Below are 72,089 nucleotides of genomic sequence, written 5' to 3' on the forward strand. Positions count from 1 at the left end.
TGCAGAGTACAGGCTCCGGACATGCAGGCTCAGCAGCCATGGCTCATGGGCCCAGCCGATCCGCAGCATGTGGGATCCTCCTGGACTAGGGCACGAACCCATGTCCCCTGCATCAGCAGGCGGACTGTCAACCACTGCGCCACCAGGGAAGCCCTGTAATTTTCTTTTTTTGTAGTGTCTTTGTCTTGTATTTATATCAGCATACTGCTGGCCTTGTAGAATGTTTATCCAATAAGGCAGTAATATGCCAAATATATACAGAAGTCATGTAACCCAGTAGGAAAAAATATGATTGAAAAATAGGCAGAGGACCTGAATAGACATTTTTCTAAAGAAGACATAATATGGCCAACAGGTGCATGAAAAGATGGTCAACATCATTAATCATCAGGGAAATGCATATTAAAACCACAGTAAGGGACTTCCCTGATGATGCAGTGGTTAAGAATTTACCTGCCAATGCAGGGGACATGGGTTCGAGCCCTGGTCTGGGAAGATTCCATATACTGTGGAGCAACTAAGCCCGTGCGCCACAACTACTGAGCCTGTGCTCTAGAGCCCACGAGCCACAACTACTGAGCCCATGTGCCACAACTACTGAAGCCCATGCACCCAGAGTCTGTGCTCTGCAACAAGAGAAGCCACGACAATGAGAAGCCTGTGCACCGCAACGAAGAGTAGCCCCTGCTCACCACGACTAGAGAAAGCCCACACGCAACAACAAAGACCCAATGCAGCCATAAATAAATAAATGTATAAAATAAAATAAAACCACAGTGAAATTTCACTTCACACCAGTCAGAATGGCTATTATCCAAAAGACAAGAAATAACAAGTGTTGGTGAGGATGTGTAGAAAAGGGAACTCTCGTGCACTGTTGGTGGGAATGTAAACTGATAAAACCACTAGGGAAAACAGTATGAAAGTTCCTCAGAAAATAAAAAAAAAATAGAACTATGATATGATCCAGCAATTCCACTTTTAGGTATTTATATGAAGAAGACAGAAACACTTACTCAAAATGATATATGACCCCCAATGTTCATTGAAGCATTATTTACAGTAGCCAAGATATGGAAGTGGCCTGTGTCCATAAACAGATGAATGGATAGAGAAGGTGTGGTATGTGTGTGTATGTGTGTGTGTGTGTGTGTGTATATATATATATATATATACACACACACACACACACAACAGATTATTGCACACCATAAAAGAAATGAAATCTTGCCATTTGTGACAACATGGTTGAACCTAGAGGGTATTATTCTGAGTGAAATAAGTCAGACAGAGAAGACGAATATTGTATGATTTAACTTCTGTGTAAAATCTAAAAAACAAAACAACATCAAAACATAACAAAGCAGAAACAGAATCATAGATAAAGAGAACAAATGGCTGGTTGCCAGAGAGGAGGAGGGTAAAGGGGTGAGCACAGTAGGTGATGGGGATTAAGAGGTACAGACTTCCTGTTATGAAATAAATAAGTCACAGGGATGTAATGTACAGCATGAGACATAACAGTCAATAACAATGTAGTAACTTTGTACAGTGACAGATGTTAACTAGACTTATCATGGTGATCATTTTTGTAATGTATCCAATGTGTAAAATATATAAAAATGTCTAAAAGTACTGAATCACTATGCTGTACACCTGAAAGTAATATAATATTTTAAGTCAATTATACTTGAATAAAAAAAATAAGCACATAGCCTGGTGTGGAAATAAGAAAAGGTCCTATGGGGAAAAGTTATGTGTCCAAATTTACATTAGGAGGAGGAAGATTCTGCTATTTCATCAGATCTCCTAACTCTATTAACCTGTTCTGCTCTGATGGATTGATTTGTTCCATATATTCTACTAACCTCCTTAGAAATAGAAAATATGCATGCTGTTACTTCCCCTTCATACCAACAATCAGTCATAGTATTCTTAAACATTGAGTCTGGATTTGGCCTCAGAATTTTTTCCAACGTGTTGCCCTACTCTGTACAGTCACTAGCATGCCACTGAAGTTGGCAAATGGAATAAAATTCATATGCCATCTGTTCCTACACTCTGTTCCTGCTTTCATGTTTAGATTAGATAGTGTAGGTTTATATGTGTGTGTATTTTAATATTACATATTTGATTTTGAACATATATTATTTTTCCTTTAACTGATCTCATGGTCTTGCCTCCTTTTTAAGAAACAAAAAAACAGAGCACACCATATTTAATAAGCTTAATAGCAGCTAAAATATTCTGATATCATTTGATACAAATATTATTTGAATATGTAGACACAAACTCTACATGTTCTCATTCCTTCATTTTTACCTTTTAAAAATTTATATAAGTAAAATTTACTAGTTGCATACAGTTCTATGAGTGTTGAAAAATGCAGTTATATTCACTAATGCAGTCAAGATTCAGAATAGTCCCATCATCTTCTCCCACTCAAATTCCTTCATGTTGCAGCTTTGTGGTCATCTCCTTTCACCTATCCTAACTCTTGGAAACTGTTGATCTGTTCTCCATTCCTGTAATTTTACCTTTTCTAAAATGTTATAGAAATGAATTATATGATGTATATAATATATAGCTTTTTGGATCTGACTTTCTCCACTTAAAAAAATGCAGTGGGAATTCATCCATATTGTTACATGTATTCACCCCTCTTGATTGCTAAGTAGTATTCCATTTTATGGATGTGTAACATTTTATTTATTCACCTGCTGAAGGACATTTGTATTGTTGCCAATTTTTGGTGATTATGAATAATTGTACTATAAACATTAGAACAGAGTTTTTGTGTAAACCTAAGTTTTCATTTTCTTGGACAAAGAAGTAGAGTTTCTCACTAATATGATAAGTGAAGGTTTAACTTTAGAAGAAACTGCCATAATGGCTGTAGCATTTTACATTCCCACCACAATACACAAAAGTTCTCATTGTTTCACATGCTCACCAGAACTTGATATTTCACTTAAATTTTTTTTACAAAGGAAAATCTCTCAGTTAACAGACATAATATGAATTCAAATTTTCTATGAATGGAATATATAGTGTTTTAGGGTAACAGGTAATGAATCAATAATTATCAAATTATGAAGTATTTTCTTCTGCCATCTGAATCTAACTTGCATGACCTTGATTTATATCTTGACATATCAACTTGATGATAGCACTCTGGTCAAATAATATAGTTTGTGGTATTAAATAGCCTTTTCCTAATGACTAATTTCACTGATGACCTTTTAATGTGTTTGTTATCCATATACCTTCTTTGGGTTAAGTGTCTGTTCAGATCTTTTACCCAGTTCTTAATTGGGTCATTTACTTTCTTATTCTTGATCACTTAACCTTTCAGGATAATCTTGATTTCTCTGGATTAGCTACACTTAAGGCCCTGCTGTGTGGCTCTTTATGCCTCATTTTAGGCTACTGTTCAGCAAATAGATTGACTAAAGAGATGTTTGTATCAAAACAGCCACCGTTCATTTATTATTGGTAATTGTAGAATTCTTAAAAGGCTATATCAAAAAAAAAAAAGGGTTCAATCACACCTTACTTAATGAAGCAAACTCAACTAATGGGAACTTCAGACAATTGCTATAACTATTTTAAAGATGCTTGAGAAGACAACATAAGTTTTGGGAAATGTATTTATATATACACATATATGTGCACAGTTAAATATATAAACCTCTCAGGCACTCACTTAGAGATAATTTATTCCTTATTTTACAAATAATTCTAGCAATTCGTGTTTTCAATTCTTAAATCATAGACAAGAAATTTGAATTGAGGTAGAGACTGCTAAAGGCTGATTCAAAGCTTGTTACAAGGGAAGATTACTGATAATCTTTAGAGAGATGAATAAGATCGTAGATACAAAAGTTTTTTTTTAAAAGCAAGTAGTTTGGGGTGAGACCATTTAGAAATTTATATGTAATGCATTCAGTTCTTCTATACTGTGGCCAAATAATAGATTTTGCAAATGGTAAGTGTTAAACATTGAAAGTAGCATTAGGTTTAGCATTCTCCTTTTAATAGAGGAGTGTGTATAAATCATTTAAGAGAATTTTCTATAAAATATGGAAATTGTTTCATAGTTATATGTGGTGATAAAAAGGAACTAAGTTAGAGTTCACATTTCTAGAAGTACAGTCCCTTATATGTTACAGATGATAATTTTAACAGTCTCACAATGTCACAGAAACTTATGACTGTGTCTTAACATTTAAGAAAAAGACTTTCTGCTACACTGGAATAATTTTCCTGTTACAATAAGATACTGATGCTGAAGGCAATCAGGATACTAACTTTGAAGTAGCAGAAATATGTTAAAACAACAACAAAAACATTATAGTAGAAAATAACATATGCTTATGTATAAGAGATTTAAAGAAATATATTTTTGAAATGACCAAGATATCCCTTCTGTACATCTTCACTTTTGCACATTATTCTCAATTATTTATTTGGATTTCTTGGAAATATCCTGTGCCTCTGTTCTGATGCTTCATTTTTATCTCACCTCCTAGATCCAGGATATCCAGGGAGTGCTTTATTGTTGGTTTTAACTTAATCCTACTCATTCTGAGTTTTTTGCTAAAATCCAAACTTTTTTCTTTTCTTTTTTATAGGATGAACTGGTTTTACCTAATTATTTCTTCTGTATTTTTTTCAGTTTCAAGTTGTGATTTCCATTTCCATTATGGCATATTCTTTTATTATTTCCCAGCTCCTTCAAAGAGCTGGAAACTTTCAAGAAGGAAGAACTTTGGCTTTTGATTTAGGAATTAGAATTCCAAATAAGTCACAATGCTCCCCCTCTTTTATAATAAGTAAATATTGCAAATAATTGCATATATGTTATTTCCTGTAAATTATCTTTCCAACTTGAAGAGACCCTTTAACTTCAGTGAGTTCTCTAAGCGTAACAGAAATTGATGTGATGCTCATGAATCACCAACACATCTGAATAAAGATGACCTCTTGGTTAAAGAGGTAATTTGAATTCATTGTACTTTTAAGACAAATGCAATATTCAGCTTTTTATTGGCAGGTAATTAATCAATATGTATCAAACTGTGAAGAATTTTATCCCTGTCAACTACTTCTGACTTGCTTGACCCTGATTTATATCATTGTTATCCCAACTTAAATCAAGTAGTTTGCTGTCTTGGGTTAAATATATTATTTAAATGGAAATATTCAAATGAGCAATATAAATTTCAGAGTTAAATATATTCATTCCGAAACCTGAATTCAGCACTGCATGCCTTAGTAATTGTTGGCACTTTATAGCAAAACAATTAGCTGTGATCAATTGTAGCTTTCTCAGTAAAATCCCAGAGCTCATCTCTAGGATTGAACATGTGGTTAAAGCAAAGAGGGTGGAGGGATGAAAGGTGTTAAAAAATTGCTTAGCTGAGTCTGACATTTTACCTTTTAAATATTAATTATACTGTGGGCTTCTTCCTATTTACATACCTAAGTGTTTGCTTGGGACATAAATGGTACTAAATTGTCTTGAGAAAGCCATAGAGCATCTTTGTTAGATAAAACGTCTTGCAGCTGGTAATTTTTGGCAATTAATATTATGAATGCTAATGTGATGGGGAGAAGGGAAGGCACTTCCAGGATGCCACTTATCTCTGTAAAACGAAAGAAAATGTCAGAAGTGGTGAGCCTGCTGAGAGTATTACTTCTGGGAAGGAAATAGATGGCAAATGTTAAAATTATCATATTTATGGACAGGCTAGAATTTTTAGACTGGGATATCTAATAAATAGTCTAGTAAATAGAGTTTATTGTAAATATTTTTAAATACTTGTTTTGGATTATTTAACAGAGAAGGTTTTTTAAAAAGTTATACTGACTATATTACTGGCCCAAAGTAACAACTGAAAGTAGATTCACAGAAATTAGCTCGTTTGATTATCTCAGTAATTGGTAAGGAATTAGGGGCAGTTCAGTTGATGCTATAGAGTTAATTAGAGATAAACATTAAAATGAGATATGTATTAGGATAAAGATGAGCTTGATGGTTAAAAATGTAAAAGCCTGGAGTTATGAGAAACAAAATGGCAGCAAACCTGTTGGAATCTACTGCTTAGATACAGAATTGTCGTCATGTTTCAGAGTAGTTACATTCTCTTACATTTTCCAAGTGAATTAAAAAGTAGGTGTTCTATCACTGCTCATTAGACTACGTAATTTAAGCCAAACTAACTCTCCACTGGAAAGAATGTAGGAGGAGATCAGTAATAAGCATTATTAGCATATGCATTGTTTACAATTCAGAAACGAAAATAAATTCTATCATCTTGTACATTTTCCATTTATGATTTGAGGAACTCTGAGTTTCAGCTTATGCTGGTTACTCCAAGATTTCAAATTGCCAGGTAAATTAATATCACAAGGATTTAGGAAATACATAGTTTTAAATATCTTGGATTGTATTTTTGAGTCAGGTGTAGGCTTAATTTATGGTGACTGTGAGAAAATATCAATAGTATTTTACTTAGTAAGGGAGAGAGTCTTCTTTTTATGTTGAAACATAGCAATAAGAATAAATATATTTTATTTTGCTATGCTCATTTGTATGTAAAGATAGGAGGAATGTTACTGAAATAAAATAAACATTCCTAGTTTTGTGTGACAGTCTAAATCTTCTGTTTCAATTATTCTGTCCCAAAATGCCCACAAGCACATTGGCAAGTGGCATGTCACGTGCACTAATTTTTTGTCTGTTAAACAGTCACTATTTAAAGAAAACATAAGAAAAGTGATAAATTAAGAAAATATTCTTCGTCTTTTTTATTTTAATTCATCAAACCTTCATTAAACATCTGCTTTGTATCTTCAGATCTGCAAAGAAAAAGAAATAAATAATACTGTTTTGTGTTCAAGAACCTACTTAATTTTTTTTCAGAAACATATTTGTAAATGTGATAAAAATTGAAATGTAAATATGAGTGGGCACTGAAAAAGATACATACAAGACAGCCTCCCATAAACAGTTGATTTGAATAGTATATAAGAAAAAAGTACAGAATTATTTCCATTTAGGTAGCTCTAAACATTGATATTGCAAGGTTGATAGTATGCTCTAGTTTGGAATTCATCATTGTTTGCCTGAAGTTCCTTTCGAAGGAGGAAAAAAAATGACTCCTTATGAAATATTCAGAAATACAGTTAAATCTTTATACATAAAAATGTTTATTGTGACGTTATTTATCATAGCAGACAATTTTAAAATAACCCTGGGTAAATAGATAAAATATAAAACAGAATGCCATGTGCTATTACTCTGCTTGGGTTTGCATACCAAAATACCATAGACTAGGTGACTTAAATAATAGAAATTTATCTCTCACCATTTTGGAGGCTGAGAAGTTCCATGATCTGGTTGCCAGCTAATTTGTTTCCTGGTGAGGACTCTCTTCCTGGCTTGTCTCCTCACATGGTGAGAAGGGGTAGAGGAAAAGTAGAAGTCAGATTCTAAGGTGAGCTCTAAAATTCATATGGAAAGGCAAATGCTCAAGAATAGTCAAAATAACTTTGAAAAAGAAGAAGAAAGTTGTAGTATATGACTTTGATTTCAAGACTTATTATAAAAACATGTTAATCAACATGTGAAAGTATTGGCAGAAATAAAAGATAAATGCAATAGAAGAGAAAGTTTAGAAATAAACATAAATAAATGATTGACCTTCAGTGAAGGTACAAAACCAATTCAGTGGAGGAGGAATAATCTTTTAAATCAATATTTCTACATCAATTGGGTATTCATATTAAAAAGAAAGTACTTCTGAAAATTAACTCAAAATGGATCATATAAATCAATTAAAAAAAACCTAAAGCTGTAAAAAAAAATGCAGAAGGAAACAGAGGAAAAATTGTGTCTTTGTATTCGAGCAAACATTTCTTATATACAACACCAAAAAGTAACCAGTAAAAGAATAAATGGACAAATTAAACTCCATTAAAATTAATAACTTTTCTCTGGAAAAGCTATTAAAAAGACCAAGACTGGAAAAATATATTGACAGATATTTCCAACAGAGGACTTTTATTGAGAATACATGAAGAAACGTCAAAACTCAGTAATAAGATTACAAATCATATGGACAGAAATTTCCAAAAAGATACATGGTTAGCAATTAACACATGAAAAATCACTCAGTGTGATGTTATTAGGGAAATGCACATTAAAAATATGAGATACCACTACACACCTATTTTATCACTAAAATTAGAAAGCCTGACCCTACCAAGTGTTGGTAAGGATGTAAAGGAACACACACTCTGGTTCTGATTTTTCTGGTGAGAGTGTGAAATGATACCAGCACTTTATAAAACTTTGACTGTCCTTTAATAATAATACCACCTACTCTATGAAGTCGGTGAGTAGCAGTGGGGGAAGAAAGAGGGAGAGGGAAGAAGGGAGGGAGAGAGAGAAGAGCAAATGTGCACACACTTGCATGCTCTGGTCTTTTTTTTTTTAATTTTTATTGGAGTATAGTTGATTCACAATGTGGTATTAGTTTCAGGTGTACAGTTCTGGTCTCTTCTTGTAAGGGCACTAATCTCACTGTAAAGAGCCTACCCTCATGACCTTATCTAAACCTAATTACCTCCCAAAGGCCCCATCTTCAAACTGTCACTTTGGGGGGTTAGAACTTCAACGTGTGAATTCAATATGCTGAATTTGCCAGCACATTTGCATGGCACAATGCGAAATTGCTAAATGGTAAAGCACACAAAAAATACTCAAATATAATATTAAGTCTATAAAAATAGGCACAATAGAAAACATTAGCGAGACAACCCCAAAGCTATTTCTGTGAGTAAAGAATCTCAAAGATGTAAAAAAATGATTTCTAAGTACTTTCTGGTAGTATCCAACTTATCTGCAATGACTCATATAACTTTTGGAATCAGAGAAATAAATGCATTATGAGAGAGAGAGAGGAAATGAGTATGACATTCTTTAATGGATAATGCAGTGTTTCAGAATATAAAAACATAGATTTGACATAATGCTACTTAAGAGGAAAATAATTAATAGTAGATAATTTCTTATTATGGTGGGACTAGAGATCAGAAAATCTCTAGACTGCTGGATGAAAGCAGAGAAGAAAATGGGAGAAGAAAGAAAATTCTGTGTGGTAAAAAACACAGTATGTCGTTGAAGTGCTTCACTAGTTTCAAATAAGAAATATCCTTACTAAAAAAAAATATTCCATATTAAGTTATCTCTAGGGGGAAAATTAGTTTTGACCAGAATTATGAGAATAAGTCTTATAAAGCAGTAAATCCTTAAGAACTACTGATGGGGGGCTTCCCTGGTGGCGCAGTGGTTGGGAGTCCGCCTGCCGATGCGGGGGACACAGGTTCGTGCCCCGGTCCGGGAGGATCCCGCATGCCGCGGAGCGGCTGGGCCGTGAGCCATGGCCGCTGGGCCTGCGCGTCTGGAGCCTGTGCTCCGCAACGGGAGAGGCCACAATCGTGAGAGGCCCGCGTAACGCAAAAAAAAAAAAAAAAAGAACTACTGATGGAACTTGAAGGCTTTATGAAAACTATGGGTCTCAAACATGGTCACATATTAGAATCACTTAAGAAATTTTCAAAAGTGTCCCAGTCCTTGTGCACAGAGATCTTAATTTGCATGTGATGGGTCCAAGGATGGATATTTTTAATTGACTCCTGAGTAATCAAAATATGCAGCCAGGATTGAGAACCACTGATGGCTGAACATTCAATCCATAAATTGGGACTACTTGACATATAGTCTGAATGGATGAGAGCTGGTATTTGACACACTAAACATTCAAGATGTCTTCTGGGTTGTTGAGTAGGTCTGATAAAAATTGTATTCTAACCTTAGTTGTTAACTGTGAAGAATTTGAAACAAATGTAACTAATGTTTGTGAAATTTCACATTATCAGTTTAGAATCAAAATGGGGAGGGGATAAAAGATATAAACTATATTCTGTTTTATAAAAAAAGGTTACACTTAGAGCAGGCTAGCAATGTAAGTGATTCTCTCCTGACTGAGTCAGTTGCATATTAGAGGAAGTGTCAGGAATAGGCTACATAAATAACCATGTAATTAGAATATTTCAGAATATCTTTTACATTTGATGAGGGGTTATATAACATGAACTCTAATATACTTTTAAACTCCAAGATTAAAAGGGCAGTGGAAAATTATGGAAAAATAGAATTGAGAGCAGAGTTAAGACTCATTATTGGTAGTTTTCTTCCCTTTCCCTCCCCTTTGTAAATGTCTACTGCGTATTGTACTTTGTAAAAATGTATACTTAATATGCTCTAGTAAGGACTCTCTATTTGCAGAGCACCATGTGACCATAGGGCAGATAGCCTTTGAGGGGAAAAACGTGAACTCACGTTTTAGAAATGAGGACTTTAAAGTAAGTTTGTATATTCATGGTGACTAATTTGAATACAATTTGAGAATTGATATTAGGGAAAGGAAGTTTTGGAGAGAGATGCTATGGAGGTAGTAAAAGCAGTAAACCAACTTTGAACTCAGAAGAGCCCAAAGCAAGAAGGGGAATGGGCAGAATACTTGGGAACTTCAGATAAATGATGGAAGTCCATTTGCTAAGGATCGCTGAAGAGTCTCGATTTTATGGAGCATCAAGATGACATTCTGCTTTCCATGATTTCATTCCCCCGAACCTGTTCTATAAGCGAACAAGCAAGGAGCAGGAAAACGGCATGAATTAATTGCAAGGATATAAATCCCTTACTTCACTTGCATGTATAGTAAAATGACTGAGACAAGCAACAACTGGACTGAAAAGCCTGTTAAAGATTTGGTTCAATTATCTTGCATTATACAGAAACCTATTAGGTCTTCAATAAATGAGAAGAAAAATTTTAATTCCACCAGTATAATATGGACTCTAGGTCTTGATAATTATTTATTTAACTCCTAATATTCAATATCACCTAGGCTTCCATATAAATGAGACCTCAGAGATTTCAGAGTAAACTTAAAACTTGCCCAACTTTCCAGGGGATGCAAGAAAATTTTCCAGTCTCAAATCTTGGTTCTGGATGAATAGGTTAAATTATCCCTAAGAATTGGTCAACTTAATCTAGCCCTCAGGATGATTGGCAGAAAAATTCATATTACCTGTGTGGCCCAGAACACCTCAAGCTGAGAATGTAGTTTAAAGTAGCCCTGAATAATGCCCTCAGGTGCATGGGTGCATGGCAGAAGCAAACAGAATCCTCACAGAAAGGAAAGACAAAGGTTTCAATAAAAATGCTTAAAAGAGGCTGTATACAAAAGGCACAGTTAAATGTAATAAAGCACCAGGAAGGTTGAAAGTAAAAAAAACAAATATAGTATACTGGAGATAATTAGGCAAAAGAGAATTATTATTGTCAGGTTAATTTTAATATAAAATATATTTAAAGACATAGCTTTATCAAGATAAAGAGGGTCATTATATAACTATAAACATTTTAATTCACCAGGAAGAGACGTCTTAAACTTGTATGCATCTAACAGTATACCCACAAAATTAAACAAAATTTGACAGAACTACAGAGAAAGAGATTAATCTACTACCCTAGAGATATTATATACATATTTTAATAATTGATATGTCAAGTAGGCAAAAACCAGTTACAAAATATAAAAAACCTAATAATCACTTGGAGAATTCTATGCTGTATTTTATTTATGCAAATAAAATAAATAATGAGGTTAACATCTCATTTGTAACCACTCTAAATATAGTCTTCATATTATTCCTACAACTGGAGAAAAGAAAATTCTAAGACTGTCTAGGAAAAAACTACTCAACCAGATATCCAGGGAACATAGCTGGGCATTTGATGGACTGGGAAAATTAGGCTTTTTCCAAGTTAGAGTATTTATCCTTGAATCCTAGACCCTTAGTCCCAGGACAGAACAGTAACAGATTAAATGAATATTATGAAAAGTTTTCAGGTCTAGTCAAAAATTCATTTTAAAAGCTTTGAAATGAAATTGAACAGAATCCTGACAGCATTTGTTCTACATCTGACATGGGTGCTTCAAAGTATCACAGGATACAGACTTTGATGGTCCATTAAAATAGCTCAAATACTCCTTTCCATTTCTTTTTAACCAAATGAGGGTGGGTTGCCCTGCCCTCAAAATTTACTTTTCACTTTTTTCACATGTACTAACCTACTGTTTTGTTGTGTGTGTCTGTGTGATTTTATTTTTTAACTTTTTTCTATGTGATTTTGAGTACTTGAAAGTGTATATTCAGTTTCTATTTTTTTAAGTAAGAGATGTCCTCATTTCTGATTAACCAGAGCAGAGAAAAATTATGAACCCCCCCTCCCTTTTTTTGAATAATCCTCTATTTTCTTTTCTTGTTCTTCCTTTTGGGGTCCTTGGGACTTGCTTATACTGCCTATATGACTCTTAGCAGATGATACTTTGTGATATATTATTAAATATTTGACTTCCAATTCTATACTTGCAATTCCTTTAGAATATAAAATGTGCCTTGTCCATCTTTAATACTCAGATTCTCATATAGTTCTCTGTGTATATTAAATATTCAAGGAATGCTTATTGAATGGATGGCTACATGAATGTATGCATAAAATGCTAACGAGCTAGAATATAAGGGCTCTTTGCTTAGTAAATGCAACTTTTTGGCCCTAGACATCTTTCTTTCTCTACTGTACTGGCTAACTTCCCAGAGCCCAAGGTAGTGCTAAATATGAGCCCTGAATCCAGCCTGACTTTTTATTTTTTTAAAAAGATCTTTATTGGAGTATAATTGCTTCACAATACCATGTTATTTTCTGTTGTACAACAAAGCAAATAGGCCATATGCATACACATGTCCCCATATCCCCTCCCTCTTGAGCCTCCCTCCCATCCTCCCTATCCCACCCCTCTAAGTGGTCACAAAGCACCGAGCTGGTCTCCCTGTGCTATGCTGCTTCCCACCAGCCAACTATATTACATTTGGTAGTGTATATATGTCGATGCTACTCTCACTTAGCCCCAGCTTCGCCCTCCCACCCCATGTCATCAAGTCCATTCCCTATGTATACCTCTTTATTCTTGTCCTGCAACTAAGTTCATCAATACCTTTTTTTTTTTTATTCCATATGTATGCGTTAGCACACGGTATTTGTTTTTCTCTTTCTCACTTACTTCACTCTGTATGACAGACTCTAGGTCCATTCATCTCACTACAACTAACTCAATTTCATTTCTCTTTATGGCTGAGTAATATTCCATTGTATATATGTGCCACATCTTCTTTATCTATTCATCTGTTGAAGGACATTTAGGTTGCATCCATGTCCTGGCTATTGTAAATAGTGCTGCAGTGAACACTGGGGTGCATGTGTGTTTTTGAATTATGGTTTTCTCATGGTATATGCCCAGTAGTGGGATTGCTGGGTCATATGGTATTCTATTTTTACTTTTTTAAGCAACCTCCATACTGTTCTCCATAGTGGTTGTATCAATTTACATTCCCATCAACAGTGCAGGAGGATTCCCTTTTACCACTCCCTTTCCAGCATTTATTGTTTCTAGATTTTTTGATAATGGCCATTCTGACTGGTGTGAGGTGATACCTCATTGTAAGTTTGATCTGCATTTCTCTAATAATTAGTAACGTTGGGCATCTTTTAATGTGCCTCTGACCATCTGTATGTCTTCCTTGGTGAAATGTCTATTTAGGTCCTCTGCCCGTTTTTTAACTGGATTGTTTGTATTTTTGATATTGAGCTCCATGAGCTCTTTGTATATTTTGGAAATTAATCCTTTGTCTGTTGTTTCATTTGCAAATATTTTCACCCATTCTGAGGGTTGTCTTTTGGTCTTGTTTATGGTTTCCTTTGCTGTGCAAAAAGCTTTTAAGTTTAATTGAGTCCCATTCATTTATTTTTGTTTTTATTTCTGTTACTCTATGAGGTGGGTCAAAAAAGATCTTGCTGTGGTTTATGTCAAAGAGTGTTTTTCCTATGTTTTCCTCTAAAAGTTTTATGGTGTCTGGTCTTACATTTAAGCCTTTAATCCATTTGGAGTTTATTTTTGTGTATGGTGTTAGGTAGTGTTCTAATTTCATTCTTTTACATGTAGCTGTCCAGTTTTCCCAGCACCACTTATTGAAGAGGCTGTGTTTTCTTCATTGTATGTTCTGGCCTCCTTTATCGTAAATTAGGTGCCCATATGTGTATGGGTTTATCTCTGGGCATTCTATCCTGTACCATTGATCTATATTTCTGTTTTTGGGCCAGTACCATACTGTCTTGATAACTGTAGCTTTGTGGTATAGATTGAAGTTGGGGAGCCTGATACCTCCAACTCCGTTTTTCTTTCTCAAGATTGCTTTGGCTATTCGGGGTCTTTTGTGTTTCCATACCAATTGTAAGAATTTTTGTTCTAATTCTGTGAAGATTGCCATTTGTAGTTTGATAGGGATTACCCTGAATCTGTAGATTGCTTTGGGTAGTATAGTCATTTTCATAATATTGATTCTTCCAATCCAAGAACTTGGTATATTTCTCCATCTGTTTATGTCATCTTTGATTTCCTTTATCAGTGTTTTATAGTTTTCTGAGTACAAGTCTTTCACCTCCGTAGGCAGGTTTATTTCTAGGTATTTTATTCTTTTTGTTGCATTGGTAAACGGGAGTGTTTCCATAATTTCTCTTTCTGATTTTTCATTGTTGGTGTATAGGAATGCCAGAGATTTCTGTGCATTAATTTTGTATCCTGCAACATTACCAAATTTATTAATTACCTCTAGTAGTTTTCTGGTGGCATCTTTAGGATTTTCTATGTATAGTGTCATGTTGTCGGCAAACAGTGACAGTTTTACTTCTTTTCCAATTTGTATTCTTTTATTTCTTTTTCTTCTCTGACTGCTATGGCTAGGACTTCCAAAACTATGTTGAATAAGAGTGGCAAGAGTGGACATCCTTGTCTTGTTCCTGATCTTAGCGGAAATGGTTTCAGTTTTTCACCATTGAGTATGATGCTTGCTGTGGGTTTGTCATATATGGCCTTTATTATGTTGAGGTAGGTTCCCTGTATGCCCGTTTTCTGGAGAGTTTTTATCGTAAATGGGTGTTGAGTTTTGTCAGAAGCTTTTTCTGCATCTATTGAGATGACCATACGGTTTTTATTCCTTAGTTTGTTAATGTGGTTTATCACATTGTTTGATTTGCGTATATTGAAGAATCCTTGCATCCCTGGGATAAATCCCACTTGACCATGCTGTATGATCCTTTTAATGTACTGTTGGATTCTGTTTGCTAGTATTTTGTTGAGGATTTTTGCATCTATGTTCATCAGTAATATTGGTCTATAATTTTTTTTCTGATATCGTTTTCTGATTTTGGTATCAGGGTGATGATGGCTTCGTAGAATGAATTTGGGAGTATTTCTCTCTGCAATTTTTTTTTTTTTTTTTTTTGGCGGTACGTGGGCCTCTCATTGTAGCTGCTCCCGCCATGGAGCACAGGCTCCGGGTGCACAGGCTCAGCGGCTCCATGGCATGTGGGACCCTCGTGGACCAGGGCACGAACCCGTGTCCCCCGCATCGGCAGATGGACTCCCAACCACTGCACCACCAGGGAAGCCCTCTCTGCAATTTTTTGGAAGAGTTTGAGAAGGATCGGTGTTAGTTCTTCTCTAAATATTTTATAGATTTCGCCTGTGAAGCCATCTGGTCCTGGACTTTTGTTTGTTGGAAGATTTTTAATTATGGTTTCAAATTCATTACTTGTAATAGGTCTGTTTATATTTTCTAATTTTTCTTGGTTCAGTCTTGGAAAATTGTACCCTTCCAAGAATTTGTCCACTTCTTCGTGGTTGTCCATTTTATTGGCCTGTAGTTGTTTGTAGCAGTCTCTTATAATCCTTTGTATTTCTGCAGTGTCAGTTGTGAATTCTCCTTTTTCATTTCTAATTTTATTGATTTGCATTCTCTCCCTTTTTTTCTTGATGAGTCTGGCTATTGGCTTATCAATTTTGTTTATCTTCTCAAAGAACCAGCTTTTAGTTCTATTGATCTTTGCTATTGTTTTCTTCATTTCTATTTCATTTATTTCTGCTCTGATCTTTATGACTTCCTTCCTTCTACTGACTTTGGGTTTTCTTTGTTCTTCTTTCTCTAGTTGTTTTAAGTATAGGGTTAGATTGTTTATTTGATATTTTTCTTGTTTTTTGAGGTGAGATTGAATTGCTATAAACTTCCCTCTTAGAACTGCTATTGCTGCATCCCATAGGTTTTGGGTTGTCGTGTTTTCGTTTCATTCGTTTTATGTATTTTTTAATTTCTTCTTTGACTTCTTCAGTGATCTCTTGGTTATTTAGTAGCGCACTGTTTAGCCTCCATGTATGTGTGTTTTTTACAGGTTTTTTTTCTTGTAATTGATTTCCAGTCTCATAGCATTGTGGTCAGAAAAGATGCTTGATACGATTTCAGTTTTCTTACATTTTCCAAGGCTTGATTTGTGACCCAAGATGTGATGTGTCCTGGAGAATGTTCCTTGTGCACTTGAAAAGAAAGTGTATTCTGCTACTTTTGAGTGGAATGTTCTATAAATATCAATTAGACCTATTTGGTCTATTGTGTCATTTAAAGCTTGTGTTTCCTTATTTGTTTTCTGTTTGGATGATCTGTCCATTTGTGTAAGTGCGGTGTTAAAGTCCCCTACTATTATTGTGTTACTGTCAATTTCCCCTTTCATGGTTGTTAGCATTTGCCTTATGTATTGAGGTGCTCCTATGTTGGGTGCATAAGCATTTGTAATTGTTATATCTTCTTCTTGGATTGATCCCTTGATCATTATGTAGTGTCTTTCCTTATCTCTTTTAACAGTCTTTATTTTAAAGTCTATTTTATCTGATATGAGTATTGCTATTTCTGCTTTCTTTTGATTTCCATTTGCATGGAATATCTTTTTCTATCTCTTCACTTTCAGTCTGTATGTGTCCCTAGGTCTGAATTGGGTCTCTTGTAGACAGCATATATATGTGTCTTGTTTTTGTATCCATTCAGCCAGTCTATGTCTTTTGGTTGGGGCATTTAATCCATTTACATTCAACATTATTATCAATATGTATGTTCCTATTACCATTTTCTTAATTGTTTTGGGTTTGTTTTTGTGGGTCTCTTTCTTCTTTTGTGTTTCCCACTTAGAAAAGTTTCTTTAGCATTTGTTGTGAAGCTGGTTTGGTGATGCTGAATTGCTTTGCTTTTGCTTGTCTGAAAAGCTTTTGACTTCTCCATAGATTCTGAATGAGATCCTTGCTGGGGATAGTAATCTTGGTTGTAGGTTTTTCTGTTTCATCACTTTAAGAATATCCTGCCACTCCCTTCTGGCCTGCAGAATTTCCACTGACAAATCAACTGATAACATTATGGGGATTCCTTTGTATGTTATTTTTTGTTTTTCAGTTGCTGCTTTTAATATTTTTTCTTTGAATCTAATTTTTGTTAGTTTGATTAATATGTGTCTTGGTGTGTTTTTCCTAGGGTTTATCCTGTATGGAACTCTCTGGGCTTCCTGGACTTGGGTGACTATTTCCTTTCCCATGTTAGGGAAGTTTTTCACTATAATCTCTTCAGATGTATTCTCAGACCCTTTCTTTTTCTCTTCCTCTTCTGGGACCTCTATAATTCAAATGTTGGTGTGTTTAGTGTTGTCCCAGAGGTCTCCTTTTTCTTTATTCTGCTCCTCGGCAGTTATTGTCTTCCAGCTCAGTTATTCGTTCTTCTGCCTCAGTTATTCTGTTTTTGATTCCTTCTAGTGTATTTTTCATTTCAGTTATTGTGTTGTTCATCTCTCTTTGTTTGTTCTTCAGTTCTTCTAGATCTTTGTTAAACATTTCTTGTATTTTCTCAATCTGTGCCTCCATTCTATTTCCAAAATTCTGGATCATCTTTAGTATCATTACTCTGAATTCTTTTTCAGGTAGGTTGCCTATTTCCTCTTCATTTACTTGGTCTTGTAGGTTTTTACCTTGCTCCTTCTTCTGTGTCATATTTTTTTGCTGTCTCAATTTTTTTTTTTTTTTTTTTTTTTTTAATGAGTGTGATTGTGTTCCTGTTTTACTGGTTGTTTGGCCTGAGGCTTCCAACACTGGAGTTTGTAGGCTATTGGGTAGAGCTGGGTTTTGCTGCTGAGATGAGGACCTCCGTGAGACCTCACTCCGATGAATATTCCCTGGGGTCTGACGTTCTCTGTTAGTCCAGTGGTTCAGACTTGGAGCTCCCACCAAAGGAGCTTCAGCCCTACCCCAGGCTCATGAACCAAGATCCCACGAGCCGCATGGGGTGGCAAAAAAAAAAAAGAACACTAACAAATTAAAAATTAAATTAGACTAGGAAACTAACAGATATGTTAGGAAGAATGTAAAGATAAAAATATAGATGAATCAACAACCAGAAGGTACATCAGTACCACAATAATAAAAAAGAGGAGGAGGGAAAAGAAAAAAAGAGGGGGAGAAGGCCTTGGCTGTGGAGGGCGGCACCTAAGCAAGGGCGAGGTTTGGGTGGTGGGCGGGGCCTATGCTCGGGACCCACAGGGCTGGAAAAGGCCCTGGGGGCTGTGTGGGGGTGGGGCTTAGGCTCAAGGAACAGAAGGGGCCCAGGTGTGCCCCCCACCCCTGTTCTCAGCGGGCAGGGGACCTCACCTGGGAGCCCAGCAGGCCTCCCGGGCTCTAGTGGGTGGGCAAACGCCCTCCTCTCCTCTCCTGCTCCTCCCTTCTGGGGTCTGGGAGGGCCCCTCCCGTCTGCCTCTCCTGTTCTCCCCTTGGCCTCCTTCCTATGCCCCCCAGGACCCATGTGACCTGGAGGGGGCTTTGGAGGGCAGGGGATTGGCCTGGGAGCTCAGCAGGCTCCCCCACCCTGAGTGGGTGGGGCAGGTGCCCTCTGCTACTCTCCTGTTCCTCCTGCAGGACCCCTCCCGCCTGCCTCTCCTGATCTCTCCAGCTTCCCGCCTATACCCCCAGGACCCATGTGGCCTGGATGGGGCTTTGAGGAGGGGGACTGGATTGGGAGCTTAGCAGGCTCCCCAGCCTGCGCCCTCCACTCCTCTCCCACTCTTTCTGGAGAGTCCCTCCCACCTGCCTCTCCTGATCTCCCCAGCCTCAGGGGCACTGATCCTGTCTGGCTACCACTCCTCCTGCCCCTCAGTCCCCCTATGTCCCACTGGTTCGCTCTGGGGTTCCTCCCATCTCCTTGGGCGTCAGAGTCCCCACCAGCGGCGGCAGGCATCCTAGTTGTGGGGAGACGCTAACTCCCTGTCTTCCCACACCGCCATCTTGACTCCGCCTCCAGCCTCACTATTTGAAAAATGCACAGGGGAGCTTTAATTAAGACAGTGCTTTCTTGGACATCAAAATCAGATGAAATGGTTAAAAAGAACTGGTGCAGTCATTTTTAGAGTTACAAAAGCAGTGTAAATAAAGTCCAAGAACTTTCAAAGGAAGAAATAGGGAAAAAATGGAGGTTTATTTTAAAAATAAATAACCTTTCTTAATTCTTTCATGGTATGATTCATTGTAACTGAGGAAATTTCTACTTAAACATATCTCCTTATGAAAATGTTTATTCTACTATAACCTCAAAATTAAGAAAAAAATCTTTGTTTTGTGTTTTTATTCTAATTATGCCTCTTCTAATACATGATTTCTTCACATGATGAGCTGTAGAAATAGAAACATTTTGAAACAGCTCAGGATACCTTTTTCTCTGAACAGCCAATCTTTAGCTGAAGATAGTACACACACACACACACACACACACACACACACACACACACACACACACACACACACACACACACACACACACACACACACACACACACACACACACACACACACACACACTGTTATTGAGTTTTGCCTTAAAGTTTCAAAGTGGCCTATTTTATTTTGGTAGAAAGTAAATAATATTGCCTGGGAATGTCCAAATATGCTAGATAATTTCATTAGAAGGTTACTCAAAGATTAATATACGTAGTTTATTACTGCATATTTTTAAACATATTTACATACAGATTTTTTTTAACACACAAACATACACTCATGACAAATATTGTATCTACGTAGCTTAAAGGAGTGTCCCAGAGGGAGGAAGAACAAGTAATAGCCTATGTTGTGAGTATTAACATGAGTAGCTCCCAAATGTTTGGAAGCATACAGTTTAACATAACAAAGAGTCTACAACAATTTTAACATAATATGTTTTCTTAGCTTGGGTTTCCTAGATACAGAGCCTGAGATGATGATTCTTGTGCAAGTCATTAATGAGGGAAGGCTCACAGGTGAAACCTGTAATAGGGTGAAGGAAACAGGTTAAGGAAAACAGCCAGGCAAAGGTATGGATTTTGCTAAAGTTCATAAAGAGCTCTGCAAAATAAATACCACCACAAAATTGTCATACCTTGAGGCAAGGGGCCAACTCTTTGTACTTCCAACTCAATCAGCCGTTGGCTGTTACTGCCTCTTGTGAGAGGGTATAACTTCCTAGGCATTTCTTGGTAAGTGGCTCCTCTAGGTCCTGGGCCATTCTCAGAAAGGGGAAACTAGGGCCGTTAGTAGACAACACTCACAGAAGTTGGGAGTTAGATGCACTGTCCCAATAGAGGGGTCTGTGCAGAGCACCAGCAGCAACTACTACTCCCACCTATTCCCAGTTTTCATGTGTGTATATGGGGAACAGCCTTTGGAAGGGAAAATGTGAATGTTAATTGGAAAGGTGCCAGACTAATCATCAAAATTATATCTTTTTTTGTCATATTGTAAAATTATCTAGCACTCATTAAAATTATATCCTTTTTTTGTTTTTCATATTGCAAAGTTATCTGGCAATTATCTAGCTAGGAAATGGGACCTAGGCTATGCTCACTTGATACTTTATTTTGCAACGAAAAGTAATGTGCTCATGATAAAATTGATCTGGACTCCTTGAGGTTCCCTTCCTAACAAGACAGCATCACCTCAAATCCTTGATCGTGAATTGGAGATACAAAGTCCTAGAGCTGTAACTTTATATCTTTAAGGGGACAGACTGCTGAATTTTCAAAGGAGTGAGAATTACACATGAGAGATAATTCCCACATTCTCCTGTATCTCCTCCAGACCTTTAAATCTACCACATTAAACATATTTAAGAAGATTACAACATTCAACTTAATGTAACTTTAGAATCAAAAAACTTAAATCTAGATAAACTTTATGAAGTTACCCTCACTAATATTACACCATTTCTATACTGAAAGAAAACTCCACCAGAGATTAGACAGCCTTTCTTGTTTTTTTATTCTGACCCCTTTCCTTGAAGTCTTTGAAAGACCACCTCTTATTTCTGCTGGCTCATCCACATGGTACTTTGTGTCCTCAGCTGTTTTGTGATTTTTGACTATGAGTTCATTTCTTCTTAGAATTTTTTTTTCTGTAGAATTTAAAAAAAGTTTTTTTAAATTTTTATACAGTTTTTAAAGGTTACTTTCCATTTACAGTTATTACAAAACATTGGCTCTATTCCCCATGTTTTACAATACATCCTCGAGCCTATCTTATACCCAGTAGTTTGTATGTCACACTCACCAGCTCCTATATTGCCCCTCCCCCTCCCCTCTCCCCACTGGTAACCACTAGTTTGTTCTCTATATCTATGAGTCTACTTCTTTTTTGTTATATTCATTATGTAGTTGTATTTCTTTAGATTCCACATATTAAGTGATATCATACGGTATTTCTCTTTCTCTGTTTGACTTATTTCACTTAGCATAATGCCCTCCAGGTCCACCCATGTTACTGCAAATGGCAGAATTTCATTTTTTATGGCTGAGTAGTATTCCATGATTCCATTTTGTGTGTGTGTGTGTGTGTGTGTGTGTGTATCTCACATCTTCTGTATCCATTCATCTGTTGATGGACACTTAGTTTCCTTCCATATCTTGGCAATTGTAAATAATGCTGCTATTGACATCTGGGTGCATGTATCTTTTCAAATTAGTATTTTGTTTTGTTTTTTGGATAACTACCCAGGACTGGAATTGCTGGGTTATATGGTAGTTCTGTTTTTAGTTTTTTGAGAAACCTCCATACTGTTTTCCACAATGGCCGCACCAACTTACATTCTCACCAACAGTGTACAAGGGTTCCTTTTTCTCCACATCCTTGCCAACACTTGTTATTCATGTTCTTCTTGGTGATAGCCATTTTGACAGGTGTGAGAATTGAGACCTTAGTTTAAGGTATATTTGTTGCAGAGAGGATTTGGGTTTATTTCTACCAGATGCTAAGGGGTAATTTTCATCCTGAGTTTAACTGTGGGACACAATGCTGCACAAAACCTACTTGTAGTTAAAAATTTCTTGTTAGATTAATTGTTTTCTTCTACCCAATGTCAAAGTCTGTAAGTTTCCATGCTACCCTAGTCTATAGGATTGTTTTTGTTTTTTCTTAGTTCACATTTTATGGAGTCTTGGCTTTATGTAGGGTAACCCCATTAGGGTGGGCCCTGATTTTGTGTTTGGTCCACTGGGTCTTGCAAAATCAAGGGGAAAAAAGCTAAAGGCTACCAGGGAATAAAAGATACTCTTAGGTTAGCCAAAAGGTTCAACTTTAATTTTACCCGTTCAATTCTTGCGTTCACTTCATTTTTGTCCTCTGAATAGTTTCCTTATTATATGGGCAATACAATGATATTAAATCAATCAATCAATAAATATATATGAATTTGTATATAATATTTGTTTATAATATATAAATATATATTTGTACATATCATGTATATATACAGTGATAGATAAGTAGATGGATGGATTATGAAGGGTTTTTAAAATACAAAATGTAAGTTAGAGTGTACATTTATTAGGTGTTAAGATTGGTATTAATAAATCTGCAGGTACTAATATATCAATTACATCAACCTCACTTATAGTTCCGAATATCTTCCTTAAATTTTTGCCTACTAGTGTTTTATAAGACTGTGGTTTTCAACTCAGTTAATTATTCTGTTGTGCCTTTGCTTGTTTTTCATTTATTTACTTTCAATACTCCAAATGCTAAGTATCAATTGAAACTGTACCACTCAATTTAACTTATTATATTTTCGCATTTTTTTCTTCCTTTAAATTCTTAGAGAGTATTCTTAAATTGTCATTAATAAGACACTGTGTTTTTATTGTCCATTTTCTCATATTACAATCACTTTTTACAATATGATGAGGTCTGTCAGACATAAAGATCTACAGAGCATTGCAAGATAGTCATTGATGATCCAACTAGTTTGATAACATATAACAAATACAGGTTTAAGCTCCTTTGCATACCATTAATTTTACTCCAAATCCTGTTTTATCAAGTATACTGAGTTTTGGGTTTTTTTGCGGTACGCCGGCCTCTCACTGTTGTGGCCTCTCCCGTCACGGAGCACAGGCTCCGGACGCGCAGGCTCAGCAGCCATGGCTCACGGGCCTAGCCACTCCGCGGCATGTGGGATCTTCCTGGACCGGGGCACGAATCTGTGTCCCCTGCATCGGCAGGTGGACTCTCAACCACTGCGCCACCAGGGAAGCCCTATACTGAGTTTATTTATCGGTATTTGTTTTGTTTTCTTTTGTTTTAAATTGCAGATCTATTGGTGACATGTTTTCTTATGTGAAAATGATCATTTAGTTTAACACATAGTTCAAAGTTGATAGTTATTACTTCTCAGAACTTTTACAAAGCACCCCATCATCTTCTGGCTTCTATTAATAATCTTGAACAATCCACTGTCAGCATAACTGGTTCCTTGATTCATAATCTGCCTTTTCTCTTGGACCTCTTCAAATTTTTTTTCTTAACTTTGTTTTCTTCATTGTCTGTTCAGCTTTGCTCAGTATGCTGTTTTGTCTTATTATTGGATTTTTATATTCTATAATTATGATTTTCCTTTTTGAACTTTTCTTTTGTTCTTTGAAACTTTCCTAGATCATTTTTATAATCTTGGATCCTTGATTGAATTTTTGTTTTCCTAAATTATGTCTCTATTTATATATACTTATACTTTGTAGTTGATAATTCCAGGTCTGAAGTAGTTTGGATTTAATTTTATGTTTGTTCTTGCTGGCTTTTCATATTGGTAGCTTTCCACATCTGTTTATAAGTTTTGTGGTTGTATTCGTTTTAATATAATATGGGGCTATTCTGAGGGGCCTCAAATGAAGATACTTTCTTAGGAGAAAGGTCTTCATTTGTTTCTGCAAAGCACAATTCCAACTCAAGACCATTTTAGATTAATTTCTTAACATCCACACAGATTACATAAAATTTAAACCTGAAATATATATGAGGGCAGAGTTGTGATTACATGTGCTCAAATTAGTTTCTTTTTTCATGGGGGTGTGATAGAAGGGGTGCGGGGTAGAGGCATTTTTACTAGTCAGAAGTGAGGACAAATCAACAGGATATTTTGTAATCTCCCATTGCTAGAAAGTATATTGTGTTTCTTTTGCCCAACCCATTTATCAAGAATAAAATCTTTTCAAAAGTTTCAGCTAAAATAGTTACAATTGTAACCATAGATCAATCCGATACACACTAGATTCATATTTTTACTAGTTTTCTATGGCTGCTATAACAAATTACTGCAAACCTGGTGGCTTAACACAACACTAATTCATCATTTTACAGTTCTGGAGGTAAGAAATCCAAAATGGGTCTCACTGGGCTCAAATCAAGGTGTTGGCAGGACTGCATTCATTTCTGAAGGATCTAGGGGGATAATTTGCTCTTCTATTTTTTGTTTTTTTTTAATTTTCCTGCTTCTAGAGGTCCTCACCTTCTGTGGCTCATGGCCCTCTTCCATCTTCAAACCAGGAATGCAGGTGAATGCTCATATCACATCATATCAAATCACTCCAATCTTGCTTCATTATCACATATTCTCTGGCACTCATTCCCGTGCCCCTGCCTCCATCATATAAGGACCTTGTGATTACATTGGACCCACCTGGATAATCCGAAATACGATCCTGTCTTACCTTTGGCTGATTCCATAAAGTTAACCTTAACTTCATTTGTAACTTTGATTTTCCTTTACCATGTGACCTAAAATATTCATAGGTTCAAGGGATTAGGATGAGAACATTTTTGGGGGGGGGTCATTATTCTGCCTATCATAGTATTTATACTGAAAATAACTATTTTTTTTTTTTTACAAAATTGTTTGTGGCCAACTTATCATTTCTCTGTCTAAAGAATTAGTGCTTTTTAAAATATTTTAAAGCTCTGATCATAATTAAAATCTGCTCTATCCTATTGCCTTTCTTTTCATTGCAGTATATTATATAAATGAACAAACAACATGACTCCTGAAATAAATTAAACTTATTTTTTTCTAGTGTTGATCACATTGATACCTAAGTAGGCCAGTGTACTGGCAGGATAATGCACATCTTGGGCAAATCATTGTACATATTTTAAAATTTATATATTACATACACTGAAACTTCCCTACTAATATACTCAAAATTTCATACTTGTAGCAAATCATATACGATAACCATTTTAATTTGTTGTATAACTATACCACTTTTTTCAGTAAATCAGTAGGACTTGTAAGTGATATGCAATCATAGATTCTTTTCAGGGCTTTGGTTTGGAAAGGAGCTTCAGTTTCCTTGCTTCGAAAGTGCAAAGTGTATCCAGAATATAAGCACTTCTGTCCTATTCTACTGCTAGCATCCAAATTTTAGTCATCATAATTTTTTGTCTGCAATAACCTCTTAACTGGCTGCCCATCTCCCATCATTACCCGCTAAATCTTATTTTCAATGCATAGTGTTGAATTATTCTTTAAAATAGCCTGAATGATCCTTCAAAATAAATTAAGTCAGATTTCAGTCATTCCTGTGTTTCAGACCTTCCAAATGCTCCTTATCTCTGGAAGAGACAAGCCAGAGTGTTTAAAATGGCATGATGCTGTGCCTGTCTCCCATGTCTCTGACCATGTCTCCTACTATCCATCCTTCACCTCATCTATTCCATAGACACTGGCTTGATTGTTATTCCTCAAACTTCAAGCTCTCCAGTTACACTCCTCTCTTAGTTAGGGAAGGTTTTCTCTCTGGCTGGGATGCCCTTCCTCCATATAACTGCATGATTAACTCTCTTATGTCTTCCAGGTCTCTGCTCCACTATCCCCTTATTAGTGAATGTTTTTCTGAGCATTCTGTTTAAAATTGCAATCCCATTCCATATTTTAAACCTAATTTCCTTCACTCTTTTGCATTATTTTTCTATGACATTTATTTTTTCTAACTGGTCTACGTTTAATGATTGCCAGGCCTGGGTCAGGGGTACAAATGGTGACCCACATACTGTAAATATAAATATTTAACTCTTTTAAATCAAGGTAACACATATTAAATGAAATGTGTTTTATTTGTCCGCCTTGATAAATTTAGCTTCATAGCAACCTTGAAGTCTAGTTTTGCATTTAAATTACCAGGCTCCTTAGTGTTCCAGTTTCTAGCTCAAATTTTGAACCCTGTATTGTCCCTCTTCAGGCCCCATTCCTCACCATGAGAACCCCTATGTTCTTCCCATACAGCAGGTCAAAGCTTTGAGCATACCTGCTGTACACAGGAACCCTTGGCTCCTTGGTCTACAGGTGCACGCACAGGGAGAACTCTCTGGGCATGAGATTGGTGCCTTTTGAACCGGGAATTATGAGGTCTGAGTACAAGAATCATGATGGGTGGGGGGAATGCCTGGGTTGCTGGTGAGCCAGACCCTTAGACCTGTAAACTGCTTGCCCTGTAAGGAGGATGTTTCCTGAGAAGCACTACAGTGGAGGCTTCTTAATAGTGCCCAGTGGTTTGGGGAGTCTAAGGATAGCAGTGTACTCTAACCTAGACAATTTACTCATTTATTGTCTCTATCTCCCCTACTGGAATGTACACTCTATTTAGGTCAGAAATGTTTATCTGTTTTGTCACTGATTTATCTGTAGTGTCTAGGATAATGCTTACCACACTGTACATGTTCAACAGGTATCTATTGAGTGGTGAGCAAAGTGCTTTACTCTGAATAGGCCCTCAGCATAAGTTAGTTTCCTTCTGCTTTTGTCCATGAACTTCTGGCTTCTGTAAAGGTCAACTTCTAGTATTGAGAAAAGGCTTAAGGAATTTGTTTATTTGCAGGTAATAGATGCTCTGTTCTTTCATTTTGAACTAGGAAAAAAAAAAGGTACCACTGCAAATATTCATAACTGATTTTTGAAAGCAAGTTTTTGATCAAAAGGCTGTACCAGTGGCCAAGGTTTCTAAAAGGAAAACAGAGAGTCAGAAATGCTGAAGAAAGATCAATAAATGCAAACTAAGATTTGACAACACGCTTGTTCTACTCTTTGGGTTATGGCAGTTGATGCGTCTAGAATGCACAATTTAAGGAAGCCTCCACTATTCAGGTCTTGCCAGGACTGACTCTGCACTCTCACAGCTCTGAGAGCAAGCTCCCCTTACAATTTTGTTCCCTGGGCACTTTGCTAGCCACACTCTTGTCCTGGCCCATGTGGTTTATCCATGCATACCAGCATGCATCTGCAAAAAATAGAAATAATGCATCCATTTTTCAGGTTGTATTCAGCTTCTTAATAATACCAGCATCTCTACTGACTGTAATTCTGAGCATGTAGCATTTCCAATTCAAATTTAGGTTTCTTCATCTATAAAATATGCATGATAAATCAACCTGACCAGGGATATTTTAAGGGTTGAGTGGTTTAAGATAGGTAAAGCTCAGAGACATATTACGCACTTAATATGTGTTGTTTCCTTATCTTGTGTTTATAATTTTTTTCAACTAGAACTTTAGAAATTTATATTTTGACAAATTAGAGTAAGTGTGGAAAAATGTTTACCATTTATCTTTCATTACAGAATTTTATTTATATTAAATAATTAAATGCTAATCCCCCCAAAGTAAAGTAACTTTTTTATTATAAAATTGTAGTATTATATGTGCCTGTATGTATGAAATAATTCTATTTATCTAAAATTATAATAATTTTCTAGAAGTACTGTATTTTCCCAGTGGTAATATTCAAATGTATAGGTAGTGAAAGTTTTATCTAAAAGGGTGATTTACTACAAAGGGAAACAAAAAAACCCAATATAAAAAGTCAGTCTGAGTAGCTTTTATAAATGAGAATCACCAAAATACTTATACATGCTCATAAAAATATCTACTTGATGTAGGAACATATAGGAGTAAAGGTGCAAGTTTGAGATTATGTTTTTATCTTATATTTCCCGGTAAATTAAACATCTTTTACCTTAACCCCCTCTTTTGATAACATTTGCTTATCTTAGCTCTGTCTGAATTTCAGTGGTAAATCCTTTTTATTTTAAGCATTTTACTAAATTATTTACAGTAATTATATTATTTAGTCATGAATGATTCAAGCATTTTATTGTTGGATTTGCCAAACTGGAATACAGAACCCTAGAAATTCCCCTGAATAGCCTGAACAGACTAGTACCTGTTGAGAGACAAAGGAAATATAGTTAGAAATGTATCCTTATGAAAGTATATTATTACTATTACTGGTTTAAATGATTCGATCATTTTTCCAAGAATGATCTTTTTCATAAAAAGCACTCATAATAATATTAATTACGGAAGCCAGCTGAAATTTTAAAACTGATGTATTTCAAAGGAAAAAGAGTCAATATCTTCCTCTGCTTTCTCTCTCCACTTAAAGACTTATTTTTAAGAATCATTTGTTGTGAAAGTAGAGATGTTTTCTAGCAAGTTATGGCAAAACCTGGATAACCTGCTCCCAGGGAGACTGCCATATTATAGACATGAGAATTACAAAGTCATATTTAGTTTGGAGATGAATCTGAAATCCACATCATTTTCATGATGCTGGAAAACTAAATTTGTATGGGCAGTCTAAGAACCACTGTTTCTTATTATTTTAATTTAGAAACATCTGAAAGGTGTACAGAAGCCACTAACCATAGAGAGATAATTTATCAAATGTTCAAAAGCAAGTAGTAATGAGTAATAGTAAAAAAAAAAAAAAAAAAAAAAAACCCACAAGCAAAACCTTAACATTTATAATGCATTGTTTTGAGACAGATACTTATTTTTTAATAATAATATGCATGAAATCGAAAAGATGAAGAGCATATTTACTATTATAGTTAACATGTACACAAGTTATGTCTGGGACAAAATTAATAAAAACTTCAACTTAGTTTAAATTTCCTAAAAAGGTTCCTATTTAATGTTGCACACACGCAATTCTGTAGCAGGTTCTTAGCTAACCTTACGAACCCTTGTATGGGCCTAAGTGCTGATTAACTTTTAGTAAGTACTCATATGCTAATGTGGCTGGTTATAGGTAACTGCTTGTGTACAACTGTGCTAAAGGGTTATGTATTATGTAACTCAATTTCATCTTCAAAACAATGATAGTCTTATTTTCCTCATTTTATAAATGAAGTATGTACTTTTTATGTTCAGGTTAAGTAACTTCTTTATCTGAGGGCGTACAGTTAATGAGAGACAAAGTCAGAATTATAACTTATCTGCTCAACAATAAAAATGTGTGCTAAATTGCTTTATAGTTGTCTCACTTGTCCTACCACCCACCCTAACTTGACTATTTAAGAAAACTTTGTAAGATACTGATCCTGGATCCCAGGTCTGCATACCCTTCCTATCTCTGACCATTTGCTACCCATCTAGGACCCATCCTGACCAGAAGAAGAAAAGTTTAAAGAGCTTTAGACTGCCTCTTTGAATTTCAGCATCAAAACCTTCCTTTCTTGTACTCTTGCTCTGACCTTGCACCCTATCTCTACACCGTGGGATGTTGCCTTATTTTTAATCATGACCTTACGCTCCAGTTTTCCTTTCTGGATTCTAATCTCGATATCCTACCCCCTGGTACTAAGTGTCCTCATTCTTTGACACTGAGGGTCTTGAGTCCTGCTTCTGAGTTCTGGTCACTAGGATGGAACCAGAATTTCTTTCTGATGGATTTTTTTAGATGCCTTTCACCTGCTTCACTTATTCTTGTGCCATTCATTTCTTTGTTGAGAACTTCCTCTCTTGCTGCCACATGTCTTAGAGAGTGCCACCTGCTGGCTGGGCAAGACCCTTCAACTTCCATAACTAGCAGGCTATTCTCAGCCTCTTCTTCCAGTAGACAGGTCTAGTTTCTTTCTTGGCCCCCTTTCTTCTGCTCCATTCTACTGTTTTTAATGGGACAATCTCATCATTTCTCTTTAAATAAATGCAACAAAACAGAGAAAGCTGCCATTTTTTTCCCTCAGATTTTAATGTGTGTTGGTTGACTATCATTTTTTCTTTTGTCTCTGCCATTTTCGTGTTTCAATTTTCAAAGTATGTTATTAGTGCTCACTAGATATTAGCCAGGGAATGGTTCAGTTTGCCTAAATTGTGTTAAAAATATAACAGTCATGTTTGTATATAAGTAGAATGTACAGATTATGCATGCTTTTAGGTTATCCCCCCCTATTGTGTGGTAGTTTCTAAAAAGATCAACAATTGACTTACTGACACTCATACAATTAAAACATATTAACTTAGGAAATGGTAATAATAAGAAAGGCCAAACCTGAATTAAACAATTCAAGTCCCTGTAAAGTATATGTGTGCATGTGCATGTAGTAATAAGATGACATTTGTCTATCACCCATTAAATGTCAGAGCAAGTATTTATTTAAGTGCCATTATCCTTAGAGATTGTCATAATATCAAAATGCATTTTAGAAAGTACACAAGAACTATTTTACATAAGGAATTAGTATAAACAGAGTCATATTTTGCTGCTATCGTACCTAAATATGCTTATTAATCATGAATACAGGGTCTTAAGCAGGATGATTTTGTATTTTTATGCAAAGAAGATCCCTGTGTATCTGTGCCAACTAGTACTGCTACTCTCAACCCTTTGGATGGAGAAGCTTAAGTTTGGTTAATAATATAAGTAGACTCTACCATAGGTATTCATTTATTTACAAAATTATTTATTGGGCATCTATGATGTTCCATTCACTGGGGATAGGGTGGTGGACAGATAAGACAAACATCACTGCCCTCCTAAAGCTTATGCTAGTTGAATAGTTTAAAATGGACTGAGGCTACCTGTGTCAGAACCAGTTCTTCTACATAATGGCTGTGTGACCATGGATATAACACTTGTGTTGCCTCAGCAAACACTGAAACCAAAAACTTGAACCTTGTGCTTCTATGTTTCATTTCTACTTCTCTCAAATCCTGAGCTTTATGCTACTTCATTGCCTATTGGCTTTATTCACGTGGCAATAAGGTGGTCATATAGCAAGCTGTAGACCCAACGTAATTTGCTGCTAGATGTGCCTATACTTGACACAAGTCCAAAAATTCTAGGGAAGAGAATTTTTGGTGAAGCTCATCACAATACTTTACACTTAAAAATTCCGTAGGTTTGCTCTCATGGTATATGTGTTTTATCATAATAAAAATACAAAAGAAAAAAAATAAAAATGAATTGTGACTCATAATAAAGAGTCTTGGTACAGGGCTCTGAGCAGACATTGCTCAGACAACATTCAGACAATACCAGAGGTCTAGATTAGGATTTCCAGAACGTGTTTTAGATTAGAAGCAGATATACTTCATGAAAGCAAATTACTGACCTAAGATCCAGAGGAACAAGAATTATTTACTCAGATTGGAATAGACTGATGAAAGAAATTTGATTGTGGTTATTAACTTGAAGTTGTTGGTAATATTTTTAATGTTCTCTTTTCTGATGGACACATGAGTAAGCCCTTTATTTTTCCTCTTAAATTACTTGTTTGTATAAATTCAATAAGAATATTGATGGCATTAGACCACTTGATTGTTAGACCAAGTCCAAACCTCTTGTGACATATTTGAGAATAACTTTTATTTTACTTAGTCAAGCATTATAAGCCATCATTAAAGAACAAGGATCTTACTTCATATGTGGAGCCAGTGTCTCCATGCCCTTTACTTGGATTCTTGAGCACTGGCTGAAATTGACTTACAAAGAGAGACTTCTACCTACCATAGTGGCTGCCTGGAGGACCAATATGACAAGTCCTAAAAATGCAGAGGTATTTGGCCATTGGGAGATGGGAATCTGGAGGAATCCAATGGATATATCATTTACCTTTCCTCCAATGATACATCATTTCGAGATGTAGTTCCATATGACTCCTCTAAAGATGACAAAAAGTTTGAACCATCAGTTGTGTTTGTTATAAAGTTCTGGTCATCTCAGAAATGAAGTAATAAATTCACTTGAATTTATATCCAGTGAATACATATAAACATATATTTAAAAATACAGAAAGATGCATAAAAAGTTGGTAATATTATTTAAACCCAAGGAATGAATGAGGGTCCAAAATTTGAAGCAGATATGGTTAAAAATTAAGACTTGAGATTTATCTGCAATCTTATCTTCCTTCTTTTTTTAAGGTTACTGATTTATATAGTAATGGTGTATTTTAAAGTAATTTATGGCTTTATCAAGCATTTCCTGAAATGGATATTCTAGAGACTCCTTCCTCTAAAAATTGTAAAGTAGAATGGCATCATGGGCTGAAGCGGAGTAAGAAAATAGAACAGTTCCATTTTTAGTCTGGCAGACTGCAATGAAAATCACTTAAGAAATCAAACAACAATCTTAAGCTTCATCAGCTGTTTCTAAAACAAGGAACGATCTCACAGAAATATAACCTTCTTCAATTGGCTAGACTCTACATTGTTCTTCAGAACTAAAGTCTTCCCTTGAGCAATGTGTAGGAAAGCCTTTAATTTAATTTGAAAAATTGAAGAAACAAACTTTGGGAAACATACGTAGGAAAGAGGAGTGATTCAGAGAGTAAGAGACCTCAGTCAAGAAAATAGGAAGTTTTTTAAGAGTGGAGGGTATTTGAAGATGGACTCTCTTGTAACATTAAGCAGCTGAGAAAAGGTGCCTCAAGTTAGAAACTGAAGGATCTACCCATGACTCAAGGGATCATCCCTTACGAAGAGTAAACCTCTGAATTTGTACTTTGAATCCTGAAAAATTTCTTTATTTTAAGCAAACAAATTTATCTTCTTCCATATTAAAATCTTTCTTTAACTTGCCACACTACATTAAAGCAATGTATTTGGTATCAACAGAGCCTGGAGGCATAGTCATGGAGAAAATGAAAAGATGGGGGGCCTTCCACAGAACTTGTCTGTGTCAGCACTGATAGATCTGAAGCTTGAGCATCATCCTATCAAGCACACTTCCTCTAGGAAATAAAGGAGTTTCAGCCTCACACTGCATGGTGGCAGGAGCAGCAAGTATCAAGCCAGGCTGGAGCTCCAAACACAAGGGAACAGTGTGAGCGCAAGGAAGTCTCTCCTAAGCAGATAGCTCAAAAATTTGATAAGATTCAACTTTCTGCATATACTGGTAAGTCAGAGGAAACAGACCTTCAAGACAAGGAAAAGACGCAAATGTCTGTATCACACTGAGATTTATATACTTTTAAATGTGAAACTTTTCCAGCAAAAAAAGAAGAAGAGGGCTTCCCTGGCGGCACAGTGGTTGAGAGTCCGCCTGCCGATGCAAGGGACACAGGTTCGTGCCCTGGTCTGGGAAGATCCCCCATGCCGCGGAGCGGCTAGGCCTGTGAGCCATGGCCACGGAGCCTGTGCGTCCCGAGCCTGTGCTCCGTAAAAGAAGAATCTAGGCATGTAAATATTAAATCTGGGATTTTCACTAATTTTATGTAGGAAACATAAATGTTTATGGTCTCTATTTAACCCTAGCATAAAAAGACACCGTAAATGGGGAAGGTGATACAAAAAGCCAATCCATTTTGTGCTACTTTATAATTCCTTAAGTTATATTTCAAAACCTCAATGTCTACTTGCTTCTTTGCTACCTTTCCTACTATAATCATCCAATTTTACAAGCAATTAAATCCACCCAACATCCAACCCACTTGACCTCTTAATTATATTTAGACTATGTAACGTTATTAATATGGGGTCTTTTCATATCCGCATGCCCTTTGGCATACCCCTGCAACTCCTTAGCACAATCCTTTGAGTTTTCTTATAAGTAACTCTGATTGCACGCCCTCTATCTTAGTTTTCCTCCATGGGGAAAGAATTACTCTTACTCTTTACCCTGGGGGTAAGAATTATCTGGAATACTTATTAAACAAATTCCTAAGCTCCATCTCAGACTCACAGACATAAAATATCTTTGATCCCATGATAGATTCATGGAAAGATATATATATTTAATAAGAATTCCAAGCAAATTTTACATTAGGCAAGTCTGAGGAGAGAATGAGCTAATGTATTGCCTCCACTGTATTCCCTTTGTGTTGATTCTCTTTTACGTTATTGCAACTGCCAATGAACATTGTTGATTTTTATTTTCATCTCTCCTCCATCGGATATACTGTGCACTACATAGTCAGAGTTTTCTTTCTGTAGCTGAAGAGTTGATAAAAGCACTTATTATTTTAGAAGTCTTTGTTGCCTTATAATTAACAAGAGATTAAAAGCAAAATATTTTTAATGTAACAAAATCTTCCAAAATCTGATCCCAAGTTGCCTTTTTTTCCCTTTTCCTCCAAGTTCCTGTGTACACCACATTTCTACCACCTTAGACCTTACATCATTTCCAGATTATGGTTTTCCCTCCACATATTTTTGCTATGGTTTTTTTCTCTGATAGGATTGTTCTCTTCTCCACAAATCTCCTCCATTGACGTACGCATCTCTCCCTAAATTCATCTCCTCAGTAATCCCCTACCCCTATCTCGCAATTTTTCCTCAGTCAGTGCACATGATAACTTTGAGTTTGCCTATCTATCTATCTATCTATCATCTTTCTATCTCTCTACCAGTCGTATTTTCTGTCTCCTCTGCAAGATTATAGGAGTTTTGGTGGTAAAATTATATTTCTTTGCTATGCTTTTCCCTCAGCATACAGGACAGCATCTACACATGGCAAAAGATTCATAAATAAGATACATAAATAAGATACATAATTGAATGGATGGGTGAAAGTAAACACATTAAGGATAACATTTGTCTTTTATCAATCCAGCTTATTTGGATGTAGTCTCTTTGAAATAGTTGACACTTGTTCTCTCCTCCCTTTACTCTTACCCTCCTAGTCTCCTGACCACTACCTTCTACCTCCCTCTCCTTATGTTTTCCTCACTCCCTGCCTGCAATTTCTAATACCTTGGCATTGGCTTAACAACTGACTAAACTAAGTCCTTTTATAAGATTCTCAGCATAACTAGTTTAAATGGAAAGAGAAACTTCAGCTGATTTGGTAGCTTTTCAGGTTTGCTCACTGACAGAATGCTTCGAATTAACGTTGTGTCCCAACCCTCAAGAATGCATCGTGGCTGCCTCATTCTCTCAACACTCCAGAAATTCTGGGGCTGCCCTCAGGTTATTTGTAATGTATGAATTTATATTTTTCGAATGATGAACTGTATTTAAATTCTTTTTAAACAAAGTTGACTTGAAAACAGCCAAACTCTTTGAAATTGCAAGTTGATTTTGCTGAGTGCCTTTCAGATTTTTAGTAGCCAAGGGGCAGGGGAAGCCAAGAAAGATTATTTGAAAAGATACTGAAACTTTAAAGATGCCCTGCTTCCCCCAAAGTGCTGTCAGCTACCACATCAAATCGAAAGAAGCTTTCAGTTAGGGGAACTTTCTGTCTAATGCCATCCTAGGGAAAGAACTGAGCAGGGGATTGTGGTTACAAGAGTGGAATTATATGATTACTCTTTTAAAAAGTATAATAGCTGACAAGTTCCTAGGCAAACAGCAATATATTATTAATATTGGTGCTCAGCCCCGTAGTTGGCCAATTGGGATTCCTGATTCTGACTTCCCTTCAGAGAAGAGTTTATATAGTAGGGCGGAGGGCGGGGGGCAATGTTATAATATGTCAAGAAACCCATTTCAGATTTTACTTAAAGGCTTAAACCTTAGACAACTCCACCAAAATTCTTCTATTTTTATACTAACCCCCTGATACATACTTTCTTAAAGGAAATGGATGGTAGTGAAGGACTAGAGTCAAAGATGATGATGATGGTGATCTTTCTTCAGCCTTGAAGAAATTTTTAGAAATACTAAGCAAGTGATACCAGAGCCTGAGAAGCATGTTTCAATATCTGAGTCAGATTCAGCTGAATCTTATTTTACTCTTTTAAAAAGGAGTTGATGAAACTGAGGATTAAGAGTCTAATATTCTTTAGTTGAATTGCCATGGGAAACATTAGGCTATCTAAAATCCTATGTAGTGAAAAAGGATTGGAGAAGTACACTGGACCCACATGAGCATTTTCCCCTCCACTCTGCCATTCTGATAAGTGTAAGTTTACTTTAACAATTTTGTGTCTCAAGCATCAACATTTCTTTGCATATCTGGCTCCATATTGGGTCTAGGTGATATAAACCAGATAATTTTCTCTATTAAAAAATTGCCTGATCTAGTTCACCCTGATTACAGACAAATCCCAATTTTCTTCCACTAGATTCTAAGAGGCATTTGCACAATTCCTAGACATGCAATAGAAAGAGAGTGAGTGAACATTTCTGTTAATTAAAGCGCATGCTTTTTTGAATGGGCATCAAGCATCATCAGAGAGTTCTGGAGGTGAAGTCAGGGAAAGGAAGTGGATCTATTCATGGTTGCCCTTTAGGGCTTAATGAAGTTTTCTTGCCATTTTCCTCACAGCTTGATAGAAGTGGACTAATGGTGAAGAGTTCTGTGGTCCCGCTCTGCAGCCTCCAGGCTAAATAAAGCTAATGAAGTAGAAAAATGATATTGATAAAACTATCCTGCATTTTATAAGTATGCCCATCAGATGGAAACTGTTCAGTGTTTGTGTCAATCTGATCTGACCTCAATCATCTTTTCTTGACTTCCAGATACTAAATGGGTGACTTGTTATTTAGCCTCAATAAACTTAAAAATAATCTCATTCTAAGCTCCCCCGCAATGCTTCAATACAGTGTACAAAGGCAAAACAAACAATATACATTTTTTTAATCTTAGGAGGTAAATGGATTATATGGATGTTTCAAGACTGCTGAAAAAGTTCTTAGAAATAACTATTTAATATGATTGCTTCCTTATTGTAAATGCTTTGACTCCCGTTTCTTCAGATAGAACAACAAAGTAAAAAAGGCCTTTTGCAAAATTATGTGCATTGGTGTATTAAAATGAAAAGTTAACCCCAGTTCCATAGAGTTTATCAATTGAAGGGAAACTTCTTGACAGCAGAGGCTTTGTTTTATCTTCCATCCTATCTACAAGAGCCTAGAGGAGTTCTTAACACATGGTAGATGCACAAAAATATCCGAATAGACTTGAAGAATAAATACTTTACTGTACTGCCCACTTGTTAATTCGTTAATTTTACCGCTATCTGTTCAGAGAATGCTTTTACTCTTTTAAATTTTATTTTAAAACCCTGTATTATTTTACAAACCAGAGAAGTGTCTTTGATTCACATGCTCCAAATTATGGGAAAAAGAAGTAGGATATGGTAAATCATTTTTAAGAGCACTTCAACACAGTTGCCTTTAAGTTTCCATGGAGAATTTATTGAACAACTCACAGAAATGCCTGAGAGTTATCTTGTAACTCAGCCAGAGAAGCACAAGACCACATCAGTTAAACCCTAGCATTTCTACCTAGTGATATGCCAAATACGCCTCCAAAAAATTATTGTGCAAAGTCAAAATAGTATTTTTATCAAAAATATTGGGTAGGAATCTCTGAAAAAGTGTGAAATCCTTCCAGAGAAGTGTACTAAATATCTAACTATAAGGTTGGTTAAAAGTAGTCAAGACTTAAAAACATACTACCTCCAGGGAATTGATGACATATTGATGGCGATCATATGACATTTTAGGATTTAGCTTAAAATTTGACCTTAATTTATACAAAAAGTTAGAATTCCCCTTCTGTGACTATCTTTTCTGGAGTTTCACATTCGTATTTTAGTGTCTCTGGTTGCTCTGAAATTCTTTGTTCTGGTTTTAGAAAGACAGTGGGATATAATTACTGTGGGAGTTTTAGCCACCCTGAGCCACCACCACTGAAACTGCTGTTAACTTTCAGGTGTAGCCTGAAATAATGGAGAATTGGTGCAGATTACTTCCAACAAATTCTGACTCTCTTCCAAAAACAGTCTGATTTTTAGAGATTTATTTGGGTTATGTTTTAGTTTTATTTTGTCCAGAGTTTATAACTATCACTTACAGGAACACAGGTTTAATAGGAGCTAATTCCCTAATCCTTCTTTTTCTTTCCTTCTTTTTGTTTTTGGTGTAAGTTTTTGAGTTTTTATTCATCATTTTCTTTTCAACTTTTATGAATCTCTGCATTATAGAGGCATCTAAGTGTATGGTTTGCTTTAATTCCCTTCTCATTCTCAATGGAGTAGAGTAGTGTCTAAATTTTGGAAAATCTGGAAATAGATACCAGTTTATAATTTACATTTATCCGAATAAGAACTTGAACAATTAAACACAAACAAGGCCTTCAAAACTGAGGTAAATACACATGTATACAATCTAAAAAAAGAAACTATCCAATATTCATGTCAAACGAAAGGACACAAAATATATAAACCTTACTCAGAATACAACGATAGTATTAAGACGAGATGTCATAACAATACATATTTTTAAAGAAGAAAGTACAAATTTGGGACTTTCTTTTAGGTATTTGTCTTTGATTGATATCTTTGAGTTTTTCTCTTTTTAGGAAATACTAACTATGCATTAAATATTCTTGGAATTATCTAGTGATAATATTCCCTTTTATCACTTTTACTAAAATTTATTTTTAGTGTGATTTTCTAAAGATTTTCCTTTCTGTTACTAACTGTTTTCACGATTATTCTCACTGCTTCTGTTACACTTCTGTAATAGTTTTATTATTTAACTTCAGTTTATTCCCTGGACTCTTCTAATTTTTGAGTTTATTCTGTTGCTTATTTCTTTTTTTAAAAATATATATCTCTTTTCATTTTTTCCAGGTATTTTAATTTCTTTGAGAGAATGGAAAGGCATTTATCTTAGGGTCTACTATGTTTCCTTTGATAATTCTTAACCTGATGCATTTATTCATCTGTTTGCTTATTTTGTTGTTTATTTTTATTATTTTATTTTATATTATTTTTTGGTACCTATGCATAGCTTCCCATTCTAGAGTCATTGAATTTATGACTCAACTTTGAATAAACTCAGTCTATTCTGGGTCTGCTATTTGCACACATACACACAAAATCCCTCTGAAAACGGAATCGTCGGAGAATAGGATAAATGGGAGTGATAGGACAGTTAGCACCTTCAATTAAAATATATTTTTCTGATACTTTATTATCTTATTTACTGTTTTTTTTTCTGAAGTTTAGATGATTTACAATATTATGTTAGGTTTTAGGTATACAGCAAAGTGATTCTGTTATATATTTAAATATATATTTATATATATGTGTGTGTGTATATATATATACATATATATTTTTTTCAGATTCTTTTACATTATAGGCTATTACAAGATTTTGAATATAGTTCCTTGTGTTATATAGTAAATCGTTGTTGTTTACCTATTTTATAGATTGTAGTGTGTATCTGTTAGTCCCATACTCCTAGTTTATCCCTACCTCCCTTTTACCTTTGGTAACCATAAGTTTGTTTTCTATATCTGTAAGTCTATTTCTGTTTGTTAATAAATTCATTTATATTATTTTTTTGATTCTACATGTAAGTGATATCATATAATATTTGTCTTTCTCTGACTTATTTCACTTAGGATAATATTCTCTAGATCCATCCATGTTGCTGCAAAGGGCAATATTTCATTTTTTTTAATGGCTGAATAATATGTGTGTGTGTATATACACATACATATATATATAAAAAGGATGTAATACAATATTATGTATTTATAATATAATTATATATGATATATAATATATTGATATTATTATATTATATAATTATATTATTTATTATTATTATGTATTATATATGTTACATCTTCTTTATCCATTCATCTGTTGGTGTACACTCAGGTTGCTTCCATGTCGTGGTTATTGTAAATGGTGCTGCTATTAACATTGGATCTTTTAGAATTAAAGCTTTCGTCTTTTCTGGATTTATGCCCAGGAGTGGGATTGCTGAATCATTATGGTAGCTCTATTCTTAGTTTTTTATGGACTGTCCATACTGTTTTCTATAGTGGCTGCACCAATTTACATTCCCACCAACAGTATAGGAGGATTCCCTTTTCTCCACAACCTCTCCAGCATTACTTATTTGTAAATTTTTGATGATAGCCATTCTGACCAGTGTGAGGTGATACCTCATTTTAGTTTTGATTTGTATTTCTCTAATAATTAGTGATATTGAGCATCTTTTCATGTGCCTGTTGGCCATCTGTATGTGTTCTTTGGAGAAATGTCTATTTTGGACTTCTGCCCATTTTTTGATTAGGTTGTTTATCTTTTTGATATTGAGTTGTATGAGCTGTTTGTATATTTTGGAAATTAGCCCCTTGTTGGTACCATGGTTTGCAGATATATTCTTGGCATTCTGTAGGTTGTCTTTTCATTTTATTGATGTTTTCCTTTGCTGGGCAAAAGCTTTTAAGTTTGATTAGGTCCCAGTTGTTTATTTTTGCATTTATTTCTTTTGCCTTGGAAGACAAATCTAAGAAAATATCGCTACAATTTATGTTAAAGAATCTTTTGCCTATGTTCTCTTCCAGGAGTTTTATGGTGTCATGCCTTATATTTAGGTCTTTAAACCATTTTGGCTTTCGTTTGTTTGCTTTTTGTATATGATGCAATGGAGCATTCTAATTCCATTGATTTATGTGAGGCTGTCTAACTTTCCCAACACCACTTGCTGAAGAGACTGTCTTTTCTCCATTGTACATTTTTGTCTCCTTTGTTGAAGATTAAGTTACCATAGGTGTGTGGGTTTATTTCTGGGTTCTCTAGTCTGTTCCATTGATTGATGTCTGTTTTTGTACCAATACCATGCTGTTTTGGTTACTGTAGCTTTGAAGTATTGTAGTATTGTCTGAAGTCTGGGAGGGTTATGCCTCCAGCTTTGTTTTTTTTGTTTTGTTTTGTTTTGTTTATCCCTCAGGATTGCTTCAGCAATTCTGGGTCTTTTGTGATTTCATATAAATTTTAGAATTGTTTGTTTGAGTTTTATGAAAAGTGTCTTAGATAATTTGATAGGGATTGCATTAAGTCTGTAGACTGCTTTGGATAGTATGGCCATCTTAGCCATACTATCCAAAAATATTCGAAGATATTAATTCTTCGAATCCAAAAGCATGGGATAGCTTTCCATTTCTTTGAATCATCTTCAGTTTCCTTTACCATTGTTCTATATTTCTTAGCATACAGGTCTTTTACCTTCTTCTTGGTTCAGTTTATTCCTAGAATTTCTTTCTTTTTTTTTTTTTTTTTTTTTTTTTTTTTGCGGTACGCGGGCCTCTCACTGTTGTGGCCTCTCCTGTTGAGGAGCACAGGCTCCGGATGCACAGGCTCAGCGGCCATGGCTCACGGGCCCAGCTGCTCTGTGGCATGTGGGATCTTCCCGGACCGGGGCACGAACCCTTGTCCCCTGCATCAGCAGGTGGACCCTCAACCACTGCGCCACCAGGGAAGCCCTCTTTTTGTTTTTTTGTGATGCAATTTTAAATGGGATTTTTTTTTCTTTGTCTTTCTGATCTTTCATTGTTAGTGTAAAGAAATGCAGCAGATTCCCCTATATTAATCTTATATCTTGATACACTGCTGAATTCATTTATTAATTTTAATAGTTTTTATGTGGAGTCTTTAGGGTTTCCTATATAGAGTATCATGTCATCTGCATATAATGACACTTTTATGTCTTCACTTCCAATTTGGATACCTTTTATTTCTTTCTCTCATCTGATTGCAGTGTCTAGGACTTCCAATACTATGTTGAATAGAATTGGTGAGAGTGAGCATCCTCATCTTATTCCAGAATTTAGCAGGAAGGCTTTTGGCTTTTCACCGTTGAGCGAATGTTTTTCTTCATCTGTTGAAATGATCATATGGTTTTGTTTTTTCTTTTATAGATGTGGCGTATCACAGTGATTGATTTGTGTATGTTGAACTATCCTTGTGACTCTGGAATACATCCAACTTGATCATGGTGTAAGATCCTTTTAATGTATAGTTGGATTTTGTCTGCTAATATTTTGTTGAGGATTTTTGCATCTATATTTTTCAAAGATATTGGCCTGTAATTTTCTTTTTCAGTAGTGTCTTTGTCTGGTTTTGGTGTCAGGGTGATGGTGGCTTTATGAAATGACATTAGGAGTGTTCCCTCCTCTTCATTCTTTTGAAGAGTTTGAGAAGGATAGGTATAAGTTCTTCTTTGCATGTTTGGTAGAATTCCCCAGTGAAGCCATCAGGTCCTGGACTTTTGTTTGCATCCATTTTTTTAAAATTACAGATTCTGTTTCACTTCTAGTGATCAGTCTGTTCAAATTATCAATTTCTTATTGACTCAGTTTTGGCAGGCTGTATGTTTCAAGAAATGTGTCCATTTCTTCTAGGTTGTCTAATTTGTTGGCATATAGTTCCTAGTATTTTCTTATGATTTTTGTATTTCTGCAGTGTTGGTTATTTCTCCTAGTTCATTTCCTATTTTGTTTATTTGGGTCCTTTCTTTTTTGTGTGTGAAAGGTGTGTTGATTTTGTTTATCTAGAGGTGTGTTGATTTTGTTTAACTTTTCAAGAAACCAGCTCGTAAGTTTATTGATCTTTTCTATTTTTTATCTCTATTTATTTTCTCTCTGATCTTTATTATTTCTTTTATTCTGCTGACTTTAGGTTTTGGTTGTTCTTCTTTTCTAATTTTTATAGGTGGTAGGTTAGGTTGTTTATTTGATATTTTTCTTGTTTCTTGAGGAAGGCCTGTATCACTATGAACTGCCCTCTTGGAACTCCTTATGCTGCATCCCATAGATTTTGTAAGGTTGTGTTTTCATTGTCGTTTGTCTTGAGGTATTTTCTTATTTCCTCTTTGATTTAATCGTTGACCAATTGGTTTTTTAGTAGCATGTTGATTAGTCTCCATGTAATCATTATTTTTTCTCATTTTTCTTTCTGTGGTTGATTTCTAGTTTCATACCATTGTGGTCATAAAAGATGCTTGAAATAATTTCTATCCTCTTAAATTTGTTGAGGCTTGTTTGTGTCCTAATATGTGGTCGATCCTAGAGAATGTCCCATGTGTGCTTGGAAAGAACGTGTATCTGGGTTTTTTTGGATGTAGTGTCCTGTAGATATCAGTTAAGTCCACTGTTCTGTTTTGTTATTTAGGATCTCTGTTGCCTTATTGATTTTCTGTCTGGAAGATCTTTCCATTGATGACAGTGAGGTATTAAGGTCTGCTGCTCTTATTGTATTCCTGTCAATTTCTCTATATATGTCTGTTAGTATTTGTTTTATATATTTGGATGCTCCTATATTGGGTGCATATATGTTTATGAGTGTAATATCCTCATCATGTATTGATCCCTTTATCTTTATATAGTGTCCTTCTTTCTCTTTCTTTATGGACTTTGTTTTAAAGTCTATTTTGTCTGATATGAGTATTGCTACCCCTACTTTCTTGTCATTTCCATTTGCATGAAATATCTTTTCCATCCCCTCGCTTTAAATCTTTGTGTATCTTTTGCCCTAAAGTGAGTCTCAGGTAGGCAACATATCATAGGTTCTTGTTTTTTTAATCCAATTTGCCACTCTATATCTTTTAATTGGAGCTTTTAGTCTATTGACATTTAAAATAATTATTGATAAGTATGTATTTATTACCATTTTAAACTGTGTTTTCCAGTTGATTTTACAGTTCCTCTTTGTTCCTTCGTTCTTTTTGTTTTTCCTTTTGTGGTTCAATGGTTTTCTTTGGTATTATACTTGAGTTCCTTTCTTTTTGATTATTGTGAATCTATTGTGTTTTTTGATTTGTGGTTACCCTGGTTTTCAAGTATGTTAACCCATAACTATATCTACTTGCTTTAGACTGATAGTCATGTAAGTTCAAACACATTCTAAATGATATACATTTGGGAGTTCCCTAGTGGTTAAGACTTGGCACTTTCACTGCTGTGGTTGGGGTTCATTCCCTGGTTGGGGAACTCCAGCAAGCCACGTGGTGGGGCCAAAAAAAAAAAAAACAAAACAAAAAACTAAACAAAACAAACTAAATGATATACATTTTTATTCCCCTCCCCCCATAGTTTGTAATTTTGATGTCCTATTTTACATCACCTTCATGTTTATCCTTTTGCTGTTCATTGTAGTTATAATCCCTTTTACAACACTTTAAATTATTTTTTGATCTGTGTACTAGCTTATTTAAGTGATCTTCAGTCTTTTTATATATTTGCCTTTCCTACTGTGTTTTCCACTTTCCTATAGATTCTTCTTTTCTATTCAGAGAAGATCTTTCAATATTTCTTTTTGGATAGGTTTAGTATTGCTTTTTTTTTTAGTTTTTGCTTGTCTGAGAAATTTTTAGTTCCTCCTTTTATTCTAATGATAATCTTTCTGAGCAGAGTACCCTAGGTTGCAGGTTTTTCCCTTTCAGGACTTTGAATATATCATGCCACTCCCTTCTGGCCTGCCAAGGTTCTGTAGAGAAATCAGGTGATAACCTAATGGGGGTTCTCTTGTAACTGACTTTTTGTTTTTCGTTTGCTGCCTTTAGAATCCTCTCTTTATCTTTAATTTTTGACATTTTAATTATGATATGTCTTGGTATGGGTCTGTTTGGGTTCATCTTGTTTGGGATCCTCTGTGCTTTCTGTACCTGGGTATCTGTTTCCTTCTTTAGTTGGAAAGTTTTCAGCCATAATTTCTTTAAATACGTTTTTGATCCCCTTTCCTCTTTCTTCTTCTGGAACCCCTGTTATGTGTAGGTTGGCATGCTTTATATTATCCCATAGATCTCGAATGTTGCTTTCATTTTTTTCTTCAGCTGTCTTTCTGTCTGCTGTTCTGATTGGATGACTTTCATTATTCTGTCTTCCAGATTACTTATTCATTCCTCTGCATATTTAGTCTGCTATGTATTGCCTTTAGCTGGGCTTTTATCTCAGCAATTGAATTGGCTAATTTGATTGATTCCTCTTTATAGTTTCTAGCTCCTTGCTACAGTGATCTGCATTTCTACTGATAATCTTCTTTAATTCCTTTTAACATTTTTATTACCACCTCTTTGAACTAAGGATCTGGTAGACTGGAGAGGCCTGTTTCATTGTTCTTTCAGGGAATTTCTCTTGTTCTTTTAATTGGGAGTAGTTTCTCTGCTTTTTCATTTTACTTAAATTTCTGTGACTATGAATTTAGGAGAAACGGTTATCTACTGTGGTCTTGAAGGGCTGATTTTATGTGGGATCATCCATGTGTAGATTGTCCAGCATTTTTGGTGTGATGGCTGTTTTTGGTATGGATGCCTGCCACATCTTCCTCAGAGTTTGTTAGACGTTGTCCCTTTGATAGGGGGTGTGTTTGGTGTTGTGGTGACCAAAGCCTGTGCTGGATGTTGCGTGGGACCTCTTCTTTGCTCTGTGGCTGTCACAGCTCTATTGGGAGCAGGGTGTGCTCCTCAGTTGTTGGAGTAGAAGCCCCCAGATGAGATTCTAAGCTGCAGTGGAGGTAGGCGGGATGGCGTGCTTGCACTGGGATAAGAGCAGCTGTATATTATTCCCCATTGGCTGTATGCCGGGGACCTGCAATTCTGTGACACCACCCACCTCCAGTGTGTATGCCAACAACGTCTGCTGCCGCCAGAGCAGCCCCTGGACCTTCCCCTGCTGAGGGAGCACTGATAACTACCTCAGATGTTAGCCCTGCCTCCGGCATGTGCAAGCTAACAGTGGAGGCCCAGACCACACATCAGGCCCTTCAGGCTTCCTCTGTGCAGCTAAACTGAGTCATCTCCTTGGGTCCATCAACTGGAGCCCGAGTTTCAGCACCTAGCCACTGCATGTATTAGCAGGCATGTATTTTGAGCTGGGATGTGTGGTGACGTGGCAACTGTCAGTGCTGGTCTCTGTCTGCCCTGTTTTTTAGCAAGCCAGCACTGCACACAGTCCTCTCAAGCAAAGTCCAGGGCACTCCAGCTCTCTGTCCTGGCACACCTCCCAGCCAGTGGCAAAGGGGTTCCCAGGGCAAGGGAAACTTTCCTCTCTCTCACAGCTCCCTCCCAGGGGCATAGGTCCTGTCCTGATTTCTTTTCTTTTTTTTTTTCTCTTTTTGTCCTTCCCGATTATGTGGGGATCTTTCTTACAGCTTTGGTTGTATAAGAGATCTTATGACAGCTTTCACTTGGTTTTCTGTAAGAATTGTTCCACATGTAGATGTATTTTTGATGTGTTTGTAGGGGGAAGAGAGCTTCATGTCCTTCTACTCTGCCACCTTGATCTCCACCTGTTTTTTTTTTTTTTAATAAAAGCCAAATCATTCCCTGATTTTTAGCATGCTTCCTCAAAACTACTTAGAATATGTCAGTAAAATCAGGCACTATCTAATATTTCCACAAATATCATTTCTTTTAATCTTCACCATAACTCTGTGAGTTAGGTTCATCTAATTTTTACAATTGTAGATGAAGATACTGATTTATAGAGACATTAAACCTTGTTCTAAATCACAACTAGTAGGTGGAGGAATTAAGACTGAAGCCACATATTCTAGCTCCAATATCAGTGTTTTTAACCACTGCCACATCATCTGTAGAACAATTTGTTATAAATAATATAGTTGCCATCACTAGTCTGCTCATCAAGACCAATGTTGGCTGTGTCCCTTTGCCTTACATCATATTTAGAGTTGCCTTTACATTTTTTTTTTCAAGGTATAGGTCAGACTGGCCTGTTAGATGGTACTCTCCACTTTCTATTAAACTTTCCCAGCTTATTAGAACCATCCATTCAAGTAACCTTGAGTAGCTTCTTGGATGGGCTAGTCTCATTATTCTCTCCTGTGGCAAAAACGTTTAATGTCCCCTGAATATCCACGTGTTCTCCCACATTCCTCAACCTTCTTGTTTGAGCAGGACCATTGGACTAGTTCTGGCAAGTAAATTTTGAGAGAAAATGATGTATACCTCTTCTAGGTTGTGACAGTATAAATATCCCTTGCAACTCTCCAGCTTTTGCCTTGCCCTACCTTGCCTTGCCTTTCTTTTCTTTTCTTTCCTTTCCTTCCCTTCCCCCCTTTCCTTTCTGATTAAGTTTCTGATTAATGGAAAGACAGTGAGAAATGTTGCGTGTTTTCAGTACTTGGTGTTAAAAATCTTTTACAAATACATATATTGGCTTATCTAATTACAAAATATATCATGATTTTTATCATTTATAATATGAAATAGACTTGTGTTCATGATTTAGTGGCTCAGTCAACCAAAATGACTGAGACTGTACTGGATGCCAGGCACTATTGGTTAGTACCAAGTTGTAAAATAATGTGTAAGTCATAGGACATCATGATATATTACACAATCAAAACTTTTTAAAATAATGTATTATGCACCATGAGAAGAGCATATGCAAAGTATAGGGAAAGGGTGAAGAAGGACAGATTGGTTACTGATAACTGGCTCAATAAATGAGTTAATATTTGGATATATATTTTGAAATTTTTTAAATCCCAATTTTAGTTTATCTTCTTTTTATTTACCTCAAATTGTAAAAGGTGGACTTTATTATGGATGTTTTGAAAATAAATGATACATGTTTAAGGAGTTGTTTCACAGTAGAATTTTTTGAGAGAAGGTGCTGGTAAATAGAGTTGGATAAATATAACTTTTAAAGCATATGCTATTATTTGACATTTATGATTCTCTTACTTGCTTCTCCATTTTTTTGTCCAATGTAGACCGTGCTTTGTTCTCCCTAAAAAGTGGACATTTACAGAGACATTTTGACATACCTGATCTGCTTTTAAGAAGATTTGAGGTGAGAAAACGCTTACTCTAACCTTTTAATTTTATATCCGAGGAAAATCAAAACAAGAGAAACTCAGTGAATTATCTAGGGTATCCCAAGTGACCCTCCTCTGCAACACTCTACTAGGAGAAAATAAAACTATATTAGCTATAGATACAGAACGTAACTCAGGTGAAAATAAAGCAAGAGCTTGAACCATAAAGGATTCTAAAATAAATCACAGAAGATAATGTAAATATAATCTAATGTAAATGAAATAGAGGAGAACTATGTTTGTTACATCTGACTGATTCCAAACTTACAAGCTGAAAACATTGGCAAATTTTCCTAGGTTTACAAAACTACTTACACACTATGAGTCTAACATGAACCTTTATATCTTTTATGATAGTTCTAAAATTATATATTTGATGACTTTTCTCTTTCTATTCACCCTTCCCCCAAAACCATCCAGTTGAGTTGCTGGTGCAAAAGTCTGGGCACATTTTAATGTAATAAAAAATGTAATACAAAGCCCACAAAGCCAGTAAATACCCTCTTTGTCTCTGATGCATGTCAGGAAATTGAAGTAAATAGATTTAAAACTCTAACATTACAGACTATGAGATTAGAAAGCCATTAGTAGTCATAAGCCCATTAGAACTCTGGGCACCAAAAGACTGTTAGAGAGAAATTTCTTGACCAGATAAAAAACATACTGATATCATCCTTCTTTCATTATTCAATGAAAGGTTTTATTGGATGCTTTGTTGTTAGTATTCTATTCCTTTCTGTAATGCATGCTTTTAAATAGAAAAAGTTTCATGTGTCCTTCTCTTTAAAGAAAAAAAACAACAACAACAATGACTACTTGCTTTTTTGACATCATAAGTGAGGCGATATCATTTAACAGAATGGAGGAAAAATCTTGGCTACTTTAAGTCTCCCTCTCAGCTTTCTTAGTCTTTTCTCTTGCTGCCCTGTTATTTGCCCATATTCTTCACAGAGACCCGTGATAGCTGAAGCAATGGACGTCTTTTCCAGTCTCTTAAAAATAGTACTGTGTACCGCAGCAGATGATAGGGAAGAGAGAATGTCTATTCTTGTTGCTTCCTCTCAGAGTTTTCATTTAAAAAATGGTTCTAAGTTGAAATGAAATGACCCTAAACCTATTTTTTTTTTTTTTTTTTTTTTGGCGGTACGTGGGCCTCTCACTGTTGTGGCCTCTCCCGTTGCGGAGCACAGGCTCCGGACGCGCAGGCTCAGCGGCCATGGCTCACGGGCCCAGCCGCTCCGTGGCATGTGGGATCTTCCCGGACCGGGGCACGAACCTGTGTCCCCTGCATCGGCAGGCGGACTCTCAACCACTGTGCCACCAGGGAAGCACCCCCCAAGCCTATTTTTTAAGTACAGGACCAGAATGGGCAATGGTGGGGAGAAGGAGCATAGGATAAAAAAAAAAAAAAAAATGGTGGTCAATAGGTATGATCATCTAAGGCACTGATGGACTGAGATAATGAATAAAGTAAAATTCAATCTTTCAAAATAGTAATTCATTCTTTCTTGTGAAAGTTACCTTTTGGCACACTCACTAGAATTCCAGATCTTTCTCTAAAATAGGAATACGTGAATTTTACTATATTAAATGAAATAAAACCTTTATAAATGAGTGCTTACATTGCATAGTGTACTAGTTTGCCAGTCCCATCCCCACAGTCTGGAGAAAAAAATGACTGGACTGCAGTTAACATGAAAGGGAAATTGTGCCATGATATGACTAGTAATTATTGCACTCGGCACAATTCTCTTTATTAATACTTCACTTGCATCACTGCAGTTTCCAGTGCTTTCTCACCATTTTATTTTATTAATATCACACTTTGCACATTTACAGTTATTTCTCCATTTCAAATCTCCATTTTTGCCCTAGAATACAAGCATTGCCATATTAAATACAAAGGCTAGGAGATAGTAACAATTACGGAAGTGACCTTGCAATTTAAAAAGAAGCTTTACTTTTATTACATTAATAAGGCACTGATTGAAAATTGAAACTCTGTTCTTCCTTTCAAAAACCTGAGTCGAAATTATTGTTAAGTGATCCAAACCAGAGCTCAATCAAAATATTTCTCTGATCAGTACACGACAATATACTGGTAACACAATAAGATAAAAAAAAATCTGACTGCTTTATGATATAGCTAGTTGTAATTTGATTATTTGTTTACTAAGTTGACCAATAGTTGGATGAAACTAGCAGATACCATTTTGTGTAAATGTGAATGCCATTAAGTATATGGTTTAAGAATTTGAACTTAAAATTTTCAGGGAAAAAAAAAAAGTGTTGCCTGTTGCGTTATAATCAGGAAGCACCCTTGGAGGTGATCTAATCAAGATGCTTTTTTGGATATATTTGAAGTAGAGAATGGCCAGGGATGATGTTCCAGTCTTCAGTAAGCAACTAATGAGCTAGCTAGGTGCTTGTGTCTACCCCTGGCTTAACACGAGGCCCAGAAACTGTACACCCAGCACTTGTTAGTATAGGGACCTGAGCCTCTTGATTTTATCATACTAAATAGCCAATCCATTACAAATGTGCTAACCACACATGGGGTATTAAGTGGAGCTTGGCACCCCCTGGAGCATGACAAATTAATTCTCCACCAGTTAGAGATAAACAAACCCCCAAAGGGTTTTATTAACTACTATGAATTTGGGACTCTTTAACCCTCTTTGGACTACTCCATTTATTTACCACAAGTTTAAATGAAATTAAATCACAAAAATGCACCTTTATTCTGGTGACACAAAAATACATTAAAGTAAAATTGCGATTAATACGTGAATTGTCTGATATGATTTCTTTCCTTATTAATTGCGAAGTCACTCCAAAGGTGTTTTCTTTCTTTATATATGCTGTAGGATAATCTCATTGTAAGGCAATACTGCATAATGGTTAAGAGAGTAGTGAAAAAGGCAAGCAGATTTGGACTCAGATTTTCCAAGTCTAAAAACTGTCTCTGCTAATTATTTTATATGTAACCTTGGGAACCTTCTATTCACTTTGTCCTCACATATAAAATGAGGAATCATAGTATCTTAAGACTGTTGTGAAGATTAAATGTAAGTAGCACACATATTGCTGAATATAAAATCCCTGTATATGGATCGTAGCAATTCATATGTACAAATCATGGATTAAATTCTGAAATATTCATCACATTCTCTGGTCTTTCCCCAGAATATTGTACTAGGGGATCAAGTATTTTTACATATCCTTTTGACATCTGGCAAGACTGCAACTTCCTTTTAGTCAGGTTAACCCATTATCAGAGCGACCCTTGTTTATATGCCAGAATATGTTACTTCTCTGTACAAGACCCTTTCCAATAGCCTTTCATACCAACCAAAGTAAAAGCCATATATTTTGAACGGCCTATGAGGTTTTATAGTCTCTACCATTCTCTCTATGACTCTTTCTGCTCCTGTTACACTGACCTGCTTGCTGATACTCCAGCCTTCCAGGGGAAGTAAGCTCCTACCTCAGGATTTAAATTTTTGTGTTCCCCAGGTTCCTACATGATTCACTTCTGTACTTCCTTAAGGTTTTTGCTTAAATGTCACCTTATCATAGAAGTTTGTTGGCCTCCTTATATAAAAGAGAAAATCCTCCATCTTGGATCATGCATCCTTTAAGCCTTTTTTTATTAGCCTATACCAGAATATAAGTTCCATGAAAGCAGGGAATTTTTTTTTCCCTCTACTGCCTACAACAGTTCCTGGTACAGAGAAAGAACTTAAAACAGTTTGACTGACAGTTACAGAATCCAAAGTAGCAGTAACTTAAACAAAACAGAAACTTGTTTTGCTTTCATAGAAGTCCCCCATACATGTCCAGGGCTGGTGGGACACTCCCACTGTTAGATTATGGGTTTCTTATTTTCAGAGCCTTAAGCTTCAAGATAGCTGCTTTAGCTCCAGCTCCAGCTCTCCAACTACAATGTCTGTATTCTAGTCAGGAGAAAGGAGGAAAGAGAAGAGACCATACACACTCCATTTAAGGACATTTTGTGAAATGCAATTACCACTTCTAATATATATCATTGGCCATTAGTCATATGACCAAACTTGACTGCAAGAGATGTTGTAAAATAAAGTATTTTGGGCAGCCAGATGTACAGCTAAAATTCCATAGTTTTGTTATTATAGGAGATGGGGAGAATAGATATTGATGAATAACTAGCAGACTCTGGGACATTTCTAAGTGAATATTTGTAGGAAAACTACATTAGAGAGGACAAGTTTTTAAATTCAATTTTGGTTCCATAAATTGCAAAACCAGTTAATTCTAAACCAAAATATCATCAATTATAAGGAGTTATAATGATGGTGGCCCAGAAATGTTGTTTTACATTCTTAACAAACTATTGCAAGAATGAATGCTGAGTATTCATTGAAATATTTCATTTTGATTTAGGAGAAAAACACTGTATATAAAATCTAAGTACATGAGTTGAACTCTTAGTTTTGCCATGGACTCAGAGAATATTGTTCACTAACTCAGCTTCTCATTCTTCTTTTTGATCCATCCAATAAAGAATAGTGGTTAATTAGTTCAAGAAGGTAAACCAGAGTTCAATAAATCCTATTCTATTCCATTGCATTCTACATCTTGAAGTTATTAGTAGTAAAGTCTGCTTTTAAACAAACAGCAACAGTAAAAAAAAAAAAAAAAGAAAAGAAAAGAACAAGAAAAAAAACTACTTAAAAACAATCTCTCTTTCTCTTAAAAAAAAAAAAAAAAAAGGCTTGAATGAGTTTCCACCGTCAATTGCATTTTCTGCCTCTGAGCCTTCCCTGAGCTATTTCCCTGATCTGTGAGGCAAGGGATTCTGCCTGCCAGCTTCCTGAGCAGATCTAGGGGAAAATTAACACATCCACAACTGAGCTCAAGCATTGCTGACATCTGGTTTACTCATTTTCACAGCACACTTGCACTGTACCCTATTGCCTTCTTCTTCTGCACTGTTTTATCATGCGGCTCATTTCAAGAAAATGCATTTAACTTTTAGGTACTACTCTGTGGTATGAAGTGTGGCAAATAGGAAATAAAATAACCTTGAAAGAGCATTTCCACATATATGAAGCTATAATAATCACTGAATATCAAACCTCAGAGCTTATGATATGCTCTGTTTGGTAAAAGCTTATGAGACCAGGGACAATGTTGATATCTAAAGACACCAATCTCACTTTTGAAGAGAACAAGAACAAAATACCAACAACAAATCATCTCTTTACATGGACTGGAATTTATTGCTTCCCAGAAAGATAACAGGCAGTCGCTTTTACAGTCATTTGTTTAATGGTGCTTTAATGAAACCAAAGTTCAAGGCTTTGGGTTTAATTTTGAATTGTACCTTTGAAAAGTATTCTGTGTGTTTTCTATGCTCTACTTATAATTCAATTGCTCCGTTTATATATTTAATAGAAACTTCTTTAATGTAGATCCCATTTAATTTAGAATATATGATAAAGCGAAAGTACTAAAGATTGCTTTGATTATGGATACAGGTTTTGCTAAGAAAATTTATATTATAAACAAGATTTATATTATATCATAACATCTACAGTGAGAGACATAATGAACGAATTATTAGTTCTTCATCACTAATAGAAAATTGACAAAGAATGTCTGCCAAAATAATTTAATTTTAATTGTTCCATAAACTTAGTATTATTGAAACTATACTTAAAAGTATTTCTCAGGGCTTCCCTGGTGGCGCAGAGTGGTTGAGAGTCCGCCTGCCGATGCAGGGGACACGGGTTCGTGCCCTGGTCCGGGAAGATACTACATGCCGCGGAGCGGCTAGGCCCGTGAGCCATGCTCACTGAGCCTGCGTGTCGGGAGCCTGTTGCTCCACAATGGGAGAGGCCACAACAGTGAGAGGCCCGCGTACCGCAAAAAAAAAAGTATTTCTCAGTTCAAATTTTAATTGTGATTTGTTCTTCTAACAGTGTATTCTTGAATTTTCTTTAAAAAGATATATTTTTCATTCCTATATTATCGATCTGTGCTAGAATTTCAACTCATATAATATTGTTATGCTCTTTTGTAAACGAAGTACAGGGCGTAGAAGGAGAATATAATTATTACAGTGTAACATCCATGAGGAAGGTTGTAATAAGATTTAATGTTTTCTGAAATCAAGAGGTGATAATTTAAATAACTGTGAGGTATTTAACATTAACCAACTGTCACTTGGAAAATTATAACAAATATGTTCTCACACCCCTAATCATTAGGTAGAATATGTAGGCATAGATATGTTGCGTGTGGGTGTTAAATTCAACCTTCCCTATGTAGTCATTAGGAAAGTCCTTAAGATGTAACTTAAATTTTATTATAAATCCTACATTTTAGTTGTAAATTTGTATAGTTATATAGTTAATAAAACTCTACATTTACAAGAGTAAATCTTTTTTATTAATAAAGAGTTAGAATATCTAAATTTAAATTATAGTGAATAACAATTTTAAATGAATATTTTTAAAAAATATTAAAAATATTTGAAAATTAAATAAGACTAATTCATAAGGTCAAATTATCTAATAAATTAAATTTCTTCTATATCATTTAGCCAGCCTGAGTCCAACTGATATGTACATTTGTATCCATGAAAGATGCTGTCATGTTTTGTCTCCCAAAGAGACCACCAAAAAAACCTTTTCATCAAAAATATTTATTAGACCTACTCCCTTAAGGAAGAACCCATCTTGAGTCTCAATAGTGCCTTAGAGGAAGGTATCAGAGGAAAACATGTATAGAGTTTTAGGGCCTGGACTTGATTATTTTAAGGTAGATCTTGCAAGGAAGGTTACTGGTTAGGATTGGTCAAAATTTTTGACATAATAGCTTAGGATTCGCCAGCATAGCAAATCAAGGATCTTGAAGCATGTCGTGATGAACAAACTCTTAGTCTTGAAAAGTACACTGTTTTAATTGGCTCACTTTCCAGGAGCAGATACTTCCTGGAGCAAGCAGATCAGTTATTTTCACTTGTCCTCAATATTGTCTAACATAGGAAACTATGCCTATTACTGCTTTTGTTTAACACAGGGATAGGTAATTTTCTCAATTTAAAGGACTTTCTGTTTGTATGAGCACAAACAAAAATTATTAATTAATGGTAGATATTGTTCTCACATTGGTATATTCCTAAATGTAACCATTATATCTAAAACCTGTTTATATTTTTCCTTCTCAGTGCTCTTTACTTCCTTTTCAATTCAGAATATGAGGGCTTCCTGATTTCTAACACTCCTATTATCAAAATAGATCAAAGTCTGAAAATAGATGTAATTTTGATTTCTAAAATTATCATGGAAATTATAAAATTCATAACAGTGATACTTTATGTAGATTATGTTATTTAATTAATTGTTATATCATGTTGTCCTATTATTATCTCCATTTAACATGCATGATACTAAGGCAGACAAAAGTTAAGTAATTTGAGAAGGTCCCTCACAGCTTGGGGATAGAATTTGACTTGATTGTATGAGTTTAACCACTAAGGGTAAATGAAAATTTCTAGTTAAAATAAATGTAAGCAATATTGAATAAATGGAAAAGAAAGATATTATTGGTTTTGAGTATATACATTGGTGTTTCTATCCCAGACAAAAGTTTAAGGGTTCTCCTCTAAAGAAATGGAACTAATTTTTTGGAATACCTAAAACATTTAATGATGTGGAAGAATAAGAGATTTGACTGGGATGTGAGCTTTCCATGTCCTGGATTTCAGTTAACTCAGAGTTTTGGACCAATATTTCCCTCTTATATTCTGTCATACATACAGGCTTTCTTGTACCCTACAAAACATTTTGGATACCTCATTAGCTGTGTTTAATCTAGGCTGTGGCTTTCTTCTTCCTGCATCTATACTTACCACTCCTTAAGTTGCTTTTCATGTTATCAAATGTATTGACAGTTTTCATGGGTTATCTCTCTATACATTGCTCCACCTCCAATATTTTTGCAGTTGTTATTTCTGGGAGCTTAGATCTAGTAATTCTAGTATATAATCATGCTTTTTGAACAAGCCTGTCTCCTGGGAAATATGAATTAGAGGAAGGAGTGGTTGGCCTTGCTGCCTCTTTATCCCTTAGCGCCATCCTCCCTAAAGTATTACAAGTTTCATACCATGTATCTGACTTAAGATAGTTTGTGTTTTCAGTAGTGGGAAAGATCATAGGAAAATACAAGATGAGGTAAATGGATAGAACTTAACAATAGAGCGTTCTGGAAAAACATCATGGAGTAGGGAACTTCAATTGTTAGATATTTAGTTATCCTGGACATTTAAGGACTAATGCTTCTGCATGTGTTCTTAAGCCCCACCCCCAGAATAAACTTGTTGACTGTAAATTTTCTTATAACAATTAGAGTACAAAAAATTGAGAATGTTTTATTATAAAAATTAATGTACAACTTCCACTTTCAAATGGCAGTGTGAGAAACTCCATGGACTTGCTCCCTTGCAAAACTAAAACTGGTAAAAATTACTTTAAGAAACCATTTAATGTCTGTGGAAATTGTCCTAAGGGTATGCATGAAAACAACAAAACAAGCTCTGAGGTGAGGTGGGAATCAGTACTCAGAGTTGCTACAGTATTTTATCTAAAATGGCTACTTTTTAATAAAAAATTTTGAGAAATGTAAAAACACAGGACAGTGAGATCAATACACAGGAAATACAAATCAGACAATGAAAACTACCTGGGAGAGGGCCCAGATGTCAGATTTAACTTAAGACAAAATAGATATTTAACAATAAAAATGTTAGAGAACATTTTATAATAATAAAAGAGTCAGTCCATCAGGAAAATATGGCAATTTTAAACATATATGCACCTTACAACTGAGCTTTAAATTACATCAAACATGAACATACAAAATTGAAGAGAGAAATAGATAATTCAACAATAGTTGGAGAATTTGGTGTTATACTTTCAGTAATGGATAGAATTACTAGGAAGAAGATCAACAAAGAGATAGGTGATTTGAACAACAGTGTAAAGCAATTAGACCTAACAAACATCCATAGAATATTCCATCCAACGGTGGAATTACATATTCTTCTCAAGAGCACATGGAATATCCTCTATGAAAGACAATATGCAAGGCCATGAAATAGACTCAGTAAATGTAAGAGATTGAAATCATACAAACTGTGTTTTCTAATAACAATGGAATTAAATTAGAAACCCAAACCCAGAAAGAAATATGGGAAATTAATAAGTATGTGGACATTAAATACCACATTCCTAAGCAACCAATGGGATAAGGAAGATCACAAGGGAAATTAGAAAATACTTTGTGGTAACTAAAAATGACAAAAACTTATTAATACTTATGAGATGCAGTTAAAGCTGCAAAAAAAAAGAAAAAGTTAGTTCACTTTGGTGAAATAGACAAATGCCAAGAAATAGTGAAAGTGACTTGAAGAAATAGAAAATCAGAATACACCTATAGGAGTAAAGAGATTGAGTTTAAAAACAAAGAACAACAAAAAAACCTAGCCCTAAAGAAGCCCTGGGCCAAATGGCTTTACTGATGAACTCTGCCGCATATTTAAAAAGTGATTAATATCATTTTGTCACAAATTCTTCCAAAATATAGAAGAGGAAGGAATACTTCCCAACTCATTATATGAGGCCTATGTTACTTTGTTTGGAAAACATTTTGGCAGTTTTTCAAAAGGTAAAACATAGAGACATCATCTGACCCAGCAATTCTACTAGATAAACCCCAAAGAAATAAAAACACATATCCACACATAAACATATACAGAAATGTTCCTGTAAATATTATTCTCAATAGCCAAAAAGTGCAATCAGCCCATATGTCCATGAACTGATAAATGTAGTGATGAAGCATGATATAGCCATTAAATGGAATATTATTGAGGAACAAAATAAAGGAATAAAGAACTGTTAGAAGCTATAAAATGGATAATCCTTGAAAACATTATGCTACATGTAAGAAGCCAGACACAAACACTACCTACTGCATTATTACATTTTGATAAAATGTCCAGAATAGGCAAATCTATGGACACAGAAAATCGATTAGTAGTTGCCTGGTGCCTGGGTGAGGAGGGTAACGAGGAATGGAGAGTGACTGCCACTGTGGTACAGGGTTTCTTTCTGAAGTGATAGAATATGCTACAATTGATGGTGGTGATAACAGCAGAACTCTGTGAATATATTAAAAACCACTGAATAGTGCACTTTAAATAGGGAATGTAGGTATGTGAATTATATACTAATAAAGCTGCTATAAAAATATCTATTTCACTCATTTTTGTGAATTATTTATATATACTTAGTAAAAAATTTATGTGTGGGAGCAAAAGTAAACAAATACATATATGTATACAAATACATATGTGTGAGGGAAGGTACAATGTATGCTGTGTGCATCTTCAAATGGTATTTGGAATCCTGAAAGAATTGCTTACCTTCATATAGATGAACATTCAATTTCCTGAATAAGATTTATTCATTCTAATTTATTATAGAATCAGTGCCTGCTAAATGAATATGTTCACCCTTCCAAGAGACTTCTGATGGTTAGCAACAAAAATCCCAACTACTGAGTTTTTATCATTAACTTTTAACAAACCTATGGGGAATGACAGTAAGAAGTAAGAGCAGAATTCCATGATATTTTAGGATTTCCTTAAGGAGATACTAATTTTGAATAAAACATGAATATTTTGGTCCCCTGGTTTTTAAACAAATGGTTGCTTAATTGAAAATGTGTCCTAAAGCACTATAGTGATCCTCTCACTTCCATAATATTCTTCAGACTTTGCTTCAAGCATATGCATTTTGATACATATTTTGGCATTTTGCAATATGTACATACTGCATAATCAAATGGTATAAAACATTCAGATAAAGCATAGCACATCCAAACAATGTCTTGAAAAATAAAGTTATGACAAGTGTGTTCATTAGGAGATTATATAGTACACATATGTGAGAAAAAACTGAGTTTGTTTACAATATTAGTATTTTACAGGAATTATGCTTTTTTTTTCAGCAGGACAGTTCTATGTATGCATTTTTCTTTTCATTGCTGCTGAATTGATAATTGTTTTTCCAAATGTCACAGCTGCAAGAACATATTTCAAAAATGTTCTAACCATGAATATCAAATTTACCTCCTACTTTTTGGGAATTTAGACTTCTTAGACTGTAATTACAGAACCTGGTCTTTCAGCCATCTTTTCACTTTCATAGTTAGTATCAGGCAACAACAGCAGCTCATCTAATTTTGACATCCTTGGATGGGTTTGAATATCTAAAGAAACACTGTGATCTTTGCTCAGAATCTTCTCCAAGATTGTCTTCATTTCTAGGGTTTTTTTTGTGTGTGCGAATTTTTCCTAAAGCAAGAAAGCTGAAGTCAGGAAAAGTGTGCAGTGAAAGAAAATAAATCTGGGCTTTTTCATTTTCTGCTTTTGATACAAGAAAAAAAAAAAAAACTACTTTCCTGTAAATACATTTTTTTTCAATTTATTTATTTTTTAAAAATTTTATTGGAGTATAGTTGATTTTCAGTGTGTTAATTTCAGGTGTATGTAAATACATTTTGATATTGAAATGTTTTATTTTTAATCTGGTTAATTACTCAGAGAAAGGTAATAAACACAGTAGTTGCAGTGTTCTGATTTGGTCCCACCCAAAACAATTGGATATTTTATCTTCCAAGAGGGTCTAACTGTAATGACTAGCAGTAAGGCCTAAAAGTTCTGAAGCAATCTAGTTCCAGTGAACTCTTGAAGGCTCCTTTCCTACTGAGGATGGTGTCAAAATGAAACAGGAGAAGGACCACAGGAAGGCAGGCAAGAATATGTCCAAATAAAAGTGGAGGAGGGGAACAAAAAGGAGAAAATCTCAGAAAGTAGTTTACCATAGTTTTTAGCACTACCCTAAAATAACAGAAGGGGGAGTTTTGGAAGTTAGAGACACTTTTAGTCAAGCCATTTTTCTGTTTGGGAAAATTAAATTCAAATAGAAATGTACAACAGAAAAGTATCAAGGTTAAATTCCATAGCAAATTATTTTAAGAAAAAAGAAAAGAATTATTTTAAGAAAAAAAAATGATTTTAAGAAAAAAGAATATAGAGCCTTATATCATCCTCATATTGAAAGCATTGAAGTACAAAGTAAAAATGAGAAGAAAATTTAAATGTAAAGTAACAAAGGAAGTGATAAAAAGGATTCAAAAGAAAGTGATAAGTATTGAAGATCAATAAAGAGGATTAGGCATATAGATACTAGAGTTTCTAAAGAACCTAAGAAAAGCATCAGAGAAAATTATGAATTCCTTTTAAGGAAACTTTTCTTTAAATGTTTAAACTTTACATTAAAAGACACACTGTGCACCTCAGAATATTAACTATAATGATCAGCAAGACCTAGTCTAGTAAAATTATTGCACTTAAGAGAAAATGAGGGAAAAATTAAGAATGTGACTTGAAAGAGAAATAAAATTAGATTATCACCAGACTTTTCAATAGCAATTTTTATGCAAAATAATAGAGTAAAATACTTGAGTTATTCAAGGAGGGGACATGAGAACCATGGATTTTGTAGCCAGGAAAATTGACCTTCAAGTATCAATATAAAGGACTTCATAAAGGATATTGTAAAACTAATATCAACTGGCAAAATCTTACAGAATATGGTTCCCATAAAGCTCTCCTAAATATTCTATTTAAGAACAATCTTCAGGAAAACAAAATGACTAGAGAGACACATAGTGGAGAAGAGATGAGCATTAAATAGGTAATTCTTATACTAAATGAGAATTAAAAGGGGGAGAAAATAGCATGCAGTGCCCATCTGTTGTGATGATTTAGACAGAAGACAGTGATTGACAATGAGGGGGATAGTGGGGATAGCATATATCATTTTTAACCATTTTCAGTACAAGTAATTCGTGATAAAAATATTATTAACATTGTTAGTTTAAAACTGTTGTATGTAAAGAAGACACTGAAAATATGTAATTATAGTTTAATTCCATCATCCCTATTGTTCTAGAAAACTAGAATTCTCAGTGTGGAACTAAGGAGATTCAGATGTAATATAGAAAAGGTTAAGTAAAAAACCCTGAATGCTGCACATATAATAGTAATATCAGTGTAAAAACATGAGGTATTTTACCTTTAAATATTTATATGCAACTTATATACACATATATATGTTTATATATGTATGTCTGTGTAAATCCACACACACACCCACACACACACATGATTTCTAGCCAGTATATATTCCTAATAAATATCCTTAGCTCTGTCCATCAAAAACATGTTACAAACAATGACCAACTCAGCAGCAGTTTGCTTTCCAAGCACTAATAATGATCCTGATTTATCATTTCCCGTTAGAAGAAACCAGAGTCTTGTAGAGAAACTACTGATTCTCTTTCTGGGGCAGAAAATATACAACATGAGCCTGGGACATCTTGACATACCAGTTATCAAGAAAGCTTTCCAAGAAAATAAAAGGACTTAGGAGCCCCCTCTCTCTTTGAAAAAAATAGCATTACTGAATACAAATATTAGAAACTGAATATTTTAACCACATATTGGGTTAAAACATACAGTACATAAAGTAAGAACTTGAGTTCAGACAAAATTTCCACAATAATTAGTATGTCCTTGTTGGTATCTTCTTTGAGAATCAACCTCTGTGATAAAATGCTGGCTAATCTCCCAAAATATGAGAGAAGATTTGTTTCCTGGGCCAACTCTTAAAAGCAATGTTTAAACATTTAAGAGATAGTGTCATAGCTTGCACACTGTATGCTCAATAAACACAGATTGATTTTTATACCGTCTCCAAGTAAGTTGGTTATAAAACCATTCTGAAAAGGTCAGTGTTTCTGTTTGTTTTGAATTTGGGTTATGTATCAAAGAAGTTGTGTTCAATATTTACCTAGTACAGGTCATAAAATTTTGATATCTTGTAAGAGGAATTTAAGAAAGAAATTCTCTAATGAAGTATGAATAAAATAGCAGGTAGATGTTTGTGATTTAAAAGATTACACTAGCAAGCTATGACTTCCCTACTGATTACCTATCATATCCAAATCATAATGAATAATTGATATCGATAATATAAAATAGTTTGAGTCATAAAAGAAAACATACATTTTCATCTGTTAGATATCTATAATGTATAGATATCATCAGTAAGCCATCTCCCATTGTTACCTTGACAAGCATTCAATACAATGTAAAATTTTAAATGGACACAGCCAATAAATAACTGTGACTCGTACTCTTCACACACAAATTCATCCAGTTGTGAAACGTGGAGATTTTTACTATCCTAGTTTTACAAATAGAGACAGAAAATATTTTTTAAATTGTTATGCATTTACTATCTTAGATCTAAACTTTAACTGGCCCATTAAAGAAAAAAAAAAGAATATCATAGTAGCATTACTAGGATTCAGGTTTTACTTTAAAATAATAGTTCAGAAATTGTGAATACCTTAGCTAACTGATTAATGTATAAACATTAATTTTTAATTATTAGAATAATCTAGAAGGAAGCACAAATCTAGTTTATTATTGATTGCATCATCAATTCCTGATTACTCTAGAAAAATTAACTCCCAACTTATTGGCCGTATCACTGTTCTACAGATTTGATGTCTCCTTTAGCAACCTTATCGGTAGGTAGCTCAACACTCGCTTATTGAGAAGTGCACCTGTATTGGTTTACTTTGTATGCACAGAAGTTCCTTAAAAACCTGCATACTTAACCCTTCTCCTGTTTCCACAATTTAAAAAGGAAAACTCTCTATAAAGAAGTGTCAGATAAGTTAGCAATTAGAGAAGTAAGTCACCTTGCTGACACCTTCTTCAAATAACAATTCATTATTTGTTTTGAAGCATCTAAGAAAGAAGCAGTTCATTGTTTGTCTTGAAGTATTGCTCAATACTAGCTATTTGCCACACCCATTTAAATGTAAATACAAAGACATACTAAAAAGTTAAAATATGTTATCACAAATCATACCTATCTTAATCTAGCTTCTTCTGAATTATATATTTAATTTTGAAAAATACAGTCTCATTTACTAATACAAATCCTCCTGTATTTTCTCCCTTGAACACAAGGAGAAATGACAAGAAATCTCATATGTCTGAAGTGGTTTCAGTCCTAGTAAGCTAAGACTGGTGCTGTTCATCTCCATCTATGGATTGGAGACAGAACTTGGACTTAAGGAGATAGAAAATTCATAAAATTAGAGCTCCTAATGTGATACCCTGAGTAATAGTTTGGACCAGAAAGAAAAACTACACCACTAGTACAGGTACAACTCATCAACACTTGTCTGTACATGTATCTGGAATTTGGGTAGAGAAGTGTTTCTCCCGAAAAATCTTAGTCTAAACTGGATCTCCCATGGCTATTTTTGTCTAAATTTATATGGTATGTAGTGTTAAAACCAACAAAAGAAAATAATAATAAAAATTAGTTCAAGGTCTGTTTTATATGGATATTCAACAGTTAATTACATAAACCATTATGGAATAAAAATGGTGAAACTAACATTTAGTCCTTACTTTAACATAGTTACCTGTCTGCCATGGAACATATCGTATACAAGATCAGAAGAAGATTTAAATTTTATCTTTACACCTTGAAGATGAGTCAGAGTGTTGAGTTTTTTTGTTTGACTTTATTTGTATGTATGTATGTAGGTATGTATATATACATGTATGTATGTCTGTTTTTTTGTATTGTTTGGTTTGGTTTAAAAATTAAAAATATTTTCATCAGAATAGTATTATAAATAATTCAGTGAAAATGGTTGACTTTCATATGAAAACTAAAAATTCAGCCAATTGTTTCTTCTGAAAGCTTGACTGCTTTGCAATATGATTTTTTGCAAGGAAGAGGAAAAACCTTTATCAGGAATCATAAATTTCTATAAATTTTTTTCTTTATTATTGGTGTAGCTCTGATTGCTCAGAGTTTCAGGCTAGAGGCAACTTCTGGGCCCTAGACTCAGGGAGGGAAACTCAAACAGAATCCAGCTGCCTTGGTGATAGCAATGTAGCTATTGTACATATTTTTTAGATTATCTAAGTATTTATCTAAATATTTCTCTTTTTAGTGGTTTTTTTATTTAATTTCAAATTTCCATTGTTTACTGTTGGAATATAAGAAAGCAATTGACTTTTGCTTATTTACCTTATATTCTGCAACCTTGCTATAATTGCTTATTAGTTCCAGTATTATTTTGTTGATTCTTTGGATTTTCTTCATATACAATTATATCATCTGCAAACAAAGACTGTTTTACTTCTTCCTTCCCAATCTGGACTTTTTTGGGTTTTGGTCTTACTGTATTAGCTATGACTTCCAGTATAATGTTGAGTAGGAGTGATGAAAGCAGATGTCTTTGCCTTGTCCCTGATCTCAGTGGGAAAGCATCTAGTTCCTAACATTAAATATGAGGTTGGCTGTAGATTTTTTGTAGATGTTCTTTATCAAGTCGATGAAGTTCCTCTTTATTCCTAGCTTGCTGAGAGTTTTTGTTTTTTTTTAATCATGAATGGGTAATGAATTTTGTTGGATTTTTTTGCGTACATTGATATGATATTATTTTTCTTCTTTAATCTGTTGATATGATGGATTACATCAACTGATTTTCAAATACTGAACCAGCCTTGCATACCTGAGGTAAACCCCACTTGGTTGTGTTGCATAATTTTTTATATATTTTTGGATTCAATATTCATTGAATATTATTTCATTCAGTAATATTTCATTGAGGATCTTTGCATCTATGTTCACAAGAATTATTGGTCTGTAGTTTCCTTGTCTTGTAACGTCTTTGCCTGGTTTTTGTATTAGGGTGATGCTGGCCTCACAGGATGAGTTAGGAAGTATTCACTCTAATTCTTTTTTCTGGGAGAGAGAGTTGAGAATTGGTGTAATTTCCTCTTTAATTGTTTGGTAGAATTCACCAGTGAACACATCTGGGCTGGTACTTTCTGTTATGTAAGGTTATTAATTATTAATTCAATTTCTTTAATAAATATAGGACTATTAACATTACATATTTCTCCTTGTGTGAGTTTTGGTAGACTGTGTCTTTTAAGGAATTTAACTAGACCATCTAAGCTATCAAATTTGTGGGCATAGAGTTGTTTATAATATTTATTTATTATCCCTTAATATGTAAAGAATCAATAGAGATGATCTCTTTTCATTTCCAATATTAACAATTTGTATCTTCTCTTTTTTTTCTTAGTTAACCTGACTAGAAGTTTATCAATTTCTGTTGACTTTTCATAAGAACCAGCTTTTGATTTTGTTTTTTTTCTTTATTGATTTCCTGTTTCCAATTTCCTTGATTTCTGCTCTAGTTTTTTTTTTTTTTTTTTTTTAACGGTACGCGGGCCTCTCACTGTTGTGGCCTCTCCTGTTGCGGAGCACAGGCTCCAGACGCACAGGCTCAGCGGCCACGGCTCACGGGCCTAGCCGCTCCGCAGCATGTGGGATCATCCTGGACCAAGGCACGAACCCGTGTCCCCTGCATCAGCAGGCGGACTCTCAACCACTGCGCCACCAGGGAAGCCCTCTACTCTAGTTTTCTATTAGTTATTTTCTGCTTGCTTTGCATTTTATACAAACTCATTTTAGAATTCCTCTCAATGTTTCTTTACTTTTTTCTTCCATTCTGAAATACATTTCCAATACATATAGATTCCTAGTTTGGAAGTTATATCAGCATTTTAAACATGCTATTTCATTGTCTTGCCACTTGATTTCTGGTGAGACATCACTGTCACTTTTATTTTTAATTTTTCAAAATAAGATATACCAGCTTTTTTTTTCTTTGTCTTTTGCTTTGTGTACTTTGACTTGTATGTGCCTAGGTGTGTTTTCTTTGTTGTCCTACTAGGTGTTTTCAACTTATGAATTCATAACTTTTTTCAGTTTCGGAATAGTCTCAGGCATCATCTTAAATATTTCTTCAATTATGCATTTGTTAGAACTTTTCAGTGTTTTTCATTTATTTCTTATGCTATTTTCTTCAATTTCCATTCTTTTTTTCTCTGTTATTTGGTTTGAACATTTTTATTGCCCTTCTTTCATTAATCCTGTCTTCTGCTAATTCTGTTTGATATTCTAGTAATACACTCTCTGTCACAATTTTGATTCAACATGGCAAATTTGTTCCTAGCCAGACATTTAAGGCAAATAAAATTATAAAGGTTAGGAAAAATCATGTGAACTTTTCACTATTTGCCAAAAAATGTGATTGTATATATAGAAAATCAAAATGACACTATGGACACACTTTTCTAATTAAAGTGAGTGTATCAAGTTTATTGAAGCCAGGTCATTGTAGAAAACAAACAGAAAAGTTTTAAATAGTGTCATTTATTACAGCATTAGAAAACATCAAATGCCTATGAATAAATGTAACAAAATATGTGCAAAATTGCTATACTTATAAATATAAAACATCATTAAGTATGAGTTTTTTAAAAATCTAAGTAAACTTTCTTGAATTAGAAAATTTTAAAAGATTTGAAAACACTATCTTTTAAAACTGTTCTATAAATTCAATGAAATCATATTCAAAATCCTATAAAATTTTGTACATTTGTATAAATCCACAGCTTCATTCTGAAGGGTACATGGTAATTAAAAGTCCAGAATAGTCAAGGAAAACTCAAAAGAGAAATACAAAGCTGGAGAAATTAAAGATTTAGATATAAAAACCCATTATAAATATCTACATATTATAGTATTTGGTATTAACAATGAAACATATGTTAACGGTCTTTTGATTAATGACTACAGCCAGAAAAGGGGAAAATTACCTCTTAAATAAATGGTTTTAGTTCAATTAAACATTTGCATTTTTTAAAAAGGAATGATAACCCTTGATTAATACCATATGCAAGAGTCAATTACAGATATATCATAGATTTAAAGTAGAAAAGTAAAACAATAAATCTTCTAGATGAAACATATTTATTACCTTGGAGCAGGCTAAGTTTCTTCAGCAGAATACAGTGTGACATGGTATTTGATAAATTAAATTCCATTAAGATTAAGTCCTGGTATTTACTAAAATGCACCAGTTAGAAGGTGAAAGTTAAACCAAATAGTGTGAGAAAATGTATGCAATGCATATATCTAGCAAAGACCTGTACCCAGATAATATATAATGGTCCCAACAAAATACCAAGAAAAAGGCAAATAGGCCAATAAAAAATGGGTAAAAACCTTGTTCAGGCTCTTCAAATGAGGATGTGCCAGTAGTCAATATGCATATTACGAGATGTTCAAATGCTTATTCATCAGAGGAATGAAAGTTAGACACAATTACACAGCCAGCAGAATGGGCAAAATAAAAATGACACATAATACCAAAGTTTATTAAAGACGTAGATCAATGGAAATTTCTGTGCATTTCTTTTGGGAATGTAACTTGGTAAAATTACTTTGGAAAATTGTGCTGTAATACCTACTAACATAGAACATACATTTACTGAACCAATTACCATGAAGTAATTCCTCTTTACTCCAGAAATGCATGTGCATGTACATGTATAAGGATGGTCCTGGAAGCATTATTTATAATAACCAAACACTGGAAAAAAATAAAAACATCCACAACAGGAGAATGTGTAAACAAATTGTGGTATATTAAAGAACAGTGAACAAACTTTACAACATACAACAAAACAGATGAAATTCCAAATATAATTTGAATAAATAAAGCTAGTGATAAAAGAGTATATATGATTCCATTTATATAAAGTTGAAAAAATAGGCAACACAAAATATAATGTTTCAAAATACTTAGTAAAGCTATACAAAAAAGGAAGAAAGCATTTATTTACCATTGCCATCAAAGTATTGGTTGTATCCAGTTGGGAGGAAAGGAATTTTTAATTTCAAAGAGTCATGCAGGGATCACCTGAAATGCTGGCAATATTTTGCCTCGTGGCCTGGTAGGCATTATGCAAGGATTCCTTTAGAATAATTTATTGAACAGTACATACCTTTTTGTGCACATTATTTATCCATATATATTTCATAGTAAGAAGTGTAAAATTTTTTTTTTTATAAATTTATTTATTTTTATTTTTGGTTGTGTTGGGTCTTTGTTGCGGCGCACGGGCCTCTTATTGCAGGGGCTTCTCATTGCAGTGGCTTCTCTTGTTGTGGAGCCTGGGCTCTAGGCGTACGGGCCTCAGTAGTTGTGGCACGTGGGCTCAGTAGTTGTGGCACATGGGCTCAGCAGTTGTGGCTCACGGGCTCCAGAGCGCAGTCTCAGTAGTTGTGGCACACGGACCTAGCTGCTCCACGGCATGTGGGATCCTCCTGGGCCAGGGATCAAACCCATGTCCCCTGCATTGGCAGGCGGACTCCCAACCACTGCGCCACCGTGGTAGCCCCGTAAAATGTTTTTTAAAAATTAAAATGTATATGTGATTCATTAAAAGTTGTTTCAGATTAAGTGGGCATTCTGATTCTTAAAGGAAGATTGACAGGTGCGGTGAGAATGACACTTGTGTCATGATAAGTAAATTAAGCCAGTTTTTGTTTTGAAAAGTTAATTTCTAAATAGATCAGTTAAGGGGATATTATCAAGGAAAATAGTTTAGTTTGAATGAGGACCACAAAGTCTGAGTGGCAGTTATAATAAATAATTATATTTAAAATTAGAGTCAAAGACATAGTTTCTGAAGAAGACATCTCACATCCAGAGATAGTGTGCTCTTCTTTACTATCATTTGCTCATTATTATTCTTAATTGATTTCATATATATTTTATACATTGACTCTGCCACAATTCGCCTGATTATTATTTATTTAAATATAGTTTAATCTTTTTAAAAAGTTTTCTAGTTAAAAGGAAGTTTGTATTTTCTCTTAATGTGATATCAGTCTGTTCAAATGTCTGTAATATGTGAGGACCTGATGACAGTCAAACATTTAAGCCTACTTTTTTGGGGGGGCCAGTTTATGCTATTGTGAAACAAGGAATGCATACATTCTTTTTTTTTTTTTAAATAAAAATTTTGACACATGTTCCCTTAAGAGGTCACAGATTTAGCTAAAAGGAACATATTCACCCATAATTTCATAAGTTAACTAGAAAAGCCATGAAATTTTTATCACTAAATTTCACATACATCATATTCTCTAATTAAAATGCTCAGAATTAAGATAGTCTAGGGAACACTGCACTGTCTTTTTATTTTTAAGATAATCCTGTCTTCTAACAGAGCCTTTCTGTGTTTAATTTGTTGATAGATTAATAAGCTCGATATGAATTAAAAGTTCTGTGCTTAAATGCTATGTTTGACAAATTTAGATAGATTTCTTCACTGAAGGATTCCTCGTACTCTTCTATTTGCTAGTGTATACCTTAACTCTCAAAGAAAAAAATTTCAAATATATTTGACCATAGAATTTTTTCAAGTAAGTTTTTAATCGGCCAGGATTTGCAGACTATGCCTTGGTAAAATTGAACTTATTCCAGGTAACAACAACAGCAATCATTTCTATTATTATTTTTATTAAAAATATCATAAAACAAAGACTATTTTATCTATTACTTTTGGTGGCTTTCTTGCTTTACTTACTTCAGTTCTTTTTTAATGCTATCATGTATATTTTACAAAGATCCTGGCTCATCTGTTAGTATACTTCTCAAACTTCTTATCTCATCTTGGTAACTGAGAAGTTATGCATGAAAGAACTGAATCATGAGAGTTTGGGATTAACATGGCTGTCATGAATGATGAATATTTTATACTAGTTAAGACATCTTTCATTATAACTGTACCAACTAGGCATACTTTTATATCTGTTGGTCCTAGGAGTCAGTGGTTGCTTGGGAAATGCTGTTATACCTGTAAGTTTCCCAGGGGTGCCATGTGTTTAAGATTAAAAGAGATAAACTAAATTTACATGGTTATCTCTTAGGTAGCCAGCTATGTGTTTGAAAAACATATTCTAAATCATGAATCTGAGCTAAAGGCATGGAGCCATATCCAGTGTTTTGTACTAGATGTAGATGGTTCCATATGTTTACTATTTTTTTTTTAATTTGAGGTTTTTAAGATTGGATACTTAAAGAGAGAACTTTTTGTAAGCTTGCTTAGTTCCAGTGGAAGTGTTTATTTGGCTTTATAAATGAGTACATGTCAATTATGCATCAATTGACAGTTAAGAGAGTATTGAGATTTATTATGAGAGATGCTGTATAATCAATTTTAAATTATGGGACACTAATATAATTAGATTTTTAACACATAAAAGTTGTAAGGAATATTTAGGCACTTAATCAGAATTTTAAAAGCCAGTGATAACAAGTTAATAATTGTGACAGCTAATAGAGTATCTAAATAAATGTCACTATTTTTATTAATTGATATTTAATTTGCTGTAGCTTGCCTTGGTAAATGTTAATTAAATGCCAGAAAATTCCTTATAATTTTAACATATTAATAATCTTATAATTATGCCTTTATTGCTTACACAATTATAAGTTAATTACACAGCTACTAGATTTACTGTACCCTTTATAGAGAGCTCAGGACTATTCATTTTTCTCCACAGGTCAGTAAATTTGATTGCCTGGTAACCACTGTAGGTCATAGAACATCAAAACTATTTTTGAATGAATATACATTTCCATACAACACTCTGAATATTACATATTAAATCAAGATAAATGAAATAATGGAAATCTGCCATTATTCCTTTTATTAATCTATTATCTTTTACCTTAGAAAATATGTATTGATATGGGAGAAAACATGGGAATTGTTTGTCTTTCACAAACTTTTCTAAAATGGTATATATGAATCGTATTTTCTTTCAACGTGCTTTCATATGTGTAGTCTGATTTTATATATACAACAACCTTATAAAGTTCAGTTATCCTTATTTTACTAATAAGGAAACTGATTTAGAGATTAAATGACTTTCCCAATATAGTTCCATATTACTGTTGCTTACACACTCACTGACCTTTGTCACTCTTCAGTCCCTTGTATTTTCACCCCCACTTCCTCCCAACTATCAACTTCCAATCTAGATACATTGCTACAACCCTGTTTACCTCTCTTTCTGGTAGACAACTAAACATTATATGAAGAAAAAACCATAGATATGGTCATTGGTTCTTCAAAAAAACCATGTTTCTATCAGCTTTTCACCACTGTGGTCAAGCCTGATAATGAAGAGGCCATGACTTACTCATCTTTGGATGATTAGCTGAGGCTCTATCACAGGACATGTAGTATTTGATGCAAAAGTATAAGTGAATTCAAAACTTGTAGAAGTTTTGTTCAAGTTCAAGTTAGGTCCATTTCCTTTCTCCTGGTGGTTATAGCAGAACATCATCTCCCCCCAGTCCTCAGATTTTAAGCCTGCTGCTCTCTTACCAGTTTGACAATTTTGTCTCTTAGAGAGAGACCTTCTACAACCAGTCTCTCAAATCTGCCTCTCATTCTCAAATTTCAGCCTATTCTCATCTCATTCTTTCTTTTTGCAGAAGAAGAGATACTGTTTTTTAAGGTGGATCCTCCATTTATGTTCTTGATCATTTCTATTTACATCTAGTGCTTATAGCCAACCACTGATTTCATAAAATGTGAAATAAAAAGCACGTAAAAAGCACAAATAAAAAGCACATACCACTAATTAAGCAATAAACAACACAATTTGCATGTCACAATCACTAAATAGAGGTGAAACCTCATTATTATTTATTTTATACTTACAGAAATATTTGTTATAATAGACACATTTGGATTGCATTTTTTAAAAAAATTAATTGCATATTCTAAAGGTAACAATAACTTAACGCCATGGAGGTATTAATTAATACATAGTAT

The sequence above is a fragment of the Lagenorhynchus albirostris genome, chromosome 7 (genome assembly GCF_949774975.1).
Source record: "Lagenorhynchus albirostris chromosome 7, mLagAlb1.1, whole genome shotgun sequence".
NCBI classification, from domain to species: Eukaryota; Metazoa; Chordata; class Mammalia; order Artiodactyla; family Delphinidae; genus Lagenorhynchus; species Lagenorhynchus albirostris.